Below are 72,089 nucleotides of genomic sequence, written 5' to 3' on the forward strand. Positions count from 1 at the left end.
AAGAGAGAGAGAGAGAGAGAGAAATACAACCCGGTTTTGAGAGAAAAATGTAAGTTTTGATATTGCTGTAGAATGGATGGGTTGTGGTCAATCTATCTGAATGAAACACCTTAATATGAAAAACATTAAGATGTTTAAAAAAAACAAAACTAAAACTAAAACAAATAAACAACAACTAAATTTACATGTAGAACTCTGATTATAGGCCCCAGTCATCAAAACACATCAAAACTCACTTATATAGGCTACTTTTACATAATATGGTTATCAAAGAGATTGAAGACAAAAAAAGAAAGAAAGAAGAAGAAGCAGATAATGCTGCTATTTCATTTTGGCTTGGGGTCAAGGGTCTGACCAGGACCAGCAAAGTGTGATCAGAAGGCCCCCAAAGGTCCAATGTACATTTTGTCAGAGCTGCTTTGACTAACTGCAAATTTGTTTATTTTTTTTATATCAGACCTACAAACTCTGGAGTAGTGAAAAAGGTGACAAGTTACAAAACTAAAACCCTCTTCATTCACTTCTACTACCCTGGTTGACATAAAAAAAGGTTGACTGTAGCCAAAAGGTGACCAGTTTTCAGGTGTGTTATATGCAACCCTTTATAAGAACATTTAGACACAATTCCAGGTGGATCCTGAATTATTACCTGTTGTGTATGTCATGTACAAGGCCCAACAACAGTGTTTAACTAAATTACTACTTGGTTCACAGGGTGTCATCTGTAGGTCCAGAGCTCAGTTTTGTGCCTGTCCTTTCATTGCTCTACTGAGTAACTGCAGTTATGCACACAAATGTAGGCCACAGGTTCATTCCTTCTTTACTACATTTACAGTGTTGTTGAGTACCACTGAACACAGCACTGCATTACCCTGAATTATGTTTTAGCCTGACAAACCAACTTCTTCCAATCATTCATGTAACTTCAGTGTGCGTGCAGACATGATTTACAAGAATATGTAGAACTACCACATATTTTGTTCAGTAACCACTGATATAATAAGTGATGAAGTGGGTGTTTACTATATGCCTGCATGCATTCAATATATTTCCGCATAACTAAATCTATAGATAAAGAACAAGTTTTACATTTTTTATATGCTCTTACATAGTCATTTTTCATTCAGTGCAGTACATAACCAACATTCACCAGTAGATGTCACTCTCTCAATATTTTCTGAGACTCCATACCACTGCCCACATTCTTTGCCACTCTATAAACTGGAGTCACAGTACTTGTTGAGTCATAATTTCATATAAATGGAGCCACGCCTTGTCTAACCTGACCCTCCTATGAGCAGTCATCTATGTAGCTGTGTCACACTGTCTCCCTTTCTCTCTCATTTTCCTTTCTCTTACAGAAATTCCCAAATTGCCTAATATAGCTAAGCTCTTACTCATCAAGTAGATAGATATTATAAGATCTGCTTAACCACAATGAACTGTACATGAATGATGTATGATGATCAGAGCGAAAAGAGGTCAATTTGTTCAAGACACATGTTGTATATATAGAAAAAAAATCAGCTTTGAATGAATAGTTTTGATTTATGACACACAGATAATGAGGGAGGCTTGGTTACACTATCTCATCTTACCCAAATGGCATCAGCATGACAACCTTACAGCTCAGACACGTTCTTACATGCATTGATAGATTTCATTGTGGTGCTCTTGCAACACAACACAAGCCCATAGTGTCAACATGACTCGTTTGACTAGCAGAGCCTCTCAGCTTTAGTGGTGAGTAACACACTGATTTTTTTTTAAACATATTTACGCGAGGTATCAAAAGCCCATGAAAATATAAAATTATACTGTGGAACTGAAGGAGCTTTGTAAAGTGTGAGATGCATTATGGGAAATGTAGGAACCAACTTTTTGGGAGCTTGGTCCATTTTAGGGAATAAAAATGTGGCTATCCCAACCTCTATGTTTTCCACTCAGCTTTATGGGAATGCAATACTAAATTCCTGCCCCCCTTTAAGCAATAAAACATTCCCTAGCTACTTTATTATACGTACAATGTAATTTGATCCATCGTAAGAGTTTAACCACAAACTCTACCATGACAAAGCTGTTAATGGCTTTCTTGATTAAAAACTAATGCACAACACACCTTCTTTCTTAACCTTAAACTTCTTTATTTCTGTCCAAAATAGAGAAGAGATTGCCCCTGCACAGCTCAGGTAAAACTCCACATTGGTGCAGGTGGTATCAGGAACAAAAACCATGGAAAAAGAAAAGAAGGTTCCACCGCACACAATGGGGTACATTCAATTAATTTACTGTTAAAAACAGCAGCAATGCGTTTCACCCTGTGGGCTTCATCAGGCTTGATGGCGAAACGCGTTGCTGCTGTTTTTAACAATAAATTAATTGAATGTACCCCATTGTGTGCGGTGGAACCCTCTTTTCTTTTTCTTTATTTCTGTGTCAAGGTAGACTAGCAAAGTAACCAACATTAAATCATACGCTAACGTAATATAGATGTTCTTGGAAAGATTACTGAATGTTCCCATGAGGCACAGGTCTTGAGGCCAAGGGGATCAAATGCTAAAAAGTAGCCTATTAGAGGGGAAGGTTAAAACGCCTTGTTGGAAAGTGAATTAAAACACCTCATAGAGCCTGCAAACATTGACAAAGAGACGGAAAATGATACAGAACAACTACAAAGAGGCTTAAATGTCTATAAAGAGACACAAACGACAACTAAGACTCAAAACCACATCAAAGAGAGTAAGAGACACAAAACAACTACAAAGTGAAGTAGGTCAACCACACATGGCATAAGAAAGTACAAAGAGACTCAAAAGAGATTGTGCCCATTGTCTCAATGGGCTATGACATTTTTAGTTACATGAAAACCTACAACCAGTTAGCCTTTCATAATTTAGAGTCTGGTCAAAACACATACGCTGTGGTGAAGTAACATAAAGTTATGCCTGTAAAGGAGTGCGAGTGTTTGCGACTATACTAATTTGTACTTTTCTAGCTGTGTGTTAGTGTGGTTTTGTGGGAAACACCCCTTTAAACCAGAACATGAATGGACCACAATGGAGAACACAAGAGGGCTCGCTCGCCGCGGTCACGAGAGCACTGGGACAGTGACGTCACTTTCCTAAACCGGGCTGCAGCAGTTGAGTTGAGTCCCGGAGCGAGAGACAGGCGAGAGTCCGTGAACAGCTCAACTTTTAATGTATGCGAGCCGAGCCGAGCCGGGTCAGTGTGGAGCTGTGCGGACGCACCGTTTTCTTCTCCTTTATGCATCCTCCTGCTCGACTTTAGTCCAACGACGGTTGGCTGTTTTCTCACCGGTTCGGTTGCTGAGCTGCTTTTGCCACTAAAAAAAGCGGTTTGAGTGTCCGTTTCTTTTATGTGTCCAGCCTTCCTGCGACTCCAACACATAACAGGGTAAGTGAGTCCAGTTATTTCATATCATGTAAGATGTCGCTGCTCGAAATAATTGCTGTTCATATTTCTAACAGAAGCTTTATAACTTGAGCTGTGTTAACTCCCGCTGGTAAATTAGACAAGTAGCTAGCCTACTGTGCAGATACGAGGCTCAATCTGATATTCAAGTGTTTTGTGTACAACGGTGCACGTCTCGCGCCTTTGATACTTTTTTGTGCTAAACGAGTTGCAGCTTCTCCCGTGGTGTATTCACGTACCCGTGCACCACTTCCATTGTTGGAGGAGCTGTAAGAAATGAAAATATGCACAGGTAACTATTTGATTAACTCTAGGCTTCTGTTTCCCATTATGAGTCCATTACCAGACTCACTACGTGCTTCAGTAGAAATCTTGACAGCGGATTCAGGGGTAAAGTGTCCTGCTTTACAGCCGCACGTCAGACTGCACATTCCTATGATACTCTACTATGATGTATCCAAATGAGATGCTCTCAAAAGACATTACCATGTATTGATTGGGGTTTTGAATTTGCATACTTTGTCAGTGATGGACTGACAACATTATAGTTTACAGTAAATCTGAATGAATGTGGTAGGTAAATGTGTTAATCTCAATGGTTTTGAATGTTGGCAAAGGAGCCCAGACATGGTTGTCCTTGGTGCACTCACTGCACAAAAACAGCTCCTCAACAGAAGTGACAGGATCTGGCCACAAAACTCAAATGTGCCCTTTATGAATGCAACATTTAAAAAAACAAAAAGATTTCTTCAGGACCTTACCATTCAAAAAAAGTAAGTCTCTAACACAAACTGACACAGTGGACCCCGGACATAACAATAATGGAGTAAGTAGCCCAGTTTGGGCTGGAACACTCCAGGATATTTTGGGGGGCAAGTCATCAACAAGGTAATTTAAGGCATGAAAAACTGGAAATACGCTAGGAGGCGAACAAAAACAGTCGCCAGACATCCACAAGGATTTTGCGGTGATTTGAAACATCCCAGTGGGAAACAATACAAAACAGATACCACTTCTAGCAACAGGTTTGAATTAGAATTGCATGTGGTAATGCCAAGTCAGTTACACAAACTATGTAGTTTTTAAACTTTATTTTAAGAGTAGTAGGTGACTAACAGTATAATATTTGTTACAGTGTTGTGATCCCTAACCCTATGAAACTAGTTTTTAAGTCAGGACAATGTTGACAGTAAGTAGTGCTACCTCCATCAATCCCCCTGCTTCACACTGCACATTTACACCCCATCTTAACTGTAGCTGGTGTGGGTACAGTGTCACAAAATACTTCCTAAGTCAGGTAGTTGAGCCTTTTCAGACAGACTAAATCACATTTGTAAAGGCAGCAAACATCACTGAGGCTGAGTTTAAACATCTGTGTTGTCTTTTTTCCCCCCTCCACAGCCTTGACTGAGTGACTGAGTGAGTGACTGCATGGACCGGACTGAACATGAAGAGCCTTAAAGCCAAGTTTAGAAAAACTGATGTAAGTATTGTAACATGTGCTCATGTAAAGTGTGTGCACATGCAACCATGTGTGCTTGGTGTATGTCAGCATGACTGAGTCAGTGTCTGTGCATGTATGGTTTGAGCAGTTGCAGATGATTTATGGTTGAGTTTCTCAACCTTGAGGTCACCGGCACCCAGTGGCTCGTTGATGTTTTGTTATTTGTTTAAGAAAAAATAAATAGTTTAGAAAAATAAAATAAATAGATTTCTATGATAAGGTCCGTGTAATCAATTCAGAGCTCCCTCTATGCTCTTGTAAACAGAAAGAAAAGCATGGCATGTTCAGTTTCACATGACAACTTTTCAGCTCTAATTGAGGGTGTCATGATAATTTGAGGACCCTGAAAGCGGGGTCACGATGTTAAAAAATCATGATTTGTGGTGTTGGCGATATGACACAGGCTTTTATACAGAAATGCAGCACAGAAACCGCACGATTCTCATGTTGGGCCACTTTGGAAGGTTTTTTTTTTCTCTATTAATCCAACAAAGACCACAAGTACATTCAGATACTTCGACTCTGCACTGTTCCAGATGAGGATTTGATCCTGCTGACTGTGAATCACTCTTTAGGGAGGAATTTCTCCGTATTGGTTCAGTCATTTATTCAGTCCCAGTCTAAGATCCTTTACACTCACAGGAAGTGAGGCGTCTCCACAGCATCTGACTCATCTGTTGTCACGGTGACCGTAATGACACAGAGTCAAATGCCAGACAGGAAAAGTCTGGAGGGCTGCTGGATGAATGGGATCGGTTTTAGTGGATAGAGGGAGTGTCACAAATAGTTAAGTTGGGCTATGGAGTGAGGAAATTAGACACTAGGTTTATGTAGGCAGTTTCCATAAGATTAGGAGTGTGTGGCAGGGCAGGATGATGAGCTCTGGTTAAATGGCATGCTTTGTTGAAAGAGACTGTCCCGCACAGGAAGAATTAGGTGGAGCACATCCATGACTTTACTCAATTATAGTCACAACGTACTGCAGGGTATGGGTTATTGTGCACAGAGCAGGACTCAAGTGAGAGCAGAGCAAATCAAAGACTTGAAGAACATTTATAGATCTTCGAAGCATAAATATCTGTCTATTTATAGAAAAACCTGTAAAACTGGCATTTTTCCTGTTGCCTAATTTAACTGCCTGCAATTTTGCATGGCCTATGTCCTGATATTAGTAAATGATTGCAAATTCAGTCAGCTATGTGGGGGAGCACAATAGTGTCCATTGTTCTGGAAAATATTGGGTCCAGGATTGAGCTGCAAGGTCACAGTTAGTTCCCCCCTCAGAGAGTAAAATGGACGGTGGCGGTCTCACCTTTTGCCATGTGCTTTCCAGTCAAAACCTGTGTCGTTACAGTACGAGTTGAAAATAGTTGGATGCTTTGGAAGTGAAATGCTAGTCCTCACAAAAATAGCGAGTTGTAGGCGGTTTGAGAGAAGAAAGAGAAGATCAGTGGATGTGAATGTTGCTTAGAAACACGACCGAGGCCATTTGCAGTTATCCATGCCTTTGCAGACCTCACACCCACATGCATTGTCGCAGTTTGAGCACTTGAATATCTCATACCTTATCTTTTAATTGTAATGAATCTGTTTTACATCAATATGGTACTGTACATTGTGCTGCAAACTGTATATTTCACATTTCATGCCAAGCCCTGCCCCATCACCCGAGTCAATACTACACCCTCTGTGCATGTATGTCAAGCCTGACATATTGATTCTGTGCTATAATGAGAAAACAATGTCCTTCTGTCCTGCTGCTTTCTGGAAAACTGCATCTGGGCAACTATATTTTGAGGTTACAGATAAAAATCATTTTCCTCTGAGCTGTTTTGTGAAATACAGAGTTACAGACCAGTATCCCTTCTTTCATGTGCACATTCATTTCGTATGTGGGTAAAACAGTGCCACTTTTATACTGCACACTTAGTGATTATAATTAATGGTCGTGATTAAGGTATGCAAAGAAAAAAAAAAGTCTCACACACAAGCCAGGATGTTTGTCCTTTGAGCCAATAGTCATTCCATGGCTTTTTATAGAAACCCTGAACAACCGTAATAGAAAGAAAATATCTCTTTGGTTCTATTTTGGGCTGTGTGTGTCAGTGACAGATTACACAGGAATGTTCCCCCCAAAACCAGCCCTACACTTTATAACAAAATAACAGAAACTTAATGCCCTCGTAAAGAGTTTTTTTTTTTTTTTAATGAAGTCAAGACATTTCAAGATAATGTGTAATGGAATATGTGTTCTAGTGTCAAATCTTTACTTAACACCTCACTTTGAGGTTTGTCCCGCAGCGCAGTGCAGCCAGAGCTTTACTTAAACATGTCCAACAACAATGAAGCCTTAATAAAGTGGACATATAAAAATGTGACTGAAGGAGAGAACAGGATGTGTTTTTTTCTGTAAAATGATACTGCTTCTTGCTCCAACACGTAAAAATCTCTGTAATTACCTCAAACGATCCCATCACTTTAACCTTAAACCTCAATTATATCATTCAGACGTTTTACATAACATGCAAACACATCATTACACTGATTCATTTTACCTGTTTAATGCTGCCTGGCCCATGCTGGGGTCAGTGTAACAAGCTTTGTTTTAAATTCCATTTCACATCATGAATTTTCCAAACATGAGAAATATTTCATGGTGAACAGCAGGGGTTGCGTAACGATTTATGCACAAGACATCTTCCGTTTGATGTAGTGCTGCAGCCATAAGTTATATCTTGGGGTTTGAATATTAAACTGAGGGAGGAAGAGGGATGAAGACAGTCTCAACCTCAGATACACACAAGTCCATGCACTTTACTTATGAGTGTTTTTCTTATCTTACCATACTGTGGCATTATTTTATCTTAAAGAATTAGGGCCAGAGTCCATTTGAAGTTTTTCTGTTATGGTCAAGGTGCCGGAATTATTGATTAGGCTTCTGTGCCTGATAGTGTCAGCCACAGAACTAGAAGTGATTATTTATTACTGATACCTGATACTGATAGATGTGAATGTCAGGTTGTGTGTTGGTTATAAATGTGATTAATTATCCAAGACCACACATCCAAACGGGAAGAAATATTAATTGCACAACATGTATTATTTTCCACTATACAGTGTAGGTTCATGTAGTGCTTGTGCTTTAACGGATGATGTAGGCAAAAGTCTTCAATCAATACGCTCTGAAATAAAACTAAAGTCTGTTAATGCTGGCACTTAAAGCTGTGCTTGAATCGCCCAACAGGTCTGACCCTTCATTAAGTCAACATCAAACTACAATTGCCTAATTCGAATTTGATGTCATCCACTCAGTAACACACCCTTATTTCAACATTGGATTCAGAGAATGGTTACAATGTTTTGAAAATGACCTAGCAGCATATTTGTTGGAAAATATGTTTGGCCATAGAAATACTGTAGCATGAAAACTGTGTTAAACTGTACAGCCGTGCAGACTCTGCAGGATGTGTCACCAGGTTAAGTAGCTTGGCTTTCTCAAATGCTGCCCTGTGAATACACTGGAAGGCTAAGTAGTGTAAAAACGCCGCCTACACTGAGGGTGCTTGCGCGTTTCCAACCTCAGTATGAAACAGCGTTAATGCTGCACAAAAGATGGACTGAGAAACGCAGCAGAATGTGTGATTTTTCTCACAGATTACACAGCGGCGATAATAACAGTATTTTTTTTCTGCACTAGGATCATAATGGCTGTGTTGTGAGCTGACATTTTCCACAATAAATTTCCACCTGAATTCTGCTCTCTGCAGTGCTTAAGAGGGAGAAACGCCGGTTTGCTTTTTCAAAACTCACAAAGCAGGTGTGTAGATATGCAAGGTCAAAGTGAACCGGAGGAATTTTTCTAAGTGCGTGCGTGTGTGTCCACCACTTATGTGTGTGTTCTGACATATTTGCAAGTCTGTCTGCTAGACTCTGTGTCTGTGTTTGAATGCTGCCTCTGCCTGAATATGTCTTTGCAGTGCATCACTGGCATTTTTGGGATTCGTTTGTGGATCATTTCAGCTAAGCCCATTTGGCCAAACAGTTGGTATAATGAGGGAGTTTCTATGTGTGTTTGTGTGTGTGTGAGAGCCGTGTTGAAGACAAGCAGACGGTGTAATCTGGTTTCTGGGAATGGGTTTGGCAAAAAGCCACAGAGAGACTTACAGGCATTTTGCTTCAGCCATGTCTGAACAGTCAGCTGTCAGAAATGAGTTCACTGTGACCTGCGCTAGCGATATTGATAAACAGTGTTGCAGTTATGTTTGTCTATTGCATCTTAATTCACAGCTTAACATTTATCTGTAGGAATTGAAAATGAAAGATTCACATCAAACAGCAGAGCACCACAGTGTGAATAATATAGTGGAAATATTGGTGAGAATGGTTTTCTTTTAATGTTCAAATTAGACCTCACTGATATCATTTTAAATCCATTTTTGCCAATCCGACTTTTTGGACACAAACAACTGAGGTGGATACAAAGGCATGGTCAAATAAGGTAGAATGGAAATGATAATGTATTTTGTCTGTCAGTTGATCAATAAGTGGTTCTGGGTGTTATGGAGTTGGGAGCTTGATTGTAGAGTATTGATTGTTATTGAAATACAGTATGTGGGCCCAACAGCACTATCTGTATCCATTTATGTTAGACTTAGTTGATATTAGGCTTGGTTTGACAGTACCATGTTTCCTACTGATACCAAAATGATACTTTTCGCGACACTGTATGTTTTCCTGCTAATCCTTGTTGTCATGTAACAAAAGATGCTTTAGACCTCAAATATGAACTACTGTGCACACACAAGCATCTGTGCTACAGCTTTGCCTTAAAATACAAAACACAGCCGTTTTTATTGTGGGTTTCTTGAAATAAACGTAATGTTTGAACCCTTGTGTAATTAGAGAAATTTTAATTAACTGCTGTAGAGCGCGGCGACCCTCTGAGACTACATTAACAAGTGAGTCCCTGCTGTTTGAACGGAGCTGCTCTAAATTAGTTAATTTGCTTAGACTATTATCTTACTCTCAGCCCTTTACTACCATCCCCCAAGCACATTACTGCGCTGTTGTACACACACATGCACTGCACACACATACTTACACATACCCAGTCTGCCTTTGTTATTGTCAGTGTATTCTATTGTTGACAGTGGGTCTAGTATTAAACCCTCTCTCAGCCCGTCCTACTGGCACACTACTTAGACCTGCTCCCCCAGCTGCTAGACTAAGCGGGATTACTCAAGGCTTTCACACACGTACACACACACACGGTTTCACATCCATGTCAGTATCTAGCATATGAGCAGACACACACACACCCACTCCCCTTATCATCCACTCTCTGTGTCTAATTGATGTGTGGATTATGCTGTCTCCTCTCACTACACATCTGTTTCATGGCTTCAGTTCATCCAGGCTACGTGACACTGGAGAATAAACTGTACATTTACTATATTTTTTGACACCTATAGAACCTGAATGTAGCTGTGTACTATGGGTAGAATGGGGCTCTGCTTGTCAGGAGATATTAAATGTATTTGCTGCAGCAGCACTGTACAGAAAATCACATGCTGATCATCTGAAAACATTTCTAAAAATGCTTTGTGCACAGTTTGGTTGACATGAAACCATTCCCCCGGCTTCTTAGTACATCAAGGAATATACTGTATAGCCATTAAAGGAAAATGTTACGCCCACTGTTTCCATAAAAGTTGAAAAATAGTACAGCCACAACATAAAAAATCATTATGTAGTAACCTAATAATGTAGCAGTCCTTCAGTTATAGGTTTCTTTTAAACTGAACCACAGCCTGAAGTATCTCCACTTGGCTCTGTTTGATTTGGCCCAGATTGACTTGGTCTGGCGTGGAATGGTTTGTTCTGGCTGGGTGTAGTGAAAGGGTATTAGTACTGGGAGCGACAGTAAAACCTCAGGGACAGCCTGGCATTAATCTGGTAGAAAGGAGGTGGAGGAAGGGTGTATGCCCGACCCGTCTACTGTATGTATGTGTTGTCTCTTCTCAGCAGGAGACAGATCAGGAGTTCACGGGACAAGACTATCACCCTGTTCACACTTACTCCACACAGCAAATTGAGATTGTATCTGGGTCCAGCTGAGAGAAAACACAATCCAGAATCAATATTGATATAAAATCACATACGGCAAATCAGAGAAATAAAAATAAAGGTGATTAACACTGCTCATCAGTTTGATTCAATCATGATTGTCAGGAGGACAAGCTATCCTACAGTACAACCAATCATAGTCAAGTCAAGCTTGGGTTGAGGTTTACCCTGACCTGATCACCCAACGGGATGGACAGAGTTAAGAGCTAAAACAGTTAGATGATTAAAGCAGAAGTAAGCGGAATGTTTGTGTTAGTCTTAAATAGTTATATCTTCCGACAGCAATCATTTATATAGTGTTTTGTCCGAAACACGGGTCTGTCAGTCACTCTGCTCTGCTGTAAGCCGAGGAGAAAACTTTCCTTGTATCCTACAACCTTTATCCAATGAGGAGAGAGAACTGCATAAAGGGGCGGTCCTCTCTGTGTCCGCAGCCAAGGGATGCGCGTGAATGTGGTGACGTAGGGACGAGGGCGGGGGCTGCTAACTCCATCGGCTGACAGGAAGTTAGCCAAAACGACCGGATCGCTTACTTCTGCTTTAACTGATCAGTTGTTTGATAGAAAAAAAAAGATCTAAAGCTTTTTGGCAAAAGGTTGATTTTCACCTGTCATACTAGAAAAAAAGAAGTGTTGTAACAATCTGTTACTGATTTCTTTTTGTTAGGTTGGGTGTAACACAAACTGATGTGATGTAATGAGGTGAATTCAGTGTTTAGTCTCAGTAGCCTTGGGGCATTACATGACTCTCTGGTTTACGCTCCTTGATGCTGATACTTTCAAAGGTATTAGGGCAGTCCTCGTCATACTTGTTTCAACAGTCTTTACTAAACCCTATCAGTTAAGCAAATGAGAGTAAATGCCATTCAGCTAAATGTTATGTTATATCTCCTTTGAGAAACTGTCTAATAACCTTAATAATAACCTTTTCTGTACTGGTCTTCTTGCTTACAGTAGGTTATGCAGATGTCCAGTCCGCCTAGTCTGCTGAATTAGTGTCCATAGTTAGTTTGCTGTTGATTATATCACTGTATTCACGATCCCTAAGTTTCAACCTTGATTACACCGCATGGCCTCCTCCAAGAATGTTAAAAATTACAGACTTCAAATACTTTGAATTAATCCAAGTCAAGGCAAGAGGAAAATGCCTTAAGGCCTGTTTAAACATGGATCCAATTAAAGCAGGAACTGCCCATGGGATCTCTTTATTCCTTATCGCCTGTGTACATGAACTACAGACATAGAGCCAGGAAACCTGCTTGTCAGCAAATACATGAGGCACTGAGCATGGTAAAGGGAGGCGGGTGTGACCTTTGTGTCTGTACATGTGTTTGCATGCTCATTTATGCATGGGTGCGTGTTTGTCAGAGGCTTACATGCTGTCTGCTGTGGGTGTGAGGACGCTGATGATGATGCAAGGTACTTATCTGCTGCTGTGTGTGTATGGTTACGCATTTGTGTTCATGAGAATTTGTTTTTGTGGGGGCACGACTCACTCAACTGACACGTCTTTTGACACGGTTCATGTGTGGATGAAGTCATGGTGTTAGATGCAACTAATCACTGATAATGATGGCGGCACCAGAAAGATAGACAGGAGCAGATATGGTGGATGAGGGGAGTTCAGCTGAGAGCTTAAAGAAAAAGGGGAGGAGTTGTGAAGAATGATGAAAGACGAGAGACACAGATGAAGAAGTAATAAGGAACAAGAAGTGGATAAAGGAAGACATGATTAAAAGACTAAGATAAAGGAGGAGAGATTGGGGACGATGGAGAAGAAAGAGAGCCAGAGAGAAACCCTACTTGAGAAAGAAGGGCAGTCAGGCTCCCCACCCCCCCCGGTCCGACTCAGAGGGTTTGTTTAGTTTGGCTTGCTCCGAACAACTGGAACAATATTCATGCTAGGAGATGGATAGAGGAAGGGTTAGACTCAGTTCACCTGAAAAAACTATGAGAACTTAACTTCATGAGAGACTTCTGGCGTTGCACGTTGATTTGCTGCTTACTTCCGAGAACTGTTTTCACTCGCAAACGTTTGCGAGGTGTGTTTTTAGTTCCATCTAATGATTTAAGTGATGGAAGAGACAGTTTAATGATTCAAGTCTAAGCTGAGTGGCCAGATGAACTGTTTCCCTTTTCGGGTTTTGTTGCACAAAATTGTATCCATTGTGTTCAGCACGACGGTGAAAGAGTCTGTGTTACTACGGTTTTACTCTGTCCTGACTCTTTGCACATTAGCTAACTGATGTCTGTACACAAATGTGAGTGTGTGTGTTGTGTGTGTGTGTGTGTGTGAGCATGTTTGAACTGCCTGCACTATCCAATCTGAAGTGAGCGATACAGTATATTTTGCCCTACTCCACTGACTTTATGAGCAGCCCTTCAGCGTAATGAGGCTGGTTGCTTTCCAAGTCCAACAGTGTTTATTTATAGGGCAGGAAAGGCTATTTGTGTCAGGAGGAAGTGTTGCATGAGGGCTGGTTTTTACTGGTGGTCCTCTTTCACCCATAAATGTCCCACGTTGGACTTCTGCACCAGTTGTCTGTTTTTGAATCAGAAAATAAGAACTTTTCAATGACAAGAACAATGTAATTATCTGAGGTTTGGGAGTTTCTAAAAACAACCTCTGAATTCACTATTTCACAAATTTCTAATCTACCATAGTTTCTTCTTGTGATTGAGCTATGAGAGTCATGGTGACCTCGTAGTATTCCTGTAACTACACACATTGTTTGTGAGAGCCTCGGAGGAGCACAAGAAAAACACTAAAAGAAGAGGCAATTAGAGGGGTCAAAGGGACATGTTTTGAGTTTTTCAAGGGTCGACTCTGAAGTCAATTGAAGTGAAGGGAGGCTGATGGATGACGTGATGACAACTTGGTGTTTTTCTCAAGTTTTACTGTTGATGCCTTTTCAACAGTAGAAGGGCTGAGTTACCTTTAAAACAATATTAAGATCATATCATATTTTTAATTTATCACCTAAGAAAAATAAACTCTAATTACGTTCCATAATCCACCTCTGTTTAAAAGCTTTTTGGACAGAACAGCCCACTGCAATCCCAATAAAATTGATAAGGAAATACTAAATGACTGTCAGTAATAAACACAAATAGAGGAAGGCCAAGAATCATGTGAAAATAAGGTCTTCAAGGCGCCACGTCATCATGAACAGATGATGATGATGCATGTCTCATCTTAGTTATATTTACATGCTGACTGCAACTTGGTTCCTTTGAGGATTTCTCAGCAGTGCATCCAGGGCACAAATATTCTGTTTGGCAGTCTGGGACGTTGGCAAAGTTGGTGCAAAGAAGCTCCCTTGGCAGACATTTGGTGTTAGTAGTGGTGCCATTCAGCATTGTTCTCATTAGCGTCTGTGAAGCAACTCCACTGATTTTACACATTAGAGTGTGTTTACAGGTCTCAGGCTCAGGGAGTGCTGCTGCAGATGTTAAAGAATTTGCATATAAACTCTTTTGTCGCTCCACAGAGAGAGAGTGACGGATGGTCTGATAAACTGCCACAAGTGATGTGTGAGAGGAAAAAATGAAAAATGAAAAAAGAAAGTGAGCAGTTTAGGAGGATAGGAGGAGTGAGTGCAGCGTTAGACTGGTGGAGCACCCCGAGGTCCACATTAAGACTAATCAGTTTTTTCTTTGTGAAAGTTTCACTTAATGAAACACAGACTCGGCTAATTATATGTCACTTTACACTGTAATAGATGGCAATAGACCATAAAACAAGAAAAACTAACACCAACTCTTGTTTTTTCCTTTATTTTGAGAAAAACACTGCACACCATATATTGCACACATTTGTTTGGATTGTTGTAGAAGTGATTTGAAGTTTCTATCTTTATCCGATCATGATTTATGCTCGTTCTTTGGAGCAGGATTAATGGGTGTTTTTATTTTCTTCTTTTTGAAAAATCCACTCTGAAGCTTCTGCAGCACTAAATATCTGACTGGTCTCATCCTTTGCTTACAGTCACTATAAACTTAGAGCAACTTCTCCTCTCTCTAAGCTCAGAATAATGTGATATTTCTCCCATTTAGTTTGGGTATAATGCAACAACCAAGTGTCTGAATCAGACATTGATTGGCTGTGACAGCACCGACTAGAGATAATAGGAATATCCAATACAGTGACATGACTCTAAACATCACTGGCAAAAACGTAGATGAGAATCGATGGATAAACTAACAGAGAGAAAGCAGCAGCGTACCAGGCGGCTCCTCCAAATATTTTCCAACTTTCCATGTTAGTTTATCGATCAAAGTCAGTGATACACACGAAGCGGGGCTCGTTAGAAAGCACTGATTCTCTAATTTCAAGTGAAATAGGTGATACGTCTCTGGACCAAACTATTGCAGAGTTATGGTGTTCTAAAGACAGCGTGATATATGAAACCTGTACAGGTTTGGCTCATGTATACGGATAATAAATTGATGGTTCCAGTGTTCACCAGTTTTTTTTCTTCTCACAAACAAAATTAATTTATTGGGGAGGTTGTGGCGTTAATAAAAGCGTGGTTAATCTAAAACAAAGTTGTCAAATGAAAAATATGATGTAAATTTGTTACATTATCCAAACCTGTGGTCCAGACCGGACTTTATTGTGAAATACGTAGCTGCATCTTTCAGTGTGAGAGCAACCATCTGGTCTTTGTTTAGCAGTTCTGTCTACCAACTCTCTAGGGCTGGACGATTAATCGAATTTTGATCGTGATTACGATTTTGGCTTCTCACGATCATAAAAACACTGTAATCGAAGAAAAACGATTATTTTTTTGTTTGGTGTTTTATTCTGAAAAACACACATGCGCGCTTCCGCCCCCGCGCATGCACTGCTCTCACTCTCTCAGTTAATGCTGTGGACGAGTCCACTCGTGTGTTGACGGCGGCGTTTAAAAATCAGCGCCAGTGAAGAGAGAGCAGCGGCCACCGCTCAGGACGAATGAACGGGAAATAATAATTTAAAACACTCGCTCGTCTCCTCAAAGCGGCCGCACAACAACAACCCTCCTCCTCCTCCTCCTCCTCTTCCCCTGGCCCGGAGGCTACATGTGCATATGTTTACAAAGCAATCTGTAGAGCGGCGGATAACGTTATACGATGTTACGACGTGTATTTGTGTAGTTTAATCTGTCATAAACAAGAGATCACTTATGGGGCGCGTCAAAAAAAAAAGAAAAAGAAAAGTTATGGGGTGCGTTCGTGACGAGAGCTGGGACAGCGCAGCGGGGCGGAGGCTCTGATCTTCCCAGGTTGAGCCTCCATTCTCCCTCTTAATAAGTTAAACCATGACAATTACTCCAAATCTGTTTATTCAAGGTAAAAATGTAGAAAAGTTAAGCTAAAGATCCTGTATAGTTTCTGCTGCTGGATCATAAAACTTAAAAAAAAAAGTTTTAAATTAATTTTGAATAAATATTTGAAATTATAAACTTAAAAACCTTAAACACACATTGGCACTGTTTATTTAAGGTAATAATGTAGCATGGTCAAGCTATAAATCCTCCATAGTCCCCCACCCCCCGCATAATCGTGTAAATAATCGTGATTTCAATATTGACCAAAATAATCGTGATTATGATTTTTGCAATAATCGTCCAGCCCTACAACTCTCTTATTCTGGGTTTTAGTTTCAGAGTCTAGTAAACTATTGTGGTGTGTGTGTGTGTGTGTGTGTGTGTGTGTGTGTGTGTGTGTGTGTGTGTGTGTGTGTGTGTGTGTGTGTGTGTGTGTGTGTGTGTGTGTGTGTGTGTGTGTGTGTGTGTGCCTGTGTATTTGTGCTACAGAGGGCAGTAAGCAGTTTCAGCTGTGGCCCCAGAGAAAGGATGTATTGTTTGAGGACATCTGAGCATCTGCTTTGTTGCAGATAAGGGGGTTTGAAGTTAAGAGCCACTGCTGATCAAAGGGCATTGATATTGTAGATGTGTCAAACTTTGTCTTTCTTTCACTGTCTCTTTTCCTTTTTGTCCTGTACATTGTTCACCCTTCCATCCTCTCCTCTACTTCCTGTACTGCCCTCCTGTGTCTCTGAATCGCTCTCCCAAACAAAGAATATTCTCGTAACCTGTACTGTATGGAGGTTTAGTTTTCTCCCTCTGGAGGTAAATCTGTCATGTTAACTTCCGTCTGACCTTCTTTTCTTTATCCAATTATTTAGTTTTATCTGTCATCTCTGCATGTAATCCCATAGACAATACAATTCTTGTTTACACAGAAAATCTGATTTAGTGAGTGAACTGAAACGGTGTTTTTTGTGCTCATGTTATGTTTGATCAGTTCCTCAGTCTAAGAACCTGCGACGAAGGAAAGACTTAATAAGAGTTTCTTTGTTTTTTCATTTTAGTAATCTTGTGCTACTTTTGTTTTGTTTTTTTCCTTTTCTACTTGACATAACCTGACTTGAGTTGTTGTGTTTCCTTTCCATGTTTTGGGCTTTTTTGGTCTGTCAGTTTCTCCCAGTACGTTATCTTTAGACATGGTACTTCCTCACTCAGTCTACTCTGTCTTTTCCCATCTACTTCCCTTTTGTTCTCTCTTCGTGGCAAAGTGTTTTGTTTTTCTTGCCCAGCAGACAGCAGGGCCTTGTTGGTTGGTCTGTCTGTCCAGCACTTGAGTCCAGAGCAAGATTTCCTCACAATTACTGGAACGATCACCATGAAATTCGTCAAGGATATTTTTCATTCCCAGATTATGATTAATGGTGATTTTTGGTGCCACGGTCAGGTCAAACCTCGCTTAAATAAGACTTTAATCCATGACAAGTCATCTGGAAAGGTAGTTCTCAGATTTCCGTGAAATTTGCAATGGATATGGCTATGCGTTGTGATTTCTAATCTTTAGACTTCCTGGGAAAGGATTTTCTTAACACGTGTCTTGTTTTATTAGTCTCAACTGAGTTCACAAGAGATGTGCAGGCTTCTGGGTCTCTTCGCTTAACGTAAGCTTTTACTAATCTATATGTAGCACCAAAACATTAACATTGTAATTGACACTAGACTGCCCTCCCCTCATCTTTCAGTAGTGATTGAGAACACAGTGAAGGCAAACAGGATCACCCACAAAATCAAAGAAGAACAAACAAAAATGTTATTTTGTCTTCATTGGAGGCAAATACTAAAGGTTTTCTAAAGTAAATGTTTTTCTCTTTAACTCTGTGTGCTCCTAGCTGCTGAACTCTACAAACATACAGAACGTAATGTAAGAATTACCGTTTCCCAATCTTGGTTTGTTTTTCCTTCAGAAAGCTGAGACAGTTCAGAGGAACAGAAAAAACACTCAGCAGAGCAGAAATGTTTATGCAAAAACCATTACATTAACAGTCACACATACTTGATGCACATCTGTTTTCTTTACAGTTTAGTCTAAAACTTTAGTAATGACTTGATGTTTAAAAGTTGTGACTCCATAGCTTCTTTCTTAATAACTTTAAAATACTACACAGGACAGAAGTAGTCAAAATGATTATACATACCAGTCCAAATATTTCTTTGTCTCTCAGCATGTCTCATTGCTCCTTGCTCTCTTGTCCTTGTCCTTGCATCCAGCCTCAGGCCTGGACAAACAGGAAACACTTAGTGTTATCAGTGAGCTTTTTGTGTGTCTTAATGAGTGTCAGGGTAAAGACAGAGGGGGAGCAAACACTACCGTCCACACCCTGATCCCACTGTAAACACGCTTATCGCAACGTAAGAAACATAAAAGAGACGGAGAACCTGAGGGAGAGGCAGACAGGCAGATCAAGACGGAGAGAACGGGGACAGTTGAGGAAACAGCACTGAAAGCCAGAGAGAAAGTGAGCTCTATTTAACTTCCTGACATAACAAACATATGGACATTCATCTTTATTGGTTTATAATCTCAGGATCAGGGAGCCTATGACTTACAGTTGCTGCATACCAATGTGGGCCAAAGCTACAATATTCAGCACAAGCAGATATTGTCCAACATAATTATGAGATTATGTGTTGCGTGCTGATATAATTGATTTGAATGTGAAGTGTTTGTACAGTATTTGTCACGCTCTCTGCTCCATTGTGTCCATCACAAAGAGGAGAACACTGCAAGTAATGAGTATTTTCATTAACATTTTACCCAAATATATTCATGTTGCTACGACAAAGCACAAAAAAGAGGCATATCCTGCTTACAGCTTAGAAGCTGGAACTAGGTCATGTTTGGCTTTTTGCTTGAAAAATTGCATAAATGATTAATAGATTATTAAAATAGTCACTGATTAATTTTCTGTTGATTAAACGTTAATCTTTAATGAGGAGTTTGGCATAGTTCTGATGACAGCAGTAAGGACTGGCCTGATATAATTGATGTTTTGGCATTTTTTTTGGCTCCGATGTATTAAAAATGAATCCAAAGAATGTCCAGAATGTAACTCTGTTATTCTCCGCATGGAAATGGTTCCTGAAATTAACCCTGTTAGCCTGTTGTCCTCAAATCACTACTCCCATATCACTACTCCCATCCAATGTAGCCACAGATTTTTAAATGATATTCTGAGACAACAAAAAAAAATCTTATCTTAAAATGTTGATGTCCATTGTTGTTATTTACTTTAAAGATATTTTTCTTATTTATGTGGGTTATGGCACCGTTGCCTCTCTGTCGCTCTCAGTACAGGCAATATTTGATCCTGCCTTTTATAGTGTAGAAAACTCAAACACACTTTGTTCCATCACTTTCTGAGTCAAGGCCCTCGCGCTGATTTTGCACCGTCTCTCTCTGCACATGATTATTTCATCAGCCTCCTTGCGATGACACTAGATGTGTGCGCGGCCGAAACTGGAGCAGTGCTTTCCGCTCCACTTAAAGCTGTCCATTACAATGTAGTCGAATGCTATCGCTGTCATGCTGCTCTGTGGTGACGGCACGTCTTTTTTTTTTTGGTTCGGTCTATTAAAATCACTGAGACCATTAAGCAGGATCATGCTATACAGTGTTTCCCTTGTAATTTTTTCTATTAGTGCTGGTGGGGGTCCAAAGTCCATTTCAGTGTTTCTCCCTCATGCAGGTCTTGTTAATGAGACCATTGTAGGAGCAGCCGCTGCAAATGTCAGCTGTAACCTTGTCAGCTTTTGAATTGAGACATTACAATGTTGTTTACCAAACAAAGACATTCACCTGCCTCAATGCTAATCACAACATGGCTACTTTAACTGAATTAATGCCTGTTTTTAGTTAATTATGGTGGATAATATTCTTATACTGCAGTCGAGGGTGATCAGTGTGATGCTGCAGACAACAAAAAGGAAGTCCTGCTCAGTAAAATTAGTCATGAATTCTGGAGGATGTGCACTTCTGAGACAGATGTGCGCATGATGTAAGGCTGGTTTGTGTGTCATACAAACCTCTTTGTGTGATAATAAATTTCCCTGGTAATAAACAGTGACATTACATATTTCTGCCTGATAGTGAAAGGGAGTGTTGACGCTCCTCTGTAGACACAGTGGAAGTTCAGACAAGGTAAAAGCTTTTGCAGAGTTGACGTATTTTTTAGAGTGAAACTTTTGCCAGCAGGGAAGCTGTAGGGAGACACAGAGTAGTGCGCCTTCTTACCCTTCTCTTTGCCCTAAATGTTGTGTTGTTCTTTGATAAAAAAGCAACTGACAGCGAGCAAGAGCATGAACAAATCTTTACTGAAGCGAATATCAGTGTAGCAAACTGGAAGCTTGGTGTTGCTGGTAGTGCGGTTCATGAGAGTGCAACGCTTTGAACCATGAAAATATACATTACCCACATCCCTGGACCTCAGTCTTGAAGTACTGCGTGAGCCTGTACCGTTTTTGTGGCTCCCTTCACTTAAAAACCACACTCTAACTTTCTAATTGCCAGGTTACTTCTCTTACTGCTCTGTTAAGTCAAACAGGTTTGTGTGGTTGACCACTTTTTACAGAAACTCTGTCCTGCCTCCATAAGCGTATATGTTTTAAAGATAAACTTTGGTAGTAGTTTTGTTGCGTGATGCATTAAAAGCCTGTATCCTCCCTTTGTGAGACATCTACCCAACATATGTCTGTAGCTAGTCTGAGTGCAGTCGCAGCAGGACTTTTGCCTTTCTGACATCAGTCTGTGTGATATGCTGGTCCAGATGAACAACTCTCAAAATCCCCTTTAAAAAAATCCCCTTCATAGCAGGAGTTTAAAATGTGTTGCTTGAGTGGAAAACAAGAACCAAGACAACCAGACTCACAAGGGAGCATCTTATTCTTCTCCTGCTGCGTGCGAGTGTGCGGAAAACTTAGCAAAGCTTATTTAGTACTGACAGCAGAGGTAAAAGAGGAAGAGAAACATACATCATTTGGATTTTCAATGTCGAACTGTCGAGGACGGAGGACTTAATTTTGCATAAAAGATGCAGAATCAATGGTTTGATCAGAGCAACGTCAGGGAAGCTGGAGCCAATCCCAGAATGAACAAGTGGTTAGTCAATCACACGGCCTCACATTCACAGGCAATGTAGAACTTACCTTCAGTGGTAAGATACTAGACATGAGGAGATTCAGATGCATTTATCACAATAAGAAATCATGTACACAGAAAAAACAAACAACAGAGTGTCTATGGTGTGTTGTTCGTTACAGATGTGACATCAAAGTCATTTGTTTTCTAGCTTGAACTATTCATGTGAACGCTACATGAGTTTGGCTTGAATTCAACTTTAGTAATCTGGTTGAAGTTATAGAAAGTTTCACTCCACCACCTGCACGATGTGACTCCTGCTGTTATACTGTCTGTCATGTATGGCGGGTTTGTTTTACTGCTGTTTCCGGATCACAAAGGCACTCAATTACAGCAGAGAGTCCCGCCCTTCCTGATGTCTACATAACAAGATAAGAAGAACTGAGTGCAGCTAAACAAGCACAGCATCTGTTTCAATCAAATGCACTGAACACTGGAAACACAAGTTGGTTTAAAATGATTGTTAATGATTACAGTATTTAAAACTATCTGTTCTCCTTTTCTTCCACCACCTCATAACCGTGTCTATTTTTAGCATTTGATCGCCTCAGTTCCCTTCACGCCGTTGAACAACACATGACTGTCCGTATGAAAATCATGAGACTTTTCATACCATCACACTGGGAGGCAAATCCAGCCCACCTCTGTGAAAACAAGGACTCCCATCCACCACACCATATGGGATGTGTCCTCTATAGCTTCAGCTCTCTCCTGCTGTGTCATGTTTCACTGCACACTAATCATAGTGACAGACAGATGCACGTTCTCTGTTCCACTTTCACTCAGGCTCCGACCCCACAGCACCTTGGAGAATGTTTTGCTCCACACCGGCAGATCTAACCCTGGCAAATGTTTAACAGAGGCCACTCAGGTCCTAGGACATATTCTCTTATAATAAATACAAGTTATACAAACAGTAGCCGCACATGCTAAAAATATGGCAGTTGCTGAGTAAAGTAGCCCTCATCTGCTTGCCCTGAAGGTCAGGGTTTTTTTTTTCGTATTACATAAGTGTCACCAGGGATGGTCAGCATCTCAAGCAAGGTGCTGCACCTCCTCAAAAAGATGTAAAACCTCCTCCTTTCATCGAAATCAGAACTAAATTACCCATTTAATGAACCTGACTGATGTATGTCCACATGTCTGCTGTCATCAGCGGCACAATTCACTGCTCTGTCATTTCAGAAAACACAAGTAAACTGATAAAACAAGTGAATGAGGATCTGTCCTCATTGTTCTGCCAATGTATGTATATGTACCATGTAGGAAACACACTGCTAGAGAATTGAGAGACGTGTCCTCAAATACGTAAACACATGCAGCATTCAGAGACGATCTGCTCATGCAGAGTCCTGCCAAGTGCGCACTATACTTTGAAAAGTCTCTAGTGCACACTAATAAACATGCTGGTAAAAAGGGAAATGCTGTCTCATATAAACTCACATCGTTTGCTAAATTTTCCACCATCACTGATAAATATTTGACTTAGGCAACTCTTATTTACTCTGAACTGATGTTGGGTACTTTTGTACACTTTATGAGGTGTGCCCTTCACTGTCTATCATAGACACGGCAGGCCACCTGGTAGATTCATATCTTTTTCACATGCTTCAATCAGTGCTCAGCGCTGAGTGTCTTGGTACCCAGTTGGTTATTTCCAATCTGTGAAAGACCCATCTCATCTTACACCATCTCCTGGATAGCGTCTCACCTCTCACTTTAATGCTTTGAAGCCTGGATCATGTGGCGTCTTGGATGTCGTGTGTGCGTGGGCATTTGTTTACAGCTGGATAAGAGTCAATTCTCTAGAACTCATTGCACAAAACACAATAATATTTTTTTCCCCCAATCTCAATGTTTACTTTGCAAAATACAAACAATTTAGTATTTGGAATTGCCTTCTGGTCCACAATCATTTCTCTGTAGCTTAGGCTGCAGAGCTCGGTCATCCTAGCTGTTACAGTGGCAGAGGGGATTTTTATAGCACTGCGTTTTTCCACCAGCTGTGCAAAATGTATTGCAGTGATTGCATTTGGGTGTTTGCCACAGAGGTTATTTACACCGTGTACAGCTATGTTGTCTTATTACTTTCCTGAAATAGGGTACAGTTTGCCACCGCAGGTATTTATGCAGTCACAGGGCTCAGCTTCTTATCACGTGTAGGTCAGTAGGCCATCAGGTCAAATCTAATACTGTACGGCATCCTAATATGCACAGGTGTTCGCAGGCAGAGCTGACTAATGAACTTGAGCTGCCAGCAGGTCTGGGGTCCATGGGTTAACTTTTCCCCCCAATACAATACAAACTTTCTTTAAAACTGCTGCTCCTTTAACAACAACTCCTCCAGACACACTCTCTGATCTGTCCTAACAGGCTGGATACTACACCTGTCTCCTACTTCCAGGGTCAATTCATTTTCGTTTGATTCTTGACAGTTTGGTTCCAGCACAAAAATACCAAAGTTGCTTAAATCATTCACAAAATTGTACCTTGGGGTCTTAAATTTCTGCCACATTAGGCAAGTGAATTATGTTGTTTCCTTGAAAACATAATTGTGTTTAGTGCTTTTTCCCCGGTCGTAAAACTGTCGTCCAAGGACTGATTTCTATGGTATTTTTAGGTCCATGTGCAAAACAGTTGAGAATAGAAAACATGCACTAGTGACAAGGATGTCATGGTTATGCAAATTCTTTTAAAACTAAATGTTATGCCATAGAGTTACACGTGGACTGTAATTAGTCTTGCATGTCCACTGTAGTGGCTGTTTTCATCATAGACGGAGCAGAAACTGCACATTTGATCACTAATTCATAATTTGTGTTGACAAAACATCAGAGTTATCTTCCTATTAGAGACAGACTGACTCAACTAAAAGCCACACACTGTTCTGTGGATTTGCATGGCTTCACGACTCGAAGCCAAAGATAAGAGTCTCGTAAAAAAAAAAACACACACAAACCAAAAGCTCAGATCAGTGTGCAGTCTGTCCCTCTTGTAGAATTGATCTATTGACCAGAGTCTGTAAACCATCCAGAAATATGACAGTCCGACAGTAAACTGCAGGTTCACTAATAAGTAATTATTTGTGTTTACAGAACACCCATATCTAAGTTACTTTTTAACTTAAATGACCTTTTTGTGCAGGTTAAAATAACTCGTTTTGTGCAAAGTAGAAATTTCAAAACACTACTTGAAACATTCGGTACATACCAGTAACATGTGCACATGTTTCCTAACAATAGGTGCAATAGTGATCTTCAGAATTGATTATGGAACATTTGAATAAAAAATGTGACTAAGTGGAAAATCTGAAGTTTTTTTAAACAGTCCTAGTAAGTACTGAGTTCTTCTTCAGGTGGCCAGCTATGCTACATGTTTATGGTCACGCTGCCACTTTGCTGTTTTGGTATTCCCCAGTTTGGTTTGATGTAGTCTGAGACCACAGTCCTCAGTATTAGTTTTATTGCAAATGTGTTTTCCTGTCTTTGTAGAGCTGTGTATTCAGCCGGAGGTAAATACAGTGGTAGGCGGCTATAAAGCTCCCTGTGCTGTATCTTGTGCCATCAGGCTGCTGTGTTGCAAGATAGTCTCTGTATGAGATCATTCTTGAAGCTTTCCAATAGCTGACTTCTCTCCATCTGAACGGCCCGTCAGCGATACAAATGTGGGGCCATTTGGTTTGTGTATATCAGTGTGTATGTGTCCTCATTGGATGACGCCAATGTATATTTGTGTGTGTGTGGGTGTGTGTGCACATATGGAGACAAATGTTTGTGTGGGTCATATAAAAAGCCAAGAAAACATTCTCTCCCTCTGAGAAAAGATTACTCAGATTTGGGGCATCTCAGCCATTTCAGCTGCAAATTTGCTAATGTGTTTGTTAATGTCTGACAACGAACAGTGCTTCATTTTTTGGAATGTTTATATTATTATTAAGCTGTAAAATGCAATTTAGAGAAATTATGTACAGTATACAAATGTCACAGTGATCAAATAAATACCCTAAAATCTGAAAAATGCCTTTGTTTACAGCCTGGGGAGTTTTACTGTTGATGATGCAAAGGATTATGATGATTTTGTTTAGTTATATGTGACTTGAAATACATAATTCAATAATAATCCCTTTGATTAAATTTAATATCATCTTTTTGTCCCCTCCCTCACCTCCTGTATTTTCTTTTTTCCCACCTCTCTCCATCTTTCTGACTTCAGGCCAATGAGTGGAATAAAAATGACGAGCGCCTGCTTGCTGCGGTGGAGCATGGCGAGCTGGAGAAGGTGGCGTCGCTTCTCGCCAAGAAAGGTGTCAGCGCCGTGAAGCTGGATAGCGAGGGCAAATCAGCGTGAGTGTTTTTATTATTATGTGGAAAACAATAAATGGAAAATGGCTCTTGTGCAGATTTAGATACTCACTGCAAAACAAAAACTATTCAGCTGAGTAATTAATTGACAGAGACGAGACTGAACAGACTGCATCCGTTTCTTTTGATTGACAATGAGATGGAGGAGGCAGCTCTAAACAAAGAGAAAGATTAAGATTGAAGTCTGCCACGGTACAGATCTTTAGTTTGCTAGTTTCACGAGCGCAGCTATTGAGGCTCGAGCTGAGACTTTGCTCTGCCTTCAGCAACAAAAACCCCACAACAAATGTTGTCACTGTAGAGATTTTGTTGTTTTCCTTTGCGCACAGATTCTTGGGCTAATGAAGCTACTTTCACACGCCGCCACACTATGTTAAAAAATAAATGACTGGTCTAAAAATACAGCTGTTTCTCTTAGTTCCTGAAAGTTTGACATTTTGCAGCTCTTCGCTCAGCCTCCCTGACATTCAGTGGTCTGACAGGCCAGTTCATTTGGACAGAGGCAGTGCAGCTCGTTGCCTCACCGGTTGAGGTTGCTGATAACACAGAGGCTCAGTGTTAATATTTGACCTCTCTCTATTTTACTGAAACATAACACCAGCTGACCTCAATGTGTTGAGCAGCTCACGCAGAGCCAGGAAGATCAAAACACAGGAACAAACACTAAGCGGGGAGCAAATGTGCAGATTTTCACATGCTGAAACAAACAGCTTTTTTTCTATTATTCCACCAGTAGTTCACATCCTTGACCTTTTCTCAGTGTGCGACTAGAGCACAGACTCACACATACAGATGCATACCCACAGCCTTTGTAAATCATGATGAATGTGGTGGTTTGGGATCGCAATGCTCCAATCTTTTCAGAACGCAACAAAGGAGGAGTCTACAGTATCTCTATGGTGATAAAACCTGATTGAAAGGCATGTGGGCATGGCCGTGCGCGCGTGTGAATCCTACGCACACACCAAGGGAAAGCTGGGCATGTGGAGTGTGTGTTTTTTTTCGTTCTGCTCTCTGAGCTGGAAAAGGGGTTGTATTGATTGCCCACTGCACACATACGCACAAAGAGGCACGCACAATTCAGAGGGTGTTTTTTTTCCCTTTTTCTTTGGCATAAAGGGTGATATCGACTTATGACATTCCTGGACATGGACCAGTATTTTCCCTCCTATACTCTGGGCTATCAAAAATAACTGATCAATGGACAAGTTTATACCTAAAGTGTAGCTGCATCTTAGAAATGCCAGGGTACTGTTTTGATTTGGTCAAAGTCCATGTGTTATCATCACTTTCTTAAAGAAATTGTTTCATGGTTTGGGAAAGACACTTATGAGTTTTCCTGTAGGGTAAGATGAGATGATTGATGGTACACTCATCGTCTGTTCACTAAATGTTAAGCTATAGCCACCAGCTGCAGCACCTACACCTAATTAATTAACATGTTATATCATATTTACATAACTTATAAAATAAGCAGAGACTCTGTATGCAAGAAATAGTCCACATATTGTAAAATCCTATGAAATCAAATACTTGGTTTGTGCTGTTTGTTTTGGGTACACACACTAAAGAGAGGAGATGTAACAGTGTGATGATATGCAGACAACCTTGTAACTTCGTTTTAAATGGACAGGCCCACTGATACAACAGGACATCACAACTGCATCTTTGTTGTTGGGATTTAATAACCTCTGTTCTCATTTTTTGATCGCTGCAGTCTTCATGTGGCCGCGGCACGTGGTCAGACAGACTGTCTCTCTGTCATCCTGGCCCATGGAGCAGACCTGTCAGTCACTGATGCTGCTGGTATGTAACTCGACTGTTCGTAAAGACAGCGGCGCCAGATGTATAAATATGGTCATTCTTTCTCTTTAGATGGAAAAACACCTAATTGATTATGTCTCTTGTGTTATTGTTTTGTAATTTTGGTTTTAGAACTTGACAGATTATTAATTTAGGTCAAATTTAGGATTGTGTAGTCTCTAGTAAGATTTCTTCTACTTGTCACTAAAATCTGTGGCCTGATGAAGATTTTATGTAACATCTTTATTTCTTTATGTTCAGGCTCCAGTCCATTACACCTGGCTGCCAAAAACAATCACATCGAGTGCTGCAAAAAGCTCATTCAGGTAAAGAAGATAAAGTTTTTTCAAAAGTAACAAATTGTTATACATGAGTCTGAAATTTTTAAATGTTATTATCAGCCATACTCCTTTTACTGTGGTGACCTACTGTATAATACAACAACTCACTGCAAACTGCCAAGCCATGTATTTATAATCAGTGCCAGCAGCAAACAATATGGTCCCAGAGTGGTGATAAAATAACCACAGTTTTTTTGATTTAATATACTTGTTGTACAGTCCTTCAGGTATATTGAAATATTTTGAAGGTGTGTTTTCTAACAAAAAGGTGAGGATTATAGAACAAAGAATGTTTTCATGGCACAGCATCCAGTCACCCAGCAGGACTTCTTCTTGGACACATTACTTGGTGCAGCAAATGAGGAATGTGTGAAAGCAGGAGCATGAACCGTGTGAAATCTACAGTCTGACGAGCCTCAGCACTCTGCTAAGACGTCTGAAACCAGACAGTTTCACCGCTTCATTACTTCAGTCTGCTGATTCTGTGTCCGTGTTTGTGCGTGTGCCCCCCTGTTAAGATCGGCACACACACACACAGCTCTGATCTGCTGACCTAACTATCTCATGACAGTCTGCAGTGTCTCAGCAAGACACACGTCTCGTCAAACATCGATGCAAGTCTCCATAATGTTGCACCAAATTATATTAAAAAAACGTTGTTAGTTCCAAATTATTAGCTGCTTGTTCACTAGAAACAAATAATACCATCTCTAAAATTTTGTAGCAGGTCATCACTACTTGTTATTAGGAGAAAAAGAAACACATAGAAAGGTAGTAAGTAACAAAGACTCATCACAAAAAAGAACAGAAGTGAACTGCATGGATCTAAAACAAAAATACTGTAAAAGCATTTAACTTCACTTTCACAATCTTCCATAATCCATATGTAACTTTGATTTGCATGTGTAAAATTGTCTGTTTACCCACAGTGTAAATGTCCTATGGACGCTGTAGATGGCACAGGAAAGACAGCCCTGCATCACGCTGGTGAGTGTGTCAATATCCTGAGAGTTAACCAAACAAAGGTGCTTTTATTGAAGGTTAGTCTGCTTAGAGAACTACGTGGGAAAATATCTGGCGAGATTTAAGTTTAAGCTCTAATTTTATTTGGATGAACTCATCGACCATAGTTGGATTTAAGTGATTAAATGTGATCTCAGCCGAGTAATTTCTTTTTTTTTTCTTCACGAGTCTTCCTCTTACTATGTCTTACAGTGCTGGTGTTTGTTGACAGGAATGTTGCACTTTTTAAACTGGAAGCAAAGGTTTACCATTGTGGCGTGTTACTTCAGTCACCATAACCATGTCTGTGCTTTTTAATGAAAATTAAATTTGACAGTCCAGCTGTGTTCCACTCATTTTTAATTAATTTGGTCTTTTGTAAATCAGGGAGGGAGACAAAGGAGAGAAAATTCTTGCTAAATTCAGTCCTGGACCAAATGGGACCAAGCTGCGATCTCTGGACACCTGTGTGCTTTAGTTCATTGTCTGACTCTTGTTTTGTTTTATCCTCAGCTGCCAGCGGGAACATCCAGACCGTCCAACTGCTGTGTGAACTCAAATGTCCCGTCAACCTGAAAGATGCAGTACGTACTTTCATTATTACTTCCACTCTTTCTTCCCCAGACTTATTTTTCCTGGCACGATAGTAGCAGGCTCAGAAGCAGAATAAAGACCACAGAAATGCTCCATTCAGTCTCATTCATATCCCTCTCCACTGAGGAATTTATTCAACGAAGGTAAATCACTTGTTGTACACTCTAGATTTTCATTAGGATTTATCTGTGTGTATTTATCTGCTGTCAAATATCTTATTTCCCAAGTTACATTTTTGAAGTTTATAAGAAGTAAAGTGCTGTTTGAAAACCAGTTATCTGCAGCTGTTTGTCACAGCTGGAGGTCAACAGTATTAAGGATCCTCAGGCCCTGACACTTCCTCTTGTTGTCTTTCTCCATTTTAAGATTGATTAATATTGTTCAGTTTGTGTGTGTGTACACATGTGTGTGAGGTAGAGGGTCAGCGTACTGTGGGAACTTGGTTCTCAAGCCGCAGACATGTGGTCTCCATTGCAATGATGCTCCATGCCTGTGGTTTTTACCCAACTGGGGTGTGTTAGCGTGATATTTTGTGCGTGTGTGTGCGTAAGAAAAAAAAAGCGCAATTGAGAGAAACGAAATGGAGAAGAAGAATGTGTTGCCCATTTATTCCCCTTTTTATTATCACGCCACAGCTGGTCTGTTACAGATCAACACTAACCCTAACACACACACACACACAGACACACACTGACTCACACAGGTCTCTCAGCCTGCATGTAAAGATGTTGTTCTTTTTATTAAAATGCACTGCAGCCTTGTTGCTTGTTCAAATGTGTGACAAGTTATATGTTGTGGCTTTTGAAACTGACTGATGCTACCACTTAACCAATGACTGGAAGGATTTTAAGGGGTAAAGTGTTAAAGGGCTAAAGGGTTTCTGAAATCCTGGTAATAACTGGAGCGGCCCTCACAAGATGTTTTTGTTTTTTTCCCCCCCTTTAAAAATTCTTCCTAATCAATCCAACAATTGTTTAACAAAAAGGTTTTTGTCTGAGGGCTTTCAGAACTTGTGAGCTGCGACACATTTTACTCAAAACATGTCGACAAAAGTGTTCAGTTCACAAACCATATTGTTGTATCAGACAGAGAGTGCTTTAGCACAGTTCAGATCTGTCCTGTTGACATAAAGCATGCAATATCACTTTCATACAAGACCATTCACTTCTCCAGGCAGGCATAATCATCTGCAAGTGTGTGTGTGTGTGTGTGTGTGTGTGTGTGTGTGTGTGTGTGTGTGTGTGTGTGTGTGTGTGTGTGTGTGTGTGTGTGTGTGTGTGTGTGTGTGTGTGTGTGTGTGTGTGTGTGAGTTTGATTTGAGCTGCTGTGTCTGCTCTTAGTGGACATGTAGACTGAAAACCACAAAGTTGTCTGGAACATATTGGAGTCAGTGCTGAGCAGAACATGCCAGCTTGTTAGCCTCAAGCATAGATCATTGCTAAAGCATACAGTATGTCTATACCTGATCTATATTTGACTGCAGCAGCATACACATGGTGAGATATTGAGAGAAAACCAGGAACATTTGCCAGGTCTAACATATGTCAGACAAAGAATGTTTATACAGAATCAAGTAAATGTAAACTTAATTCTGCTCAGAGACGCTGGAAACATGTAGTATAAAAGCTTCCTTATGTTTTCTGTTGAGGAGAAATATACAGTTACTTAAGAAAAGCTCGGCCTTGATATAAATCACAGATGCGGCCTGGTTATTCTTTGACAGCCTTTGTCTGACTCTGTTGAAAACACTAAGAGGCCAGTCAGTGGTGGAGTGTAACTAAGTACATTTAATCAAGTAGCAGTAAATGAGTGTTTTCCTTTTAATGCCACACTATGATTTTATTCAGCTACACTTCTGAGTGAAATATGCATTCTACTTTTATTTGGCACCTTCACTAGTTAGGGTACATATCAGTTCTTCTAGAACAATTGGCATGACAGCAGCTATCAATAAACACAACTCAATTTACATATGTGAATAATAAAGTGTTAATACACCTGTGCAGCTACACACAACCACGCAGGCACTGAATCTATTACCCGGAGAAGAAAAATGGTTTCTGTCATTGAGACAGAGTTCAGTAGAAGCACAGACACAGGGCTGTTAAAGTCTTTAGCAGAGCTCAGAGGAACCCACAACATAGTTTCTCTCTCTCTGTGGTGTATGGAAGCAGAAGCCTTGTAATAGAAAACACAAAACTATGCTGACACACTTTACATTCTTTTACTTTTTCCAGTTGGAGAGAACTAAGGTTTTTTTTTCTTTTTTAACTTCTTGTTTCACTCGTAACAATATAAATGACATGTGAAAATATCTGTTCATACAGTTTAATACTGCTTTCTTTTGTGAACTGTATTGACTGTCTGAGTTGAAAAACTGTGCATTCATAGCTCAGGGTTGAGTCACAATTCACTGAGATAGGTATTATTTTCTAACTTCATCTTGGCTAAGTAAACGTTCCTGCCCTGAACTGAACCTTGAGGCAGCAGCCCCTCCCAGACCGGACACCACCCTCAACAATCCCAGCCAATCCACTCTGTAGGTTGAACTGAGGTAATAGAGGGTTTAGGTTAGGTTAAGGGTCGTGCTTGGATGCGTCAGTCCTGGTGAGAAATGTGGGATGACTACGTTGCATGAAATACTGCCCCAGTTGTCCGGCTCGGGGCAATAAACTCCTCCGTACCCAATCATTTCAAACTGTAAATATGTAATTTGGGGATTTTCCCTTGCTCGTATTTCTCTCATCCTAAAACAAATGCCACTCTGCAAAGTGGTACGAGTTTGGCTTTTCTTATGAGCTGGGAAATTCATTTACAGTTGGAGATTTTCACTGCTTTCTCACATGGATCTGAGACTTCTCTCACCACACAGATAACTTAACCATACTCCGTGTCTAGGCTCACGTCCTGATGTCACATAAGATAAGTTATGAGTGTGTGCGCATATAAATCTGGGGTGTGCGGCCCCTCCATAGGATGATCTCAGTCACAGATAATGTTTATAATGTCTGTCTGTCTGTCTCCAAGGATGGACTCACCTCCTTGCTGTTGTCAGCCAAACACGGTCATGCTGAAGTGTGCTGCACGTTACTGGACTGTGGTGCCGAAATCAATGCTCCTGACAACAGTGGCAGGTACAAGACACCTGGGAAGACACAGAAAATACATGAATGACATGTAATTGCAGTGATATCTGAGTAAAGACACTTGGATGTTGTAGTAATCAACATTTTGTACTTTTGTGTTGTAGGACAGCCTTGATGCTGGCCAGTGAGTCCAGTGCGGTGTCTGTTGTCGAGGTCTTGGTTCATCGAGGAGCAGATCTGTCAGCTGTAGATTCACAGGGCCAAGATGTTGGTTACTACGCTAAACTGTCGGGCCACTCAGACGTCAAAACTGCCCTCACTGCCGCTCTGAACAGACAACAGATTTCAGGTGAGAGTCCTGAAAACACAGTGTACACTGGTGTACATAATAATTCAGCGGTTTCTATGTTGTATTTCTCATTGTGTATTATTGCACAACACTTCGCTCAACCCTGGTCATTGTTAAATGTGCTTCATAAGTAAACTTTAATAGTAATGTAAAAGTAAAATAAAATAAAGAGCTGTTTGAACAGGTCTTCGCCCCTCATGATATAAATACATACAGTACAGTATACACACATAACTGTAAGTTGTCTGTATGTTCAGATACACACTGCTCTGCTTTCAAAGCAGTCAGCACTGCCACCTGGAGGGCATCTCATGTCATTACGACATATTTTTTCAAAAAATTAACGAGGCTAAAGTTTTTTGTTTTTCTTTTTTTGCATGTTCTACCTTTCTCCTTCGACAGATACAAAGTCTCCCAGAAGTCCACTGGTAAGACATTTTTAATCTTCACAAACAGGCACAAATCCAAATGAACTAGAAAAGCAATCGATTATCATCAATACTAATATAAGAGTTTCAATGTAGTTGTGTGATTCATGAGAAAAAAAGCTAAAAATGAAAGCCAAACTTTGTCTGTTATTTCTGTTGTCTAGCTACACCACCTAGACAGTAGTTTAGTACCAGCTTCTGTAATGTATCAATATGAAATTTCTCTACTTGTTTTAGTTGCTGTATATGGGAAGACAACCCTGGAGTCTTAACTATAGCACTCATTGATTGCCGATCCTTTTACTAACCAGCACTGAATCCCACCTTTCTTTCTCCCTCTCTTCGTTGCCTCTCCTCTGTCTCCTTCGCTGGCTCTTCAGCATGATCAAGTAGCTAAGCTAAGTGATGAACGGATCACAACTCCCAAAAAACGAAAAGCACCTCCACCTCCTATTAGCCCACTGCAGGTAAACGCATGTCTCTCGGTGTATCTGTCTGCTTGTATCAGTTTGCCACTCTTCATATTAATGCACGTCTGCAGTGGTTTCATGAAATGAGCAGTGCGACCTGTGTTGTGTCTCAACAGTAATTTATAGTTAGTTAGTATATCAGAGCATTTCATTTCCTGTAGTATGGACATTTAATGTTCATACTAATCAGTATTTTTTTTCCCCAAAGAAATACTGAATTAAATGTACAGTACTTACTGTAATACAATATCACTTTAAATATGATTGTCCTTCTGATAAGACTGTTAAACCTGCCCATTTTGTATTAAAAAAAAGGGGCTCATGAACAAATATGTAGTTTGTTTTAAGTTATTTTTATTTGACCAGAATGGATTAAGTGTTTATGAGGAAAACAAATTTAAAAAAGACTAATCAAACTAAAACTAATCAACTTCATCCTCCTTCAGAGTTCTGGACCCTCGTCTCCTTCAGTCATTATCTCCTCTGGGACCCCTGCATCTAGCAAAAGTGACACTCCCAAGAGATTCAACTACAAGGTAAACAGCTGATAAAATGAAAAACAAGCTCATGAAAATATGACAGATATGCATAAGAGCAATGTTAATGTTTATGTAATAACCTGTTGTTTTCAGAGACTGAGAGTTTGTTTTCCAGATGTGTAAACTTATCAAAGCAAAATAAACAAGTTTAATAAATACACAGTTGTTTAATATTTAGGAGAAAAAAAATCCAATACACCCCCAAAAGGAAATGATGTAGTTACTGGAATGTATCTTTGACTATTGTTTAATACACAATTAAGTGTTGTACATTCATAAGTAGGTCAATGTACAGAGCCACTTTCTCCCCCTCCTCCTTTCACCTCAATTTTCTCTTCCTTCTCCTTGTCCATCTCATGTTCTTCTCCCCTCCCCTTCCTCTTTCCTGCCTCTCTTCACCCCTGTCCTCTCCCCTCCCCTTTCTCATTTGAAAAGGAGGATGAAGTGAGAGGAACGGTGCTGAGAGCGGAGGTGGAGAAGCTCCATGAGGAGAGAAACATGCTGCTGGAAACAATTGAAGACCTGAAGCAGACGGTGGAGCAGACGGTGGCTGGTCCTGAGCTAGATACGAAGGTGATTCATGACTAAAACATGCTACGGTGATGGGATTAGGTTACATAGGAGCAGATTTGAAAACAGATGTGATGATAACAACGGCAGACTTGGAGGTAAATAAACAGCAGACTGAAAAGTAGAGCATTCAAACAATGTGGAGTCCTGGACATATGGACTATATTTAATCTACACAATACTAAGACCTTTTTCCCAGCTGGATGAAAAGTTGGATTGAGTTGGATATTACTAGACAAGTCACTCAGTGGCTATTTGAACTTTTCATTCACTTTTCTGTCGATTAGTCTGGTTGTTGAAATCTTCAACTCTGCTTCTAGTTTAATACTTTACTCTGACAGAGACTGCTGAACTTTTTCACCCCTGCATTCTTGGAGGAGGTCTAACCTCAGCTTTCGACGTGTCACAGCTCGTTTTGTTTTTCACGAGGTAGCTAGTGGTCTTTACCGTTGCTTTGATGCCTCTCTGTGTGCCTCTGGTTGTAATGTATGTGTATTGTATGTGTTGACAGGTCGAACACAGTGGTACGGCATCTGCAGCTCTGGTTTCTGCTCTGCAAGCCAAGATTACTTCTCTCACTTTGGAGAACCAGCAGCTTGCAACTAAAGTCAGGGTATGGAAGTCATTCATTCATATTTCAGTGAAATCATTAACTAATGAATGAACGTAAAGGTAAAACAGCAAGCAAATGAACAGACACAGCCACAACATCCATTCAAATACTGTTTGCATTGTCCTCTCTGCACATAAAAGGAGTACTGGATACTGTAGTCATCCCACTAGTGTATACTTTGGAATAGTATTCACAGATGATCTCAATGTAGGAGAACAATTACAGTGATCTAAAAGTTTTAAGGTTGACCTGAAGAAATGTGAATCTGACCTATGTGTGTAACCACTAATCATTTTAATATTACAAAACATCCATGGTAAATAATGGCTTTCATTGTGTAGTGATGTTGTAATGAAAGAAACAGAAATAATTAATAATAATTAATTGCTTTGCCATGACTTAACTATCACAATTGGTCCTGATTACCTTTCTATTGGTCATTAATTGGATCTCTAAGAGACGAGTCTTTAATAACTGATATAATCTATCCAATCATCTATTGAGGGTTTCCTCCCATCTCTTCTATTCCTGTTTTACAAGCATTATTCTGTAGAAAGTTGGTTCGATGTTATTGTTTTATAAGTCAACCAGAATTGTTTATTTTAACTTTGTCCTGACTCTTCTTACCTCACAGAAACATCCATCTCTCCAAGGAAACGAGGACCTGAAGGAGACCAGTCGTCCAAACAGCATGGCCTCCAACTCCTCCTTCCACTCCACCAAGGATGAGTTTGAATCACTATCACCAGTTCCCTGCACCGCCCAAGGAGAGAGGGAGGACAGTTCAGTCGGTGTTTCTGTCAGACAGGAAGAGGAGGAGAGCGACGGAGGCAGAGAGGAGATCAGACTGTTGAGACAAGCGCTGGAGGGCGTTCAGGTGAAACTGCTGGAAACCAGGAAGGAGAACCGCTCACTTCAGGCTCAGCTGAAACCTGAGAGAGCCAGAGAAAGAGATGAGGATGAAGGAGGGGTGAGGGAGAAGGGAAGAGAGGAGGAGCTGATGGAGAGTTTAGCCGAGCTGCAGGCGAAGCTGACAGACACTCAGGAGCGATACCACCAAGCTGTGGAGGAGGTGGACGAGCTGAGAGCGCAGATGGGAAGGGAAGGCAACGAGCTGGGGGAGAAAGAGGAGGCCCAGAGACGAGCGTCGTCCACGCTGGAACACGAAGTGAAACAGCTGAAGGCCCAGCTCCTCCTGTCGGGATCGGAGCTGGAGAAAGCGGCTCAGCAAATCAGACAGCTGGAGGAGGCGCTCAGGAGGACGGAGGAGGAAAGACGAAGCGCGAAGGAGAGAGAACAGAGGACGGCTCAGATAGAGGAGCGGTACAAGGAGGCAACGGAGGAGATCAGGATGCTACAGGTAGATACAGGCCTCCAACTGAAATTGCTTTACCATTGTTTTTTATTCATTTATTCAACATTTTGACTGGTCATTTAATCATTCTTCATCTTCTTCACTTATTTTTCATCTTTATTTTTATTTAATCAATTGATATTTCTGCTGTGTTGTTCAGGAGGCTCTGAGGGGAACAGTACCTGTTGAGGCTGCAGCCAAAGACTTTGAAGAAATGAAAGCTGAGCTGAACGAGGTCATTGCTGGGCTGCAGCGCCGCTTGCTGGAGCTTTCACACTCCTACAGCGACACCAAGAGTCAGCTGGGTGCGACTCAGAAACAGCTGGCCGAGGCCAAATCTGAGAGCAGCTTGCCGTCGTCCCCCTCTCCTGAGCATCAGCAGCAGCAGCAGGTCCAGGTGCTGAGCAGCAGGGTGGAGGAGCTGCAGACTTTGCTGGCCGAGGCAGAGAAGAAGCTCTCGGCCGCTCAGCAGGAGATTTCAGCGCTGAGGCAGGAGGCTGAAGCTCAGGCACAGAGCTCTGTGGCCCTCGCCGACCACACGCAGGTCATGTCCTCTCTGGGAAATGCCATCAAAGAGCTGGAGAGCCAATCAGAAGCCCTGAAAGAACAGCTACACCAGAAGAGCCTGCAGGTGGAGGCTCTTCAGAACAGGTGAGATGAGAAAACTGAGGAGATTTCCGGGGTGTGTTTGACCAAATGCATCAATTTCAATGTTCTGGTCCTTAACTTGGAATTTACCAGTTTCCATACTTCCACTATATTTGAATTGGCAGTCGCTGTTTGTAGTATATTCATATATAGCATATACTGTACTGTATACTGTATGTAGTGACAATAATTAGCTCTGCCTTGACGGCTAAAACAATGAAATTTTACTTTTACGAGTCTAAATCATAATACATAAATAAAAAAGCACCAAGTACTAGTTATTTTTGTGTCACTGTGTGATTCTTGTGCTTATTTTACCAAAAGACTGGCAGCAGAAAAAGATGTCGCCCCAGATGACTCAGTCTCCCATCTGGACCACGAGACCATGCGAGAGCAGCTGGAGGGCGAGGTGAACCACCTGACGCAGCTCCTCCAGGGGGCCCTCAGGAAGCAGGATGAGATGGCTCTGGAGGCAGCTGACGCATGGCAGAAGGTGAGGAGAAAGAGGAGCAAAGGGGGAAATCTACATTTTGAATATTGATAATAACCCTGAACACTTAACCTTAAAAAACTATTTTATCTGTCCGTCAGGCGCGGGAGAACCGTGCAGAGCGGGAAGCCCTGCAGGAGCTGGTGATGTCCAGGGAGAAGGAGAACCAGACGCTGTCCTCCAGGCTGGCTGAGTCCCAGGACGCTGTGTGTCAGCTCAAACAGCTGGTGGAGAACCACGTCGCCTCAGAGAGAGAAAAGAACAAGAGGGTCAGTAGTGACCTCATACTATCTGACAGAGCACTTGGTTTTCTAAAATGGTGTTCTGATTGACAGAGTTGAATCGCCTTAAATTTCACTGACCACACGTTTCCCGTTTCCCCCCTCAGATAGACGACCTGTCGCGGGAGGTGGGGAAGCTAAAGGACGCCTTAAACAGCCTGTCACAGCTCTCCTACACCGCTGGCTCGCCCTCCAAGAGACAGCAGCAGAACCAGCAGCTGGAGACCCTGCAGCAACAAATCAAACAGCTGCAGTACCAGCTAGCTGTACGCCCTCCTAAACCTACTCACAAAAATTATTTTCATTTTGTGTCCTTTGACAATTCAAGTGAAATTTCTGAATTCTACCTTCAGTCTAATAAAGTATTTAACTTGTGTTTTCTCTGTAGGAGTCAAAGAAGCAGCACAATGAGATAGTGTCAGTCTATAGGATGCACCTGCTCTACGCTGTCCAGGTAAATTCATCCATTAGTTTGCCTCAAGGCTGCAAGGTTTACATTTTTGAATTTTAAAGAAATTGTTCACGCAAATACTCACTGAAATATCCATATCTTCTAATTAATTTTAAAGTTTGAACTGAGGGCTGTTGCATTTGAGGGATCTGGCCCATTAAATCACATCAGATTGAGTTTCACAAAGTGTAACGTGAAATAACTGCACGTGCATTTTACTCACAGTTGGTGAACTGAACCTTTGTGTCTTCAGGGCCAGATGGACGAGGACGTGCAGAAAGCCTTAAAGCAGATCCTGATGATGTGCAAGATGCCAAGCCAAGCCAAGGAGGCGTGCTGAGACAGACAGGGCCCGGTTTCCCAAAAGCATGTTCAGATCGAACCTCCAGTGAACTGCTGCTGTCACCACACATCCTCCCGTCCCAATCCAAGCATTGCCTGTGTCGATTACAAGCAAGGCCAACACATGGTGCCTCTGGAGAAACCTTGAGTTAGGAAACAGGTTTACAGTCATATGGTCATTGCCTTTGCTTTCTGTCATTCTGAGCCCATTGAAATCAACGGCTCATCACTGTTCTGATGGAATATGTTTTTGGGAAACCCCTGCCCAGCGGACAAGATACTGTCCCATTGCCTACCTGACTGTGTACCAGCCAAACATATAATAAACATTACATTCAAAATGTGCAGTAACCTTAAATCACAAGCAGTTGCACAAGCGCGATAAAGCAAACATGTGTGTGCACTCAGACATAGACACACATGTACGTGCACACTAAGCAGTCTGAGTTTGTGGTTTGTCTGTCTGTTACAACGTTTGCTTAGAGAGAGAGAAAGAAAAGCCTGAGTTGGCGCTGCTGTTACTAGTATCTATTTTATGATACAACAGTGTTAGTTTTATTTTACGTGTCTAAATGTTTCATGGTTGTCCACAACTTCCTGACAACATCTAAATTATTTGTGCCCTGATAACAATGCATCTGGCTTCGCTCCAGCACCAGCCCAAATCATATAGAAATGTCTTTTGGCCACACTACTATGAAGAACAGCATGATACTGTTTGTATTGCTATTTTCCTATTAGCACAAAAACATTTTTTTTATATAAAAATGTATTTTACTGGGTTGTATTGCTTTGTCATGTTCTCTAAATTACTGTACTTAAATGAAGAGGTTTGATACAGTAGCTGTATTTTTGATGGCCTTGTGTTGTGTCTGTGTTTTGTGTGAATGAGAAGATTTTTTCCTTCAGTGTAACAACGCACTAAGTGATCTAGAAACATCTAAATTAGTTTATTTTCCTGGCAGTATTTTACATAGTTGTGAAAAGGTTAGCTGTAATTGTTCAAGGTAATCGAAACAAAACAGTTGTAACAAACATCCAACAGAGTGGGCTCAATATTTTTGTCTTTGTGAGTCAGAGGACAGTCAGGAGGCAAGATTTTTTTTAGATCTTGTCAATGCTTTCTTTTTGCTCTACACTCTTTCAGTCTTTTCTTACTTGAAGATCTTCTGAAAGCAAAATGTTTAGTTTTGGATAAAAACGTGTTGTGTCTTGTGTCATGTGCCTGCACTTAATAATCAGACTGTATTTTTGTGTCTTCTCTGCTGTCAAAAATCAATAACTCCAGCGCTGATTTCACCAGGCTTCCTCTGATTCTATTAAATGTGTGTGTCTGGTTGTTTCCCTGTAGGTACGGATCCACACTGTTCAGTGTTTGGCCATATGTTTTAAATGCATTTCTGTGAGCATGTCCTCTAGCGGCTGTTTCCACGTCACACTCCTCTGCCTTAGTACTGTACTTAGAGCCATACGTCAACTGTTTAAAATACAGAAGACACCAACGCTGTTTAACTGGAGTGAGATGAAATGGATTTGGATCTGAAGCTCCCTCCTTTCTCACTCAGCAACCTTTTATTTTTATTTTTATTTTTTTTTACTGAACATGATTTACACCTGACAGAGATTTGTTAGCAGAGTCTTTGCATGTCTTATTTCATAGCTTCTAAGATATTATATAACTTCCTCTCTCTTGGCCTTGACTGAAGTGTTTTGTAACAAAGAAAGGGAAAAGAAAGAAGCAGCTTTTCTGTCGGTTGTTTCTTCACGGTTTTGTAGTGACGTTAAAAAAATGCTTTTTGCCAACTGCTTTTTTTGGTCCACATTAATAAATTTTCAAGATACTACACCGTCGTGTTTCTGTGTTTTATATTTTCCATCTCTTACGTACGTAACAAGCTGTGTGACGATTTCCAGATTCATTTTAAGAATGGTTATTTTGCTTAATTTGAACAGTACTTCACATAAAATGGAAAGTTTTTATTATGAGGTCATGCAAACAACTACGCTACAGTATTCTCAGCCAAACCATCACAGATTAATAGGAACCAGACTCATGATGCCAGATATATGCTTTTTTAAACAACGCAGCATCGCTGGCATCTTTCCCAGGATTCTGACAATATGTTGGCAAACTTAAACATCCAAACCAAACAAACACAACACTCACACCTCAGTGGTTCAGACTTTTGACACTTTAGTGGAGAAGAAAATGACACACACACACTCCTCCCCTCTGGCAAAAGGCTCCAGTCCATCCGGACCAGGACCTCACGCCACAAGAACAGTTTCTTCCCCTCTGCAGTCAGACTATTGAACAATGCCCCAGTTCCCCCTAAATAACCCTAAACCTATGGACAGTCACTCTGCACTACAACATTTTGCACAATAACTTATTTAGTAGTATATGTATATATCTTTATTCTATTCTTTTATATAGTATATGTGTATTTATTGTACACTGTATGCATATTTCCTTTTTGTATATAGTATATGCGTATCTTTTGCACTAGAATATTTTAATTCATTCTATTTTATTTTATTATTCTATTCTATTTTTGGTACTTTTATGTTTGCACCTGAGACCTGACAAGTTCCTCGTGCTGTAAACTGACTGATTCTGATTCTGAACTCACATGCTTTATTTTCAACCTGATTATTTGGACTGATCTTTTGCAGGGATGGGATTTTTGGGGCCTATACTGATATAAGGGAGTGAAATATACCAACAGCTAATAATAATTAATGGACCGGTATTCCTCACATATGCATAAACACACACAAAATATATACATTCACAAGTATGTGTGGGGCAAATCTATATAAAAGAATAAGCATAAAAAAATGTTTTAAAGTGTGCAACCAGTGCAAGGATATGATTTCTAAATTACACCTAGTTAGCGAGATACCTGTAAAGTTTGGGGGCATAAAAAAGTCTTTACATCAGTTCTTATCAGACAACACATACATCAATACTGATATGTCTAAAAAAACCTCAAAACCTCAAACCAGCTGATTGATGAATCAGGCCTTACTGATAAGCCTATGAAATGTTCAGTACAATTAAACCTCTCAGTCTCTGTCTAATCAACAGGTTAAATCAGCAACAAACCACTTTTTTCTGTTCTGAGTTTTACTTTTGGGAAGTGTTTGGTAAAGTCCAAGAGGATAATGAATTGAACTGACAATAAACAGCCACTAGATGGTGATGTCTAACAAACCTGGACCTCATCTCTCTGTCTCTCCTATCGGGTGTCTTCAGGCTCAAATGAATAGATAAGTGACAGATTAACAGACAGGACATTAGTAAATGATTAAAGAATCATATTAAACTAAATCATGGGATGATAAAATTGATTAGATGTAACATGATCAAAATCATTTACTTTTGCCTGCATCTTCACCAGACCAAGCCTATAGGTGACACTAGACTGTACAGCCATCATCAACACTAAATGAAGAGTATCTACTATCTTCAGGGAGGAAGGTGTTCATTCTGTAGACTTGTGATCGTGAATGTATGTGTGCAGAGACAGATTCATGCACAGATACATCTCCCAGAAATATACATGTCAGAGTTTGAAATAGTGGGCTAATTAAAAAATATCATATGCATTGCTTATTTTCCTGTTGGATTAGGCACACCTTGCTCTGTGTCAACACCCCGTCCTCCCTCAGTGTCCACTCAGCTTCGGCTCTCAGAAGTCCTGCCAGCCTGACTCTGGGTAATTTATCTGCCGTTCGGTTTCCTCTAACCGGTGGCACAAGCACTTCGTTTCCTGGCCTGGCCCTGTGTTCTACCCGCTGGGCAAACACACACATTACCCAGATGCACGCAAACAGAGAACACACACACATACACACACTCTGCCTTTACACGACAACTTCCTGTCAATCTTGCTTTCCCACACGTTCTGCCCTCGAGCCTGGAGAGAGGAGAGAGATAGTGCTGTGATCCTAATCCAGCCCATATTTGTCCAGCATCCCGGGCTGCAGTTAACTCTCAGTCCGGACTCTGAGTGGCAGCGTGGACTCTGACCGGCTCGACTCAAATGGCCAATTTGAAATGATGTTATGTTGTATGTTAACACATTAAAAATGTTTTTAATAGTAGTTCTGTCTGCTTATTTGACTGTGATCAACATGGTCTAACCAAATCATTACCTACTTCTTTTACTGGTTTTAAAGCAACATAAATCTGTTTGTCCACACAACGACACCATTATGTTCTGAAGCTGAACTGAAACAGTTAGTGCACAGAAAATAAATTGTGAACGCTGTTGACAATCAAATAACGGTTTCAATATTTTTTTAATATCAAGTACAAGTACTTAAGTGTTAAGATTTCAGACTGTCAGACAAAACAATTTCAAGATGTCAATTTCGGGACTAAGAAACTGTTGTGGACACTAAACAGATGAAATTTATCGATCGGAGAAAAATTATTACTTGCAGCCCTAATTTGAAGCAATTCAGTTTTGTTTTAAATATTCAAAACCAAAGCAGCAAATTCTAAATACTGTGCATTTAATGTGACATTTCTCTGTCATCTGGCATAGTATTTGTTTTGTTTACACAATTACTGTTCTGGACCAGAATTTATGCCACAAGACAAATGCAGTTGAATGAAGAGGAGACCCAGAGCTGAACCCTGAGCAACCCCCAGGGCACAGATGAGGTAAAGGGAGACAGACACAAGAAAAGCGTTTTACAATATACAAAATACAAAATCACAAACTGGTAAGTGACCTTTTCTTATGAATCATAAAACTATCAAAGGAAAAACTGGTGGTGGATAATGACTGTGTGTGGAGAAAAAGATCAGAAATGAGAGAGTTTAGACGATGCGAAGGAGTCACAACAGAAGGTCAAAACCCAGGAGAGGAAGACTGCGGCTGAAGGAGCCCATTCGTGGAGGAAATGAGAGGAGGTTGTGGCCAAAAGAAAAAACATGGGAGCAGCAAGAGTAGCCGATCAGGAGAGTGGGACAAGTGGACATGTTAAATCACTGGGAGGATGACTAATCTGCCACTAAAGGACTCTTCTGAAGTAGCGTACAAACGCGGATCAGCTGCCAGAAGTACGAGGGGCTGAGGACGGAAAGAAGGGGGAGGAGAGGAAGCTGCTGATGAAGAGGTCACTTCTCTGGTTAGTTTTCTTGACTACCATAGCTCACTCCTGATTAAGCGTGGCAGCAATAAAGTAGTGCAGTTCCAGCTGTCAGCTCACCACTTTCAGGACATTTATTACATTTTCTAATCTGTCTTTGCTATTTGTTTATTCTGTGTATTTCCTACTAATCAAGGTTTGTGTGCTCAGTAAATATTATGGAATGGCCTCTCACTAATGTGCGTCATAGGCTGTATGTTTGCTCTCAGTGTTGTGTTGCTGTGTTATCTGCTTAAGTATAGGTACTTGTATCTGCCACTAATATGTGGGTTATGTGTCGCTGAGATATTTCTGAATATTTTTAGCTCGTAGAATCAAACACATCTGGACTGGGACTGGTTTTTGCGAACTGTGGCACTTTTACAGAAATACCCGACCGAGAGCTGAGACCTTCAAAGCTGCCTGGTGACAACCTTGAGCGTATCTGCGCTGCAGCTGAACTCTGCCCTGCAACCGATCAAACTGTGGTTCCCTGTGCCCACAACAACATGTAGTATCAAAAAGGGACTGTTAAGGAACATCACCACCCTGCGGTTTGCATTTTCCACCCATCAAGGGAAACACACAGATTGTCATCTGTACAGGAAAACGTGCGCACACGGCAACACATGTGTCACGTGACATGTCTGTGATTTCACAGACCTGTAACTTGTTTTCCTCAATGGGATGGTAGATTCATCTCATTAAGTGTAAATTAAATCATAAGATGCTAAATAAATTCCAGAAAATTTGCATGTTCTTGTATTTAAACTTCCACTGTGTAGCTAAAAGTCTGTGGACGCCCCCTCTCCTCATTTCGTATCCTTCCAATCTGCACTGTAAATTATTGACTGAGCACCTGGGTGGGGCTAGATGGAGCTAGAACCCCACCAAAAATGAAAGTCATTTCACATCCTGTCTGATTTCCTTGTTTTGGCTGCACCTTCACCCGTTCCAGGTGGTCCAGTCCAATTGTGCCTTCTAGTGCCACAATATTTCGCTGTGCACTGGAATCACCTGAGGGCCGACACGCAGGCTGTATTTACTCCAGTAAACTGTTCGTTTAGTGGGCTCGGGGATGCTTGGGTAACGTGACATTAATGTATTGTTTTTTCATCAAACAACTTCCTGAAGAGCGGCCAGACACTCCTGGAAATGAGCGCATGGAGACAGGCTGTTAGTCCGCCGAACGGCCCACGGCGGCGCACACACTGTGACAAAGTCACCGCGACCAGCAGAGGAACTTTGTCCACAGCTGGAATACTCAGTCACTAAAGATGCAACTTGTTGTTGGCATTTCCTGCGCTCCCTGTCTGTGTTGCTTGTTTGTCAAGATGTGAGCGGCGGAGTTTCTCAGAGTCGACTCTTGTTTATTGCTGCATCTGCCTGCCCTCTGTGAGAACCTGGGTCCTATCCCCCGTCATCATAGTGTTGATTACTATTCAAATAATACAAGTCTTTAAAGAGACAGAGGACAGATTGACTTTTATATACCACAGTATGCACCTGGCCTTTATTCCAGAGCCCAACCAATAAATAACTGAGCCCAAAACTAGACAGACTCTCTGGTGCTGCCTATGTAACTAGGTCTTAACATTCAGCATCACTACCTGACTTCACTATTGCTCTTGGGGGTAAAACACAAGTAAATCTCTGCAGCTGGGGTCCAAAGTGTTGTGGAAAGCCTTTCTAGAAAAGTGGTGGCTTCTAAAGGAATTTACAAATGACCAGTCACACACACAAGTGTAACATTCAAGTGTCCATATACTAAGCATACATACGTAGCATCTTTAATAGTGCATGAATGAATGCAAATACTATGCTTGACTCAGACCAAACCTACATTTAGCAAGGTAAAATGGGAAATGAGAAATATTTGAGTCTCTTAAATACAGTCAAATACTGTGAGTCTGTGATGATTGAATCTCTTCTACCTTTCCTCTGACAAGACATCTACAGCTGATTTATTTGTTTATCAGTTATTGTTTGACCTACAGTTGATAATAATGGTATTATGACATGGAGCTATGCTAAGTGGCACTCAGAAAATAATGGGGCCAATTGGGGTTTGGCATATAATAAACAGGGGATGGTTTTGGTGCGACCCTATCTACTTCCATGGTTTCAATCATGTTGTCATCGGGGAAGAAAAAGGAAGAAAAAGAGTGATTCTCACTCTCTCCTTGGCAGAACACTGAGACCACATGGGTGTTTACATATGTATTTTAAAGGGAGATGGAGGTCTGATGGTCATGAATGCTGCGGAGAAATAAAATAAAATATGTTTGACACTTTTCCAAATTAAAGTCTTATTTTCTGGTCCTCATTTCTCAGCAACTGTCATCACATTACATCTTTCACCTCATCTCTCACTTCACCTCTCTTACTCTCTCCATCCCCCTCTCCCCCCTCCACTGCCTTCGCTCCAACTCCTCCTCTCCATCCATTCCCTCTGTTACGCATCGCTATGGTTTGTCAACATTGTTAACATGTTCCGTCTAATACAACCGCATTTTATTGTCAAGTAACTAACTGATGTGTGCAACATGTTGTTGCTGCGTTCGCCCGTTCAGCCCCCGCCACCAGGCCGTCAAATGTTCTCAGTTTGTCTAACGCAGGCCGGCCTTGAAACAAGACCCTGCAGTAGACGAATGGAGGGGCGTAAGAGACGCATGCAGCTTAATTGCTGCAAGATGTAACCTCGCCTGCAGCCTACTGTGGCCCACAAACACACTCGCACACATTCATGCACATGAAAGCATGTGTATACACACTTAAAAAAAAATAAAAAAACGCACGCAAAGACACAATCAAACGTGTAGCATAAGCAGTAAGGAGAATACAAACCGCTCTAAGTGTGTTACTAAATTACACCATGGCTGGGGTTTTTGTTCTGTATCACGGCACCAGCCCAAACCTCATAGACACATTTTTTTATTTTTTTTTTATTTTGGTGAAAAACAAGGTTTTAATTCTAGTACAAGGCTGCTCTTTGATGGAGAACATTCAAAAGTTCTTTTCTCTGATGCAGACCAAATCGAAACGATTCAAAATATATGGGTTGTGTTTCCTCGAGGCGTGCGACGATGTTCTGTGAACCAAAGTCTAATGGATAAAAGGTGATATTAATGCAAATATGCTTTTGAATAATCTACGTTTGGCTCCTAGTAGAGGTCCATGACTGAGAATGATAGAGGAGAGAAAGGAGGCTGGGGACTGATTCGATTTTAAATACGAGCGTGGTTTCCTGTAGCTGTGGAACCCCTCTGCGTTACACCATTACAGTATAAAGTTCCTATGACATTGTTGACTCTACACACTGTTTGCAACCAGTTAACGCTGTCCATCATAATCGGAAACCGTAAAGAGTCTGTGACCAGCACACAGGTCCATAGACAATCAATTTTAGAAGTTGGAAAAGGTGACTGTAACAGTACGCCGGAACATTTCCTCCAGGAAAACACACATTTTATGACTCAAATCTAACATCACCGAAACATCATTGAGATAATTTCACAAAATTTGGTTTCATTTTGCCTGTCACTCTGGGCGGCGCACCAGGATGACATCACAGATTACAGCCTCGGCTCTCCGGTTTCTAGCTTTGGGGATAAGAGATACTCGGATCCCCAGAAAAGAGATTTGACGGCGCTACGCCATGATGCTAGCAGATGTGATTTCTTTAAATTGTGGGGGTATTCCCCTACAACCGCTGCTACACCATCTCTGGGCACGCTGATGCATTCCCTGACATCATAGCATCGACTGCGGCGGTAACCTGGGTCACTCAGATACTGTTACACTCACGACTCTGGCAGACCACAGGGAGGTTCAGCAGCACAGAGACACTGCAAGTGGGTGCATTGATGATAGATGAAGCTATATCCATGGTGATATACAGTACATACACACCGTTGGATGGATTATGTCTGATTTAGAATGATGATCCAGTGCATCTTCAGCTTTAGAGAATATTGTATTGATCATATTCAACCTGTTATCAATAATACATCATCATGGCATGCCAGAAGTGCTGCCTCCCTCTGTATAGATGTAGGATAGCTGGCTCAGGTCCCATCCCTCTCAGAGTGTTTTGGCTGCAGATTCAAACCCCAGAGATGTTTATTTCTGCGTCTGATTTAACACAGAATGATTGCAGCAATACTGTCTGGAGGTGGAGTAATAGCAGTGGGCAGAACCGGGCCTTTGATCAGCCTATTTTCTTGTTTGTGTTTTACATTATGACATAGTACAAATATGTTAACAGTGATGTCAATTTACTCGTGTCCCAGGGCTCCTACACTCTACTTTGTAAACCAATCACATAAGACAATATAATTATATGATGGCTTGTATATCATGAAAGCTACGTGCATGTAAGCATTTGGCCACGAGCCACGAAACAAGAGTCTGAGAGGGGGGAGAAAAAATGTTTTGTACAGTGTGTGAATTTTAAATCACGTGAAACAGGTCAGAAAAACAACGTTATTTGGCTATTTATTGCGCAAGCTGGAGAATCAGTTTTTCTCTCTATCTTTCCCATGAGGCCTCCTCATTCCACGCAGACTTTTTCATATATCACTCCGGTCCGGTGTATACCTGAAATAGTGGAGAGACCCTGTGATTTAATTACCTTGCCCTGTCCCGCCGTTCCCACTCTAGGGCCAGGCTTCCCAGTCCCAGTCCCTCGCATTCACTCCGGCCTCCCCACATCAGGTTCTGATGAGCCTAAACTGGAAACACGTGGTCCACGCTGGCTCCCCCGACAGATGGGACAATATCATATTATTAATGACAGAAAGAGAGAGACGGAGGGTGGGGGAGAGAGAAGTGGGGAAGGAAAATCCTCCGTCCTCAAAGGATTGCTGGTCTTAAATAGCTCAACAATGAGCTGCCGTCGCTTCTGAGGAAGTTATTGTAGGAAGGCAGCACGTCTGTGTTTGCATAATATCCCCTCAATCTAAGTCAATACTCAGCAGGCTTAGCCCCATGTCACTCCTCTGGACCCTGTGGCACACTGACTGATGAGAAGAGGTCTACTGCAGGCCCAAAGGTAAACGGATACCAATATTTTGTGAACTTTTGCTCTGTGGATGTTATTCAGGTCAGTTTCCTAATTCAGGAAAAACTTACGCTACACCTTCTACAGATATTTAAGTGGATACTGTCCTTCCAGGCGTGGTTTGGAGAAAGCTACTTCCTGTTTCAACAATAACAATATTCAAATTTATTATAATGCTGATGTTTTATTTCTAGACATCTGCGGTATTTTCACAGTCTTGCATATGGTGGAATGGGAGAATAGGTTTGACTACAGATCAAATCAACTTGACTGCAATTCAGGGCCTTTGTCACAGTGACGCCGGTCACTAAATGATGGAAAACAAATGACACAAAAAAGTTCAAACATTTACCACAAAGTAGTGTTGTAGGACTCCAGCCAGTCTTGGTCCCGAGACCACATTTTCAAGGTCTTGGTCTTGTCTCGGTCAAGCTGGACAGTCAAGACCACAGCTGCAGTGACATCAACGCAAACATCTCTCTGTCACTTGCTCACTTTGGTTTATGTCATGTTATTCAATAACTTTAAGATCATTTAAATTATTCTACAAACGAGTATGCTTCTGTTCAATCCAAACTTTGTTTCAATAAAATATGATAGATTTTATATAAAATCATCTTTTATTTTTCATTTTAAAATATCAAGCCACAAAGTTATTATGAGTACTATTGAATACAGTAATGGTCTTGACAATGGTCTCGTCTTGGTCCCCCCCACCCCCCTTGGTCTTGGTCTTGATTCGTTCTCAGGTTAGGTTGTCTCGACTACACTACTACCAAGTAAGAATTGAAGTTGCCATTTAAATCCCATTTTTCCCCCAGTATTGTGCAGCTGTATTAGAAGAACTATTCCCAGTTCTATAATTACTCATTTAACTTGACCTGGACCCTGTTCAGCTGCAGAAGTACAGACGAATCACCATCTAAAGCAGTTTTATCACCTCCTCTCGGGCAAATTGGAGACACAGGAACACAGACAGAAACAAGCAATTTCATTATTGTTTCATTATGTCTGCTGCTTTCAGGTGATGCTCATCAGAGCTCTGGTTCCTGGATTACGGAGAAAACATCCTTGTTCTTACAGACTGAGTCACAAAGGCCAGATTCACCTGTACCACATTACTCGAGGTGCCCGAGGCCACGTATCGCGCCAGCGCAGGAGACATTGAGCATGTGTGTATCGTGGCAGTATGGGGGCTAACGGCCGTGACCTCCTTCCTTTCAAGTCACCATCTCATAGCAGCATGTCAATAACTATGGTTTTAGAATAAGGTTTACTTTTATGTCTGTTGCAACGAAGCCAAAAATAATTGATCTTGAGCTGAATAACATGGACATTTTATACACGGAGGATCACATGCCGAGTGACAATTAGCGGGTCTGCTGCCTGAATGGCTTTTTTCACCCCCAGTCACCACTGATTCACTTTGTATCAAAGCACCGGATGCTACATTAACTACTGAGTCAAACATCCAGAACCCACCTCTGTCTCTTTCATTTGCCCTCTCATTCACACACTCGCTCTCTCTCTCTCTCTCTCTCTCTCAAACACACACACACACACACACACACGTACAGTACCACAACATATACACAGGAAGGGGTCTCTGAGTTTGCAGCCAAGTGACAAAGAATTTACAGGCGTGTTGTAAGGACCTGTAGATCTAAGTGAGTGTGTAAGTGTGTGTCAGTGTGTGTGTGTGTGTGAGAGAGAGAGAGGGGGGAGAGAAAGAAAGAGAAAAAAGGCCTGACACTTGTCTATGAGTGCCTTATTAAAAAGGTGAGAAGTGAGTGCAGTGTCTGGAGGAGGGGGTTAATTGTGCTCTTAAAAGAGGACTTCAAAGGGAGGCTGGTGTCAGGGCTGAGGGGCATGGGAGTGAGAGAGGATGAAGAGGATGAAGAGGAGGAGGAGGAGGAGGAGGAGATACAGTAACTGATGTCGGGGGTTCAGGGAAATAGCTGGGAAAAAAGGGGAGAACTAATGGAAGGTGGTGTTGAGGTTATTCCAATCAATTTTGAGATACGATGAAAGGAGAAAAGTGAGCAGGTTTTCATCCTGGAGCCAAGAACAATGAGAAGGAAAAGTAGCTGTGAAGTGAGAGATGGTTTAGTTTTAAAGCAGCAGAAATGTGGTGAAACTAAAGAGGATGTGAATGAGTGAAAAAGTAAAACATGGGTCTTAACTTTGTCTTGCTTTTTGTTTCAGTTTTTTTTTTTTTTAACTGCTACCGAGGAAATCGATCATTACTCTGAATACAGACTAGCCGTGCAGTTTACATCTTCTGTTTTTAGCCACACTGGTGGTATGTCTCTAAGGATGGTTAGGTTCGTCTGTCAGTCTGCCACTTTGGTCCAGACTGAAATCTACTGCATGGGTCACAAGGAATTATAAAAGACATACCAGAAACTAGACTGACTGTTATCACAAAATCTTTCCTGTTCATTCAAGTTTGTCACTCCAGCATGGTCTCACAGGTCTGTGAAAATGGAAACAAATACTATTTATGTAGAGTAGAAATTAAGGGATATTGTTTCATAGTTGACAAATTAAGTTATCAAATAAGTGTCCACTAACAAACTAATTCTCTAAACACCAACCAGGACTGACTTACATACTTCACACACAACCATCACACATTAGCAAAGTGAATAACATGTTTTCCTGCCATCAGTTAAATATCTATTAGCACTGCTCTTATTCTACTCCGTTGGTTATAAGTTAACATTAGTTGAGTGGACTGTTTTAAACCCATACCTCTTTGACAGTAACAGCTCCTCTCATGAGCTCTGAGCCCTCGTGCTCCTTGACCTCCTGATTGGTTGTGTTAGATGTTAGCTTAATGTAGCATAGATGATTGGACATTATCATTGTTCTAATTAGACCCTCTAACAGGCAGCTGTAAAGCAGATGGCGGAGCTGAGCTCTCAGACTAAACACTCTCGAGCCAGAGGAGACGGATTCACATCCTCTGATATATCGCCGCTGTCGGGTGAAAACCTCACATCTCCAAACAGACGTCCTTCCAGCTACTAAGACAAAAAGGCATGTTTGGCTTTTCAACTTAACGGGTTTTACAAGTATCACAAATCTTTCTCCACCCATCAAATTCTGCATCAATTTCAGGAAGATATCAAAGTCATAAATAGATACAGGGGTTCATAGTGTTTACTGTTGATAATGCTTTAAAGGCACTCACTTCAGCCTGATGAATCACTACAGTACATTGTATCAGACACTACTTTGTTCTTTGCAATTTGCATCTGTTAACTTTTTAATAGTCAAAAAAGGAAAAAGCAGAGGCATAAAAGGAAAAACCCTCATGAAGAAGACTTCCTCTAATCCTTTCAAGCTATATTAGCAAATATATTTTACTAGATATTTTATTTTTAATAGATATTTTACCCAAATGATAAGCAAAGTAAAAGTGAATATACTAATGTTTAGGTATTTGTAATTTTCCTTCATTTTATCTGACTTCATACTTATAGAGAGTTGACATTTCCCATGATGACTGATGGCAGAAAGGGCCTACAGTTCGCCACTTCCGAGCCTTCACCCTTACCACGAAAACACCTCTTCATCTCAGCTGGAAAAAGGTGGCATCTTTCAGACTTGCTCCATTTTCAATGAAAGAAGCTCCAAACTCCTCTCTCCACAGAAATATCCATCAGTAGGTGACAAAATATGACAAAACACACCAAAGATAACGCTGAGGTTGAATTAAAACTCAGAGCTACCAGACTTTGCTGCTGCCAGTTGAAGCGCATGTTCTAGTAGTAGTAGTAGTATAAGTATCAAAGATGAAATATATTTCTAGCCATTTTGGTAAATGAGTAGTTTTTATCATAGATCATAAAAACATGGAGGCTAATTTTTCTGGCCAACTGGGGGCAGCAGAAACAAGATGTAAACACAACGCTGGCATTTTATGACCTTATAAAGAAGTTATGGTGAACTTGTTAGCCAACAGTGTCCTATTCAAACATCCTGCAGACACGGATCAACATTAACATTTACTTGTAGTTGTGTTACCAGTAGACGCTCTCATTTAACCTCTACCTTCAGCCTCTACAAGCTCTGGGAAATATTGTGCTCTTTGGCTGCTAAATGCTCCAACATGTTCACCAGCTCGTTGCTAATTCTGTCTGCATGCTATTCAGTCTGTTATGGGCCATAAAACCAAAACAATGAGCTTTATAGACACTTTTTCGCCACTGTTATTTATTTGGAAAAATAGAAGAATGTAAGAGAAAAACGCATTCATCCTACCCTGTTTGTGAATCTTACCAGTAAAACTTAACATATAACATGAGACACTGAATTAGCATCTCACCTTCATCCAATGAGGCACTGACCAGTAAAATCACCTGTTGTTGTTGTTTTGCCTCTGTGAAACACTGTGTACTGAAGGATTACAGTCATTACACTGCACTTTGATGACAATGTCTGGACAAAAGCCTCGCTCTGCATTTACATGGTTTAAATCACAACCACCTGAACCACACAAGCAGTGCGTATAAATAAAAAGCTTACATTGTGCAGTTATGAATTCACGGTTAAAAATAACTGTTGTAATTTATGTCCATGGAGAAGATGTGGAACACTTTCAGGCTTATGCGAACCACCTTGGGCTCACCATAAATTGAAATTCCCGGAAGGACGAAAACATTGGCTCATGTGACTCCAGGTGTTAGACCTTTAAACTGACATGCTCTAAAAATATCTTCCACTGTATCAGAAACTGAGGGACATCGGCGAACGCACCAGCAAACATCCTGAAGAACAAAACACTCTCTAAACTTCAAAGATCTGTCCAAAGCATTGCCTAAGATTTCCAATAGAGATTTTTAATTGACATTAGAAGTTTTTCCATTGATTCATGGTACATCCATGTTATTTCACCTGACACTGATTACTCTCTCCTCTCGGACAGATGGTTTCGCAGTGGTGGCGTTGAGGGATTTTCACCCAACCGCAGCACCAAAAAATGAAAATATCATTTGTAGCTGAACCAACTTGGCCTGCAGCACTTATGTGTCTTTTTTTTCTCCATTTCTGGAGAAAGGAAGGGAAAAGGATTTCAGCACTGTTTAAACCATTTGTCTCGTGTAATCTGTTCACAGGTATGCCATCAAATATCTGGAGACTTTCTTGGAGCGCGGATCCTATTTTGAGGAAAATTACTGCTCAGATGAGTCGGCAATATTCTGCATCAGTCAGCCACTCAACTTCAGTGATGCCCGAGCTTACATGACACTGTAATGATGGCCTGAGGTATTCCCTCCCTGCACCCGTCTGACAATAATTACAATGATTCATTTAGCTTCATTATAGAACAGACATCTCTCTTTGTGTGTGTCTTGGCCTGGGGAGCCTCAAGTGTCTCTAAGTGACGGGTCTTTAATTACGAGCACAAACAAACGACACCATGTACATATGTTCTGGTTTACTGTAATGAGGGAGACACCATCTTGAAAATAATGTTCTCATCACAGAAAGGATTACTGAGAGTGAGATATCAAATTCTCTTTTTTTTTATCTTCCCATGCCTCTTTCACTCTGTCTCGCTGTTAAAAGCAATCATCATTACTGTAAATTCAGTAATCCAATCTGCTAATATTGCTTTGATCCATTGATGTTGCTGAGGCAATGAATCTACATGTACTTAGAGTAATGAATTAGACCTGGTGTATCTGGCCCATAGATTCAGTTCTCATCAGGGCCTTACAGCAGTTTAGCCATGTGTTTCTGTTCAGTTAAATTAATCACTGTTTATCTGGCTGAGGTTAATTTCTCACTGGGAGGGAAAGAAAAAAAACACACACACCTAAAATCAGGTTTTCGCCCACGTCTCGCTCTCCGTCTCTGTCACCTGGCTTGTCAAATGTTTGGAGGAGAGAGGAGTTGAATTACAAACCAAACTTGGTCTTTGAGCTACAGTCAGGTAACAGGCCAAAGGAGCCTGAGAGCGGTATGCACACACTGTAGAGCTGCACTGGTGTTTTTTTGTGTGTGTGACTGTGTGTGTGTGTGTGTATGAGTGTGTATGAGTGTGTGACTAGAAACACCAGGCGGTGTGAGTAATGCCTTAGCCTTTGGATGTCTCTCATATGAAGCGACGTCAGAGCCTGTTAGTAAATGATTAATCAACAACGTTATTTGGGCTAATGCTGTCTGATAGCATTTTTCCTGGAAGCTCTGGAATTTGTCTTCACAGCTGGACTTTTACAAGTTCTCTACTCTGGAGAGGAGTGACAAAAGAAGAACTGGAAAACTCTGCACTGTTGTAACAGTCGAGTTCTTGGTCTGTACAAATAAGCGGAAACTTAATTCATCAAAAAACTAAAGACGTTGTTTAAACTTTTATCGGGGATCAGTATCATTAAAGATAATAATTAAAGACGTCATGTTGATGGCTATGATGATAAGAGCAACAAACTAACAGTTTACTAAGTTTATATGAGACACTGTAAGCAACAAAGTCTTTGTGTCTCAGCTGACATAAAACAAGTGCAAACACTGACTTGAGGTTATCTTATTATGGATCTCTGAGGTGATGTATTTGCTGCATTTAACCTCTCTCTCCATCTTTCTTAGATAACTTCAGCACTTGTCTTTATCTCTCAGACAAATTGTTCACATGACATCATTCCTTGTTACATATATCACAGCCCACCCACTCTTCTCAACACTCCCCCCTCCTAGCACACACACACTGCCCTGAAAGATCAAATCTCTAAAACAGCTTCATTTGTCACCGGCCAGTAGCCAATAGAAGAAGTCAGTTTTTCCAGAATAAAATCAACTGAAATGTTTCAAAGTGTGTGTGAGGTTTGATCACTTGATTAAGGGTGACTTAGGAGATAAGGAGAGTGGGTGTTTTGTGGAGTAGCATCTTCCTGTTTGTGGGTTTCAAACTACTGTTTAGACAAAAACAAACAACAATTCCCCCCCCATTCTCAGGCAATATTTTTCTTCCCAACATCAAGAAGACTCCTCTTGATTTCACGCTAGTGGCTGGATCTGCTAGATGAGTGGGGCGGACATATATAACGTCAGACATACTGACAGATTTACCACCGTGAGGATCACTGCATCTGCTGGGTGAGCAGTGGAACAGATGGGCATGCTGGGAACTGGAGTTTTGGATTGATTTAGGTTTATATATTTGGACTGCACCAAACAATGTTGGTTGGATAAAGATGGGTTTTATCAGGAACATGAAAAAAGAAACCATGAGATTGCCTGGTTAAGTGTATGTTAAGACAGTGTAAGATGTACTGTAGGCAAATACAGAGAAGCCAAACACAGGCAGGCAATGAGAAAGACAGACAGACAGAATGTGGGCCACCCTTTCCTACTGAGGTAACTGAGCTGGCATGACCTACTGCTGGAGGTCCCAACATGCTGAACTGAGAATGGACTCTTAGATGGTTTTAATGGACTCCACCGAAGCCAAGCAAAAGTGTTATATTATGATTAGTCCAAATAAAAAATGAATGAAACCGATTTTCCATTGGATATGACACATTGCATTTCTTAAAAACTAATAGCACATTTTAGCATTAAAACTATATGGGAAGCAGCTGCATAACATGGCATTCACACTCAAAATGTGCTCCTAATGTATCTTTCATCAGAGCCGTCTACTCTTCATTACATTCTCGTTTTTCTTTTGACATTTAATGGCGAGGAGGAAATTTAATTTTCCGTTTCCCACAAAAACCAACAGAGAAGATAAACAAAGAGTTACAAGAGAAATTGGACATGGATACTGTGATATTACCTAACTCTAGGCCTAAACTAAGGGGTCGGAATGAGTATCCTTTACCAGGATTTGGAGCAGCTGTGATCTGGTAGAGCTCGTTGACCTGTTTGGACAAAAGAGGTTCAAAAATCAAACCCAATCGTGTCATGAGATTTCTGATCCTGATGACTCAGGATCGCCTTAGTGGTCTTACTGCAATCAGCATCAAATCGTAAAGTGGCTCTCGTGAAGAGCAGGAAAAAGTTGCAGTGTGACGGAGAGTACTAAAAGGACGGTCTATTATTACCTCAGAGTGAAGGGTAGTGTGGGGCAACAAGACAGCCAGGACCACCACTGTGATTTACTTTCCACAACCAGATTTCCCAGTGACTGACACCAATGATTGACAGCTACTGCAGCTGTTAAAATGTGAAAAAGGTAGATGCCTCCCTTCATGAGACTTCAGTCAAACCACAATGACATTCAGCCGTTATTGAAATAACATGCAGTTCTAGGCAGCACCTCTGCACAGAACAAGAAAAAGCCTACATTCCTTTTTATATCCAACAAGCCGCCAAAAAGTCCAGTGTTTGCCATTGCCTTGTTTGGTTAGGTTTAGTCACATTTGCACAGTTAAGGTTTGGGAAAGATCCTGGTAGGTACTTGGTTGAGGTTAGGGGACTTTTAACATTGTGGTTACAATACATTACCACATGGCTGAAGTCGGGGAATGACTGCTATCTTAAATCAATGCTGACTGTGAACAGCTGACTCCTTGGTCCAAGCCAAAAATCTTCTTTGATCCATCCACCCCGACCCCCATCACCTGACTTCATCATCTGTTCCTGACGCACAAGAGCCGTAATTACTACAACCACTAGTAGGCTTCGTCACTTTAATGTAAATAAATGTTGGTTTGGTTCGGGGCAGTTTCTGAATGACTAATGCTGTTGTTTTTCTTAGAGGGAAAGTCTCACAATGTTCGATGACAGGAAGGGCCCAGACCTGTTTTCAGGACTGGTATCCTCACAAGTCTCAGCGGTGAATCATTCACAGATATCGTGACTTGTTTTCTGCGAATGAGTATATACTATATGTGTAATATCCTGTGTGCAAAAGCATCCTTTGCATAATCCTCTCTCATGTGCAGGAATGAACTGTACAGTAGCACACCTCAACAACCCCACGTCAAAAACCACAAAAACTTTCCCTTTTGATGAAACCTTGTAAAAGGTCCTAAAATATTTCTCTCTGTTATTCTTCTTTAACCTCCCTCCATGAATGCCTCATTTACCAATGTTACACTTGGGTTCACTGCAAACCCTCCGGACATCCATCTTTGGGCTTAGTTTGTTAACACTTATAACACTTATATCTGGTATCTAAATGTGATAAGACATGATCATGATATTAAAGGGCTTCACATCTCATCAAATATGCCATGCTAATTAAAATAATCAGTATCATGGCTGTCTATCATCTAGACAGGTGAAAGACGTCTGAATTTGGGAAAGTGCTTCTAGATGAAGCTTTTCGGTGAGCCAAGATCCAGGTCCCTCCTGTTGAGTCGGCGGATGTCTTGTCTCGGTCCACTGGACCAGTCAATGTCAGGTTCAGGATTAAATCCACGATCAGACGTGATATAATGAGGTTTCAAACCAGCAACCCACTGGGACAAAACACAGTAATCCCCACCAGTGAAAGGTTGAGTAGTCATCAAATCACGTGTGTTTGTTTTACACTCAGCGGGAAATGGCTGAAGGTTCCAATAATGTTATGTCTCAGATTAGATTATTGTCTATTACCTTTCAAGGCTCATTATTAGGCTGTCAGAGACCTAAAACCCTCGCAGTTTATAACATTAGTTGATATGGTAGCCACGTCTTAAACATTCAAATCTTTAGAAGTTTTTTGCTGTGCTCAGAAAACGTGTGGCTTTATTTTTCTACAGGTGTGTATTTTTGCCAGTACCAGCTACAAGGAACCATCTGGGCCTATGATGGACGACGTCCAAGACACCATTTCCATTTGATTAAGTTGTGTTGTGCTAGGGCTCAGTGATGACAAAACTGTCTTCTTTTAGTCAATCATTCCTCGTTTCATCTAGTAGCACTGTAGGGCAAAGCCCAGCTATCATCAGTGTTTTCTTTTCAGTTTTTCTCTCCTCTGCCAACCACAATAACATCCAAAACAATCCACAGTGACAGAAAAGTATCCAGGAAAACATCTGAACATCACCACAGCCTGGGAAGCAGAATTCCACGGGTAATTTTACCTAAACTGCATAAAAAAAACAAAAAAAAAGCATATTTAGATGAGTATGACAGTAAAAAATGTTCAGTTTTCATCTCCTTTCTACTCTTAGTAAGTGGTTGTTTCCACTGCTTGCTGGCACATTTGCAGGGAGTACTGCCTTCACTAGGCCTGCTATAGATATACAGCGTATGAAAGGAGTGAAAACAATCTCTGCAGAGTTTGTTGGTGAAGAAAAGACCTGTCCACAGCAGCAGCAGGTGGTTAATGTGTCTCTGGGATGACATAGTTTGCATTTTGTAGCCAGCTCAGCTGTCTCAGCCTGTCAGTCTACAAAGTCTAAAAAAGATGCTAAGCTAAAACTGGCCTTTTCCTCTACCCCACAATATGCCTTCCTTACACCAGATGCTCCCCAGATCACATCAAAGATGCAACGCTGACTGGGTCTAATATCTGTAGCTTTACTGTTTCCCTGCCACATCTTCACGAAACATGTTGAGCTCACTGGGGCAACAGGAGGTGACACCATTTCTGCATTATCTATGTAGGAGGTGGCTTTTTGGGAGGTCCAGGTATTTTGTGCAATGTCCTGTACAGTAATGGTAGTGAAGGTCTAACAGAGTCCTGTGACACAATTAGGATGTATCTTCTGACAGTTATTGACACACACATGTCAACTGAACTGGGCTAAATAAAGAAAGTCAGTTGGACATATTTTTCCTGAATAGTTATTGACATTACACAGTTACAACTAAACTGGGTTATGACACTGCATCGCAACAAAGCATGTTTCAAACACTTTGCCAGACCAGCTCATGTTTTAACTGTCCCACCGGCTCTATTCAAATGAATGAAAGGGCTGCATTTTATTATGCAGTCAGTCTGAACACAGTCTGACATGATCAAGAAAAAAAAGTGACCAAGAGTTGAGCGACAGCAAATAAAACACTGGGTGTGACATCTTGTGTTCAAAAATGTACAAAATAACTGCAGCGCTGTTTGTTTGTCTGTGGTGCAGTTTGGGAACAAAGAAAGAAGTGAATGGGGAAAACAACCTGGATAAATCACAAACAAGTTTACTCAGGATAGAAATGGAGGGTTACATAATAATTAATAGAGCCCATTAGTCCTAACAAAGATTTCGATGAAATTTTGTTGCTTCAAATCTGAAACATGTGTACTGTGTACAGTGCAGGCCACAGCCCCTTGCAAAGAGCCCAGCGGTGATGCAAGTTGCCTCATCACTCATCAACATCTCAGACGAGACAAACAATCAAAACCACTATACAAACAAATCTGACACAACATGTTTGTTGTGTATAAAGTTCGTGACCTGCGATGCGGCAATTTTCATTAATCCCTTTCTGTTCTATTAGCCATTAATCATCTCCTTGGGAAACATGTGGACTCAGTTGGGTCTGCATCCAAAACATCAAAGATCTTTGTGTGTTGCTGCCTCCATATGAGGGAGTTGGCCTCAGCAGATCCTCTGTCAGACGCTGCAGAAGGGCCTTGCAGACTCTTTGTGAGTGTATGTGCGTGTCACACTCAAACCCAGAGAGAAGATATTGCCATTATGTTTTGTTGCATCCATATGAGCGACTTGGCCAAAGCTGACACACGACAATGATGACAGAGGAGTCAACATGCCAGTTGCACTGGCCACCATATGAAAAAACCCTTTGAACATCACACAGATTCGCCAGAGCTCCAAATACGCTACATAGATGTCATTTTTGTAACAAAGCATGCCGATCTCCAAACAGCCTACTATCTTTGTGCTGGTGCGATCATCCGACGTATTAATAAAGCTATAAAACACATTCACTTTTTATTCGCTGTGATTCTGGACTTGTCAATAAATCACATCAAAAGACAAGAATATTGAGAATTCATATATTTTAAACAGTTTGGTAATTTCCCACAACTTCTGTGTGCTACAACTTTTAGCTAGTGATATTCAGATAGACATAAACATTGCATTTAGTTGTTGTGGGATTTTTTAAACAGTTTTTAGAAATAAATATACTGTAGATGATGACTTAACCTACTAACTTATGAAATGATTCTTTTAGAGAAATGTGCCATTTAGGGCGATGATGGATATTCAAGTCTGAAGAATGAAACAAACATTCTATTACATCTGTTTCTGCTAACTTTTTAATGGTCCTGGCCCAAACTCCAGGCTGAGATCCACTGTGGTGCAGCGAAGCAGGATTTGTCTTCAGTCAGGACATGTGAGGGACGACCGCTGAGGGGAAGCCCTGATGCACTGTCCTCACTGTGGGCAACAGAGTGTTGTGATGATGAAGCAATGATGACTCCTTTTATGTGAGACAGAGTCTCATGTCTAATGGGCCTATCATTACTGGAGAGTGTAAACAAGAGAAAACACTACATACAGACATGGGATTAGTCCTGGAGCAAGTGTTTGTTGTGGTTTAGTAAACCGCAGGGTCATGTGTGTGTTTTATGTGTGTCTGTGCCATCACTGGTAGCAGTGCCTCTTCTAACGCTATAAATGCAGGTTTTTTTTTTTCCTGTTGCGAGCTCCAGTGTGGAATCAAAGTGAACCAGAGCACATGATCGCAGGTGTTCATGCAAGCGTTGTAAAGACTTGTAACACGGTTATTAGAGACAAATGACAGACTGTACCATCAATCAACCATCACTAACAAATTTAGACTGAGGGGAGACTGGCGTAGGGGTGTTTACATGAATGTCATAAATATTTAACAAATAGTAAATGCAATGAAGAAAATCTAATTCTTGCCACTTGCAGAGATATGGCTCTTGTAGAGCTTTGAGGGGGGATGCAGACTGGGGGGCAGTTACTTGCTTCAAGGGTGCAGGTTTTTTTTTTGTTACACTTAAAAAAATGCTTTCAAAGTACACAAGGAGCTTTGAGTCTATACTTTGGATCTTAGTACAAAAAAAGAATACAGTAAGTACCTTCACAGCACCTGAAAAACAATCTCTGCAGATTGATCTTTAGACTGCAGCAGCCCTCACTGAGACAAGTGCTTAACAGGTTAATTCAAGTGCATTTCAAGTGCTTCAAAGTACTTTCAAAGCAGTTTCAGCTCAACATTGTTATTGCTCTCGTCTCACCAACTGACAAATGTCTTCATCTTGTGTGTATGGCCTCTTTTTTTTTTTTTTGCTTTTGCTTTGGTTTGTTCGCGTGTCTAGACAGAAAACATTCTGCAGGACTTTGAGCTGATGGTCCATTGTCTACCTGTGTACCTGCGCAGGGCTGGATGGCTTCACCACATCACAAGGCTTTGTTTGCCTTAGTCTGTTGTCTCGTCATCAGAGACCCGACGTAATTGCCTTTCAACTCCCTTTGCCCTCTCTTCTCCTCACTGAGGTGCAGTGTGCGTGGGTGGTTTACATTTCCTTTACCTGCCGTGTATACATACAGTGTACTGTATAGAACAGGTATACCGGTCACCTGCTAAATGAGCATGTGTAGAGAGGATAGAAAAAAGGGGGGAGGGGGGTTAGTGACCCACTTAAACCTGATACCTGAAACCCAACCTCAGCACATGGAACAGGACAGGTGTCTGGTTCCAACTACGGCCAAAGTAATGGACAGGAGGGGCACGGGGGGGGGGGTTAGTCTGTATGTGTGTGTGTGTGTGTGGTATAGGAGGTTACATTTGGAGGGAGATGACAGAACTTCCCTCGTCTCACTCTTTCCTCTGACCTCTCACCTTCATTTGACCTTCATGCAAATGTGTGCGTACATTACTGTGTGTTTGTGTTTATGCGTTGCTAAGTGTGTGTGAGCTTGGAGGTTCAGGTTCATTGTGTCAGGAGAGAGAAATGAGGGCTGTCTTTAAAACGATCCCAACTTCCTCTCTGCGTTTGAACTGGGATCTTCTTCGAAAAAGTCTGGGAGCATTTTGGCCAAATAACCCTAGAGCACACACAGACGCACACACACACACACACACACACACACACACACACACACACACACACACACACACACACACACACACACACACACACACACACACACACACACACACACACACACACAGCACACCTGGCCTCCATTTTACCTCCTGCCTGACGCAATCATCCACGTCACAGCAAGTCGCTCCACTGACGGATCTCTTGTAGAGGATTTCTCAAGTGAATATTTGATAACTCAGCATAATGGCATGTTGTTTATGAAGCCAATGAGTGTAGATTGAGTCTTAACACTTCTATTGCTGATAATGTGTACAGTCAGTGGGATGTCTGTAATCAGCTTGCATTGACGAAACAAAAACACATTTGTAGCAATTGTGACATTTGACAGCAAACCATCCAAAAGTCATTGAGATATTTTATCGCGAACACCCACTGCAACGTTTTACTACTATGGCCAAACTTAATAAAGTAACATGTCAAGATGAGAAGGAGAGTTTTACGGCCTAAAACATCTCTCATCTGTTTGCCTGCCTTCAGACAGCATGGCTGCCTCGCTCTCGCCTTGCCTCCTAATGAACTAGCGTTTGATTGGTTCTGGCACTCTTCCCGCCTTTTAATGATGACCACTGATTGGTCACAGGCCTACTCTGCTTTCAACTTCCTGCCTAGTGAAATAAACAAGAAAGTCACGAGAATCATCAATCATCAAAGACAATTTCCTTTTCTCCCAGCCCCCCGCCCCACTCTTGTATACCTTTTTCTTTTCGTGTCTCTTAAAATACATGCGCGTCTGGACTGTGACAGATGTGCCAGTTTATGTTGGATGTCAAACTTCATTATGATTACAAGAAAGGTGCTTAGTCAAGTCTGTTAAATGTAATGTAGCAAATTACAGCTGGGCCTTTAAAGCGATGGACCACAACAGATTTAAAATAAGACACCTAAGTTGTATTTAGTTCTTCAATATAACTTGTCTTTGGTACTTTGCATGCAGGCCTTAAAGTTCAGCAGCTATATCAAATAACACTGTAAGGCCCAACAACAGAATACTGTGAATGTGTCATCAGCACAAAACCTCAAAACTACAGTACAGCTACTTTCTGAAGAGTTGCTGTGAAAATAAAAGGTATGTGTTTGATTTATTGTGCAGTGTTTGCAAGAAGTGAGTACAGATTTTTGTGATCAGTGCGTTCCCCTCCTCTCTTTTCCTTTTTTTTGGCTTTAATTCTCTCAGAAAGCTGGATGGAAGCGGCTATAATCATTAATTCATCCATCCGCTCGCTTTCTCTGAAACCAGAACTAATCCACCTGTTGCATTATTCACCCGGAACCAACACTCCCAGTGCCAACATCAATATTTCAGTGAAGAGCGCGCACCTCCACCGCGCTTTGCTCAAACACTGGTATTAGAGGTTATCACAGGTGGAAGGTGGGAAATTTTATGATGAACAAGGTGTGGCTGAGGGAATTCTGATGTCAAATGTTGTTAAATATTGTTAGGCTAACAATTTAGTTGCTGTTGTTTAACAATTATAATACAAAGATTTAATAATTTGATCATTTCTTAGTGTTGATTTGTGTATAGTGACGTAATAGAGGAGCAGTTATAGTTGTTGTCATGCATCTTAATATTGATGTTTATTAGGGGAGCCTGATTGATGAGCAGCCGATCGTATTTGGAGGATTTGTGACAGATCGAAATAAATGCCTCCTGTCATGGATCACCTTAAAACTGATCACTTGTGGTCAATACTCTGTGTGCTGTGTTGTCTAATATTACCTCCTGCAACAGGCCATGGATTTATGCATGCAATAAATTATCAGAATTGGAAGATTTCACTCATGGACGATCAGTATCAGTATCAGCAGCAAGAAAAAAGTGATTTAGGTGAGTGTGAGAAAAGAGTTGTTTCTAAACAACTGTAAACTAGAGATGACATGAGGTACTGTAGCTCGCCTTTTTAGGCTGCAGAGAGCAGACACTGGGGGAGACTACAAAATGGGCATCATTCATAGATGTGAAAGGAGCTCTCTGGGCCGCAGAGTCCATTTCAGCGACACCGAGGAGGCTGCCAATAAGATAACAGCCAGTCAAGTCATGGAAATGAGCATCACTTTGGTGTGTAAGTGTAACTCGTTACCAATGGAGAATGTATCATGAGAAGTGGCAGTTGTGTTTAACATTCCTGCTTCTCAGCGTCGTGCAGGGGCCACACAGTAATTACTTCCATGTAGTTAATATTATTAAAATATGGAAGCTATCTCAGTGTGCACTCAGCACTATTAGATGAAGCTGTCAGTGGTGTATTAGTTGAGCTTTCAAAACTTTGGGTTTACATTTCAAAATGTAAACTAAATGGGAGAACCGGCACCGTCTGATGTGGTGTAACGCTTTGGAGTTTAAAGCAGTAGTTGACAAATTAAGTATGAAACTGGCTGTAGACCGATATGATGAGGTTCTGCGACGTTAGACGCAAAGTTGAGCCACTTCCAAAGTAGAGGACACTCTTTATAGCTTAACAATAACTGCTGCTTCTTTTTACTATAAAAGCTTTTCTGTAATAATCAAGGGCCAGTGTCATCTATTTAAATTAGTCTGCCTTGTTGGCGCTGTGTTTCCACTGACAGTAATTCTTTATCCTAACCCACATCAAGAGCTAATGGCAAAGTTAGTTTATACTGACCTAACTGAGCCAACACACAAGAGCAGGAGAAAAAAAAAAGACTTCCGATGGTGGAGGTCCACAGCCATTAATAAAATCAACACCTGCTGCACCCACATCCTATGCTCTCTGTGAAGTTCATGTTTCTGAGTGTTGTTTGTTTGACTGTATGGCTCATTATGGCATCAGCGCTCTCGGTGTATGGATATATCTGTAAGGCAGATGTCAGCGGGTCATGTCTGCTTCACAGATGCGAGGTTCGGTGTCTAAAATCCCAAAATATGGCAGCACTTTCGCGCAAATGTATAATTAGGTCCGTTATGACTTCATATTGAGTCATAATTTTCTGCACAGCCCTAAGAAATAAACTATTCCCTCACTGTCGATTTTAAAGGAGAATTGTGGATGAGGAAGAACAGCAGCCCTGCACTGGACTGCTCTCTGTTTTGTTGTTGACTGGTTAATGGCCCTGTAGTGCATTTATTAAGAACGATTCAATGTAATATATTCAAACCATCATGGCAAAGATACTCACCCCACAAGAAAATTTGTGAGTGTCTCATATGACGTTACATAATAATGTAATTTCTAAACAATAAAAAATTCCCCTTAAAGATAGAAACCAGATCATCAGGACTTTCTAATATGTGACAATCATGACATTGACTGAAAGAAATAGTTACTTGACAGTCCTGTCTTTATGTGTTGTCTTGTAACTTTAGGAGAGACTTGTTTGTACTGTAATTATAAACCTGACTTTTTAAAAAAACATTTGTATGAGGAGACTGGAAATACTGCTGCTGCATGAGTGAATCATAGAATTCCCTTTAACCGAAGCACTAGTCTTATTGTTCCATGTAAAAGTCTCGGAACATCTTTGTTTATGCGATGTGAAGGTCGTGTCTCTTTACTCAGGAGTCTGGCGTAACCTCTGAGGCTGCCTGAGAGAGAGGTGTTTACTCGTGTTTCTCTTATTGCTGCAGTTAACACGCTGATCCCTGTTTGTTTCCATTGGGAGTTCCTGTAGTAGATTCCAACTGAATGACAGAAATAATGCTCTCAGTGGGAAGGGAAAGAAAACAGCTTTAAAAAGGACTCTGTGCTGCTTTATTTGAAGATGTGACTTTTCTTTTCATTCTTGGAATTATAAAAGGGATTGTAATCAAACAGCTGGTTTGTCACTCATGGTTTGTACTCAATGAGAATTATCTATCAGGCAGCTTGACCTTAAGTGAAGTGTATCGCTAAGTTAGCTTATCGTAAAGCCTCCTTGTTGTCCACAAGTGCTTTAATGTGTCTGTAATTAAAGTTAACTGCCAGGGCCATTTCTTCAGAGCTGTTTTGAAGACCATAATGTGTTCAAAGCCACCAGCTCAACCGCAATGAAACAATTAGAATCACTGAGCCAAACTGCTGGTCCCTAATGGCGTTCTCTTCCCCAGACATGAGCAATCAAGACTTATCCAAGGCATGACCAGCGGAGCCAGAGGGGGGACCTGTGTCCGCTCATCTAGCCTGGACTTTGGTGGGGAAAGAAAAAGAAAAAAAAAAAATCTGTGTAGCTCGTAGCCATTTGTTTTGGGTGCTGATCCTGGATCGGCACTTCAACTCTGCGGGACTTTGAAGTTTGGACTCAGATTGCATCGGCAGTTTAAGCCAAAACCACGAGACAATGAGACTGAGTCATTTCTTTCCTAGTGAGGCGGGGGAGTTGAGAAAAATGGTCAGATCAAAAAAAACAACAACAACAACAACAACAAACAAACATAAAAAAACAAAAATCGTATGTTCATCATTAGAGAGGCACAACTTTTGCATCATGACTCCAATATAACACACATCGACTGTAACAACACATTTATAGTGTAATTAAAGCAAATGACTGTTCTTTTTAATCGAGCCATGTCATCCAACGTGTACAAATCTCCAAAATACTTGTTCAGTTGCTATAAAATTAACTGTAGTGAATCGTAAACAAATTTTTGAAATCAGGTGTTATATAACATAAAGCAAACGCCATCTGAGTGACAATCCTCTCCAGAGAGGGAAGCCCCTACAGCCTTCCTAAGTAGTTCAAAGACAGAAAAAAAAACCCAATATGTGGTGCTTCACTGCATCCAACAAATTGTTTTCTGGTGTGACGAAACATTTTTCCCTCTTGGACGACTGACTTCCAACATCTGAGTCTTGTTAGGACCGTTACCCAGAACAACAAGACCGCGGGGCGAGGCAATGAAGAGATCAGTCAGTAATTGATCAGTAACTGATAATTACTTCAATAGTGATTCGTGCTTAGTAGTACAACACAGCCGTGATTACACAGTTCTGGAAAGAAATTTCAGTGCAATATAAGGAGGGTCAGATTAATGCTATATGTATTTGTTTGTGTGTTGATGCATGTGTGTGGGTGTGTGTTGTCATTCTACACCCCAAATTCAAGCCACAGAGCCACTGACCAGATGTTTTTTCTCTCTTTCTCCTTCTCACTCTATCTCTTGGCATTTTTCTGCCTCTTCTTCTCACTCCTTTGTTCTTTCCCCCAGACTTTCCCTTTTTATTGCTTTGCAAGTTCCCAGTTATTCACATATTTATCCAGAGTTCTGCCTTTGTAAATGCACATAACAAAGCACAGTCGTACGTATGAGCCTCACAATAGCTTCGACACAAAACTTCAAGGCTAATTTTCTCTTGATTAAAATTGATCTTCTGTATATAAAATGCCATAAAACTTAAAAAGGTCATGTATTCATATCTCTTCTTTTTTGTGTAGATCAATAAAGTTTCTATTTCTGTCTTCAAGAATAATGATGAACTAAGGGATGTGTTTAGTTTTATTGCAGTAGAGAGTTGTATCATCTGGCACAATCTGCAAATGAATACAATCTGAATCACACCTAAAACTCCACATGGGGTTTGTGCTACCTTAATGAATTCATGTGTCATGATGTATCAACACCACTGGTTTCCTCTTCAGAGGGGATCATGTCTGTACATGTCTGCCTCAGAGATTCTCCTCACACTTTAACACAGCATAAAACAGGTTGAGGATCTCGACATGTTACAAAGGAATATTTACGACCTCCGAGGCGAGGATCTTCAGTTACATGCGGCATGTTGAAGAACCACATCGTAAAGTGCTGTCCGTGGTGCTGAATTTTATCAGCAGGTGTTGACATGTAAATGTTCCTCTGCTACCTGTATGAACTTAGTGTGTGTGGACTAGTGCTCAGCAATTTGACCATCAATAACACAGTTTTAAGTCATTCAATCGCATAAAATGCCAAATGTGAACTGAAAACAACGAAACAACATTATCCTGAGCTTTAGGAAATAGTTACTGACATTTTCTGAAATTTTATAGTGAAAGGTTTCATTGAGTCCTCGGGTCCAGGAGCTACTGAGACCAGAGAAAAAAATATATAAACGCTCAGACTATTTTTACCTTTTGTGTCATTACATTAAGTAAGAGCAGAAATTATGCATTGATCATCATTTCATCATGGCATCCTGCACAGTGGTTGGTCTTTCACCAATACTCCCCATCAAATCAATCTTTGCCATCTGCAAAACCAGGGCCGGAGCAGGAAACAGATGGCTGTAAAGCTGATGTGAATGACAGATTGTTGGCAGCATCCAACATCTGTAAAATCTCACTGCGTTAACCACCTCAGAGGGAAATAGAAGCCGACTGGAGGTGAGCAGGTCTCTCTCTTTTTATATGGTTATATTTCTGTGCAAGTTGATGAATGTCCAAAAGGAATAGTTTGAAAATCCAAAGTTACTAATGCGTGATGGATTCACAGCAAGGAGCTAAACGCTGAAAGAAACCCAGCAGAACATCATAACTCAGCTCTGTCTGCAGAATAACTTGGACAGGATTCAGTAGTTCCAGTAATAACTGAGGAACTAATGAGAGGAGAAGGAAGAGAAGAGAAGAGAAGAGAAGAGAGCAGAAGAGAGGAGAGGAGAAGAGAAGGCAGAGCGAGAGGCAGCGGCGGAGATATGGCTGTTGTCTGACAATGTGAAAAGGAAATTAAACAATGCTGAAACCAGACAGTAGACCCAGATTCTTGAAGGTTGAAACGCAGCAAAACACGTAAGGTACAACTTCTTTCATCCAAATACAGAAAGATGTTTATCTTGACATTAAGCTCTAACGATCCAGGTAAAGAAATGGCAAGCTAATATCTGTCAAAACAGCTGCAGGGAACTTGCCTCAGCTCAAAACTGCTGTGCATCCTCAAATAAAAAGGAACTCTTGGAGCAGGAGAGGATGACAGAGAGTCAGTAGTTTTTTATACTCCTTAACATGAACACGTCCTCAGAGACAGCGGCCGACACTAATCAGGGAAATTATAGTTGATTTAGTGTTTAGTTATCAAAACCTATTCCCTTAAAAAAAAAAAAGACAGGAATGATGTTTATTCAACTATAATTCAGCCAGAGACGCTTCCAAAAAATTAACAGACAGTTTATAGTAAATGGTTTTTAACAGTTAAGATCTAGATGGAAAAGACTCGACCGAGGGACTGAATCCTCCTTAGCACCTACATGAAGATGAAATATTAGTTGGATAAACAGTGCCAGACGGTCAGAGCGGTTGCCGTGGCGGTGGGGGCGCAGACGTCAGATGTGTTGGTTTAAAAAGGCCAGGCTGTAACGGTGTAACACCTGCAGGAATGTCACTGGCTGTTACTGGTCAGCTGGTCGCCGCAATGTAGAAAGTAGCAGCTGATGGACCGAATCAACTAATACATGATGTTGTTTGTCCAAGTTCTGGCCCAAGTAACTCACATGTACTGAGATAGTAGTAGAGACTAGGATATGCATCCAACATTGAACAGGACTGGTTTTAATACTATTGTGTTACATGTCAAGTATCAAAATGTTCCTAAACAGATGGCCACAGTCAATTCTTTTGACAATATTTAACTTATCCCAACAATTTAGCAATTTCCTTTGTATATTTTTAACATGCTGTTTTGCCTAAAAGTATTATTTTGGAACCAGAAAGTACAAAAATCAAGTATCAGCACTAGTACTGAAACATCTGAGACAATACCTGGCCCTAATCAAGAGGACAAAACATGAGAAAGATGGTCCAAATGCAGCAGGGGAGAGGTATGAAGGAAAGACTTTCTCTCCTTCTTTTGGACCTGCACTGCTCAACTGGTGGGGTGAGGAAAGGGGAGGAGACATAGAAACGACAGAGAGGGAGGGAAACAGAAAATGGGGTGGGACAGACCCCCCCACCCCTGCGCACACACACACGCACGCATTTAAACACGCATGTACGTGTGCAGACAACCAAGCACGCACACATAAACGCACACAGCTCTTCAAAGCCAAGTGGTTTTTACAGACATCCAATTACACTAAGAGATGACATCTGGCGAACTGCAGCAGATAAATAAGGTGAAAGGAAAGACAAGATTCAAGTCACCTCAGAGAAACTAACCAGATAACCAGAGGGAGCACCGCCGATAGAGATAGGAGAGAGGGAGAGGCAAAGGAAAGAGGGAGGGGGCCAAAGGAGAGGGAGCCACACACAGAAGGAAAGAAGAGAGGCAACGCACTGCTCCAGCGCTCAGACTCCGAGAGGCAAGGACAGAGGAGAGATAGGGAGCTGAGCTCACTGACAGACGCACAACAAGAGAGGGCAGAAAGACGAGAGCTCCCTGGCTCAGTTACACACTCAAGTGACTTCAAACCAGCTCTGAGAAAACAAGAGAAACAAAGAGAAAGAGAGAAAAGAAGAGGAGAAAGTCTGGATTTTGACTCTTTTTTTGTGGCCCTCTTTGCGTGGATTTCTCTTGACATTTTATGAGAAGCAGCATTATTCCTTTTTTCTTTTGACTTCCTGTTTTTATTTATCCATTTTGTACTCAACACTTTAGCATCTTTTATCCAGACCTCCTCCGCCCTCCTGTTATCCACCTCCCAGGACTGGAGGAGATACAGGGTTAGGACGTGCGTGTGGAGTAGATTTTAGTTCCGTATATGAATGAACTGATATTTTGTGTATCC

General features: G+C 41.0%; 1 protein-coding gene across 1 annotated transcript; it reads left to right on the top strand.

Moving 5' to 3' along the window:
• The first annotated feature begins 3,105 nt into the window (after positions 1-3,105).
• Positions 3,106-41,078, top strand: rai14 (retinoic acid induced 14). Its single transcript, XM_083984278.1, has 21 exons — positions 3,106-3,414; positions 4,834-4,915; positions 25,759-25,889; positions 27,625-27,713; positions 27,972-28,036; positions 28,981-29,038; positions 29,567-29,637; positions 32,675-32,781; positions 32,898-33,082; positions 33,485-33,510; positions 33,891-33,977; positions 34,427-34,516; positions 34,955-35,092; positions 35,601-35,702; positions 36,337-37,062; positions 37,217-37,707; positions 38,029-38,197; positions 38,296-38,463; positions 38,583-38,741; positions 38,864-38,929; positions 39,180-41,078. The coding sequence occupies exons 2-21, from the start codon at positions 4,880-4,882 to the stop codon at positions 39,264-39,266; spliced, it is 3,051 nt and encodes a 1,016-aa protein (XP_083840404.1). The 5' UTR covers positions 3,106-3,414; positions 4,834-4,879; the 3' UTR covers positions 39,267-41,078.
• The last annotated feature ends 31,011 nt before the right edge of the window (positions 41,079-72,089 follow it).

The sequence above is a fragment of the Trachurus trachurus genome, assembly GCF_905171665.1.
Source record: "Trachurus trachurus genome assembly, chromosome: 12".
In the NCBI taxonomy this organism is placed as follows: domain Eukaryota; kingdom Metazoa; phylum Chordata; class Actinopteri; order Carangiformes; family Carangidae; genus Trachurus; species Trachurus trachurus.

Bases quoted from the DNA above. Each gene is read 5' to 3' on its own strand.
- rai14 (XM_083984278.1), top strand. From the start codon at position 4,880: ATGAAGAGCCTTAAAGCCAAGTTTAGAAAAACTGAT. The intron at 37,063-37,216 runs GTAGATACAGGC...TGTGTTGTTCAG, and splicing joins AGGAGATCAGGATGCTACAG to GAGGCTCTGAGGGGAACAGT. The intron at 38,198-38,295 runs GTGAGGAGAAAG...TCTGTCCGTCAG, and splicing joins CAGCTGACGCATGGCAGAAG to GCGCGGGAGAACCGTGCAGA.